General features: G+C 39.4%; 1 protein-coding gene and 1 pseudogene across 1 annotated transcript; both read left to right on the top strand.

The window, feature by feature from the left end:
• Positions 1-12,068: 12,068 nt before the first annotated feature.
• On the top strand, positions 12,069-12,445 carry LOC150021667 (transmembrane protein 230 pseudogene; annotated as a pseudogene).
• Positions 12,446-30,003: 17,558 nt separating this feature from the next.
• Positions 30,004-65,696, top strand: ROPN1 (rhophilin associated tail protein 1). The gene is made up of 6 exons (XM_090266019.1): positions 30,004-30,054; positions 55,624-55,751; positions 58,207-58,324; positions 59,568-59,729; positions 64,808-64,980; positions 65,494-65,696. Exons 2-6 carry the CDS (start codon positions 55,636-55,638, stop codon positions 65,558-65,560), a joined length of 636 nt encoding a protein of 211 aa, XP_090122145.1. The 5' UTR covers positions 30,004-30,054; positions 55,624-55,635; the 3' UTR covers positions 65,561-65,696.
• The last annotated feature ends 6,393 nt before the right edge of the window (positions 65,697-72,089 follow it).

Raw genomic sequence — 72,089 nt, 5'->3', positions numbered from 1 at the left:
CAAATACCATATGACTTCACTTATATTTGGAATCTAAAGAGAAAATAAACGACATAGAAATAGATTCAGAGATACAGAGTACAGACTGATGGTTGATAGGGGTTGGGAGTTGAGGGGCTGGGTGAAAAAGGTGAAGGGATTAAGAAGTACAAATTGGTAGTTACAAAATAGTCACAGAGTTGTAAAGTACAGCATATGGAATATACTGTAGTCAATAATATGATAATGACTATGTATGGAGGCCAGGTGAGTACTTGAAATATCAGGAGGACCACTCTGTAAAGTACATGATTGTCTAACCACTATGCTGTACACCTGAAACTAATACAGAATAATATTGAATGTAAACTGTAACTGAAAAATAAAAATAATACTTTCTTAATTTTAAATAAGAAGTAAAAATTGATAATTATAAAAGTTATGGGGATGTAAAATACAGTTTAGAGAATATAGATAATAAGTGTCAACTGTAATTAAAAAAATTTTTTTTAAATTCAGATAGACAAGATGCATATACAGGCATCACTCATTTTACTGAACTGGGCTTTATTATGCTGTGAAAATGTTGAATTTTTACTGACTGAAGGCAAGACCCTTCATGGGCAAAAATTACAACTCACTTGACTGTGATACTGGCTTTACTGTGGTGATATGGAACCAAACCCACAATATCTTCAACCTATGCCTGCATAGACAGGGTTCTTGGATACATAGGAAGGTATAAAGTTTTTTAAATGTATCATGTTATACATTTAAGACTGCTCTTTTCACTATATTTTAATGTATACTGACACAGAAACATACAGATAAAGATGAAGGAGAACGATCATTCGGTAGTCATGAAAATGAAGACATTTTTGCTTACAAATCTCCCCCCACCCCAATGATATCACTGACGACCAATCAGGGCCGCCCTTTCTGGCTGGGTTCCAAGTGGAATGTTGGGGTGGCACCAGCTCTGTTGTGGCCAGAAGCTCCATGGTGAGAAGGTAGTCCATGTGCAGATGGTCCATGGAGGAGCTGCTGCCTCACGGCCTGAACCCACACCTCACTGTCCATGTCCTCCAGTGGGAGACATTGGCGTGTCCACCTTTCTTTGGTTTCTTGGTGGGTGTTGTATTTATAGTCAGACTTGTTCAATCTGTTCTGAGTTGACTTTATGTGAGACGTGAAGCGCAGCTGGCAAAGCACTGGCCGTGCAGATTGAGGAGAAACACCAACTCATTGACAAATTCAGCACAGTGAAAAAGGAGTGCACCAGGATCCAGTCATCCTCAGATGATGCCAGGTGTGAGAAAGTGTCATTAAATATACCCAGCTTCAGCAACACTCACAGAAAGGTGGTCATGACCTACTGGATGCTGAGGCAGGGAATTACATTCCTAGTCCATGAACTGAAGGAAGAGAGATCCAAATGCTCCAGGCAGGAGGAGATGGTGGAGATGGTAAAGATGCTCAAGTCCCTGAAATAGGTCATGAAAATCTCCACTTCACAAGCTGCTTTTCCAAATCTACCAGAAGGCCAAGAGCCAAGCTCTGGTGGTTCCCTCCCCAGAAATGGACCTGTGTCTTAAAGCAGCACCATTTCCTTCTTTCCACTGAGGCCTCTTCAGCTGTGTGCCCATCTTCACCTCCACACACTGCACACAGCAGTCAGTGGTGGCATGGACAATCTCTCCAAAAGTAAAGAGCACGGGACTTGCTGGGACACACTAAGAAATAGGGTTTTCTCTATAGTCACAGAATGTTTGGATTCTCTCTCAGCTGCATTGAAAAAAAAAAATAGCTGTACTTAAGAGATGCATCTTTGACTCAAATTCAATCTTCTTCAAACTGCATTTTTGTTTTGTGAAATATATATATGTATTACTCTTCCAAGTGAACATTTATATTTTATTCTCTCCTTATTATATTTTATTTTGAAAATATATGCAGCTTTGTAGTAAACACTTTTAATTATTAAAAAAGAAAATAGATGCCTCTCTTAGCATCACTTCCCAACCTGTTTTCAATGGGTTATTAATAGATGTTTCCTCAAAAGGTCTATAGCCAGAAAGGTTTGGAAAACACCATATATGTGATCCTTAACTCAGAAAATCACAATGTACTTTGTCTTATTGAAGGTCCTGAGAATTCTTACCATAAAATAGTCTGCTTAATAGAGCAATTCCAAACAGTTGACTATAAAAACTTGATTTGGGGGTTTCCATCCAGTAAGAATCTTCCAGAACACCAAGGAACACAGTTTAGAAAATGCTACTCTCAATAATGATAGCTCCTCTCACTTACCATCAGTACAGTATCTGATTCACTCTCTCTCCACTGTGACAATTGTTCTTTCATTTTATAATCCATATCAACGAGAACACTCCTCAAAGCCTGTGAACTTGTTTTTACAACACTGGGCTTTTCACAGAGGAGAGTACATTCAGTACACCCCACAAATCTCTGGGTACAGGCCCTCCTGCCTTGAATGAGGGGAGGAATTAGAGGAGAAGGGTGTTTCATTTAGCAACTCTCTAGTAATGTGTGTTTAGTGAGTATAACTTATACTAGAGAATTTTCTTAGTTTGGGGTCCTCCAGAAGCTAACCTTGAAACAAGGGTTTAAGAGCAAGTAGTTTATTTGGGAGTTGATCCAAGGAAATACCAGTAAGAGAATGAGGAAGTGAGTCAGGGAGAGGAAAACAGCCCATAAAAAGTGAATTATTAAGCCAACTACACAGTGAACAACTATTCTGCTGGGAAACAGTGTAAAACACCTTGTAATTATTCCACTCAAGAGATGAGGTTGCTAAGATATTTATGCATCATCTCCCATCATTCATTGGTTCAAGGATGCTGAGAGGGAGCAGGGAAGCTAATTTTCCAGAACTTGTTGAACTTCCATGTATCTCAGGCCTAGTGATTTTTCAAACTTCCAGGTAAAGTCCTTAGAGACAAAGACACAGATAGGCAGCCAGAAGACATCTACAACACACTGAGGTGCTAAAGACTGGGGGTTATTGGTCTGCATCATTGTCTCTCATGCTAGCTCCATATTTCCAGATGGGAAAATTAAACTATTAGGAATTAAGTGTACCCTCAAGCAACTGTTCCAGGTATTTTTGAGGTGCTGAATGTGACCGTGATTCCATGGTCTCAAGCCAAGAAGACATAGGTAAGGACACAGGTGACCCCAACTCTTCCTCTTCTCCCAGTTGCAGTGGCTTTTTTTCTGGCTCCACAACAGTAATATTTCTCATTACAAACAGTGATTCTCAACATCTGAAGGGGAGGGTAAGCCATATTCCCCTAGATAGTGCGTGAAAATCAGGGATGACAGAGACCGTATTTAAAATATCTATTTACAGCTGCCTGATTCCCTCATCATGCTAAGTCCCTGAATGCTAGGTCCTAATGAGGAGTGGTAATAGTGACAAAGGATGGACTCATTCCTGATCAGATGAAGTAAGTCAATGTGCCTCTGAAACAAGCAATGATTTCAGCTGAAGTTATTGTCTTTTTTCTAAACATGTAAGAAAGGATACAATGAGGCATCAAGGAAAGTAGTTTTCACTTTGAGCCAAGGATGGTATGAGTGTTTTAGGAAGTTGGCAAAGACCAGAGTTTAGGGGAAGATGCAAGCAAAGTTATAGTTGTGAACCGCCTACAGTGGTTCAACTTGAGACCATCACTCAACATTCAGTTAAGCTGGAAGTCAGAGGTTCCCTGTGTTGCTTCAAGGGATTACTATATTCTATTTCATTTTCCCTAACATCTCACCTGCTACCCTTCCTCTTTCCATGAATTCATCTCTATTAATAAAATGTTCACAGATGTAGCTAAATTAAGAGTAATAATGTCAATCGTTTATACCAAAGAGAACCCAGTTACTTTGGTCCACAATATTCCAAACTACTTCTATTTTGTCAAGTTATGGAAAATAAGTCAAAGAGAAGGAAAGAGTGTTTTAGGAAGGGCCAGGATTGATGATTCCTCCAGGGAAGTTGTGCTTCTCTTACTAACATTACATCATATGATTTTTTGGCCCCTAGTAAAAGTCATTATAAGTGCTTACAATTTTCTCTCCAAGCTCCTAAGTATTTTAACACAAAGTATCTTCTCTTCTGGTTTACATCTTTGTTGCTGAACACAGCCTCAGGGAAAGCAGCAACAATACTGCTTTGCCTAATTCTGACCTCTTTAAGTTGGAAATTCTCCTTTCCACGACTCCCTCAGATATTGGCTATCTAAGGGTCTCCACCCATCTGCCCTTTGCCTATGGGAAGAGAAAGAACTCAAGCCATCTTCACTCCTCCCCAGGCTCCTCACCTCTGTACCTCAATAAGAAATCATATCAATATAACGAGATCGTAGAACACTGAGTGGTTATTGTTTTGTAAAGGATGGCGTCCCCCTCTCTGCCAGTTTTCTCTCTTCCTCTTCCCTTTACATTGCTGAAGAGGGCATGGAGCTCACAGTTTTCTTCTCTCATGCTTGCTGCTGTACACTCAACTCTTTGTGGTCTTGTTCCATAAAGAAGGTCCCCAAACTTGGGTTTATGCTTAGAGGAAGGAGAGGCACAAGTAAGCCTCTGGCCTGGGTCACGTGCTCTGGGCTATCTAATAAAAAAAGAGGCACTTAACTTTCAAACAAGAGTTCAGGTGAAGAGCTACTTGCCTTCGTCATTGCTCCCTTTACATGTATTGTCCTTAGGAACTTTAAGAAGGAGAGAGAGACGGCTATGGCCCTGTTTCAGGAATGGGATTTGGTCATTTCCTCAGGTCTCCTGGCCACCTTCTCCCTCCTGCCCCATGTTTACTATAAATATTTCAAACAGAAAAATTATAAGAATAAAGCAATGAATACCTGTATATGCTCCTCCTAGTTCACCAATTGTTAACATTTTGCCACATTTGGTTTATCAACATATGTGGTGCATATACATGTGTATTTTGGGGTTTTTCAATTGTTTTGAACCATTTGAAAGTAAATTATAGATATCATAACACTTCATCCCCAATACTTCAGACTACATCTCCTAAGAATAAGGACATTGTCTTCTATAACCACAACACCATTATACCACCTATGAAAATGAATAATAGTTCCATAATACCAAATATCCTCAACTGTTGCAAAAATACCATTTATAGCTTTTTTTATTGTGCTAAAATACATGTAATATAAAAGTTACCATCTTAACCATTTTAAGTGTACAGTTGAGTGTCATTAAGTACATTTATACTGTTGTAATACTATCACCACCACCCAACTTCAGAAGTTTTTCATCTTCCCACACTGAACACTATACCCAGTAAACACTAACCACGCATCCTCTTCTCTCCCCAGCTCCTGGAAACTACCATTCTGCTTTTTGTCTCTATGAATCTGACTATGCTAGGGACCTCATATAAGTGGAATCATACAATATTTGTCCTTTGATGCCTGGCTTATTTCACTTGGCATAATGTCTTCAAGGTTCATCCACTTTGTGGAATAAGTCTGAATTTCTTTCCTTTTAGGGCTGAATAATATTTTGTTATGTGTATATGCCACATTTTGTTTATCCATTCATCCATTTATCTGTTGGTTACTGTGAATAAGGTTGCTAATGTCAACTGATGGCTGTGAGTGCCAATTCAACACCAAAAGGAATCCCCAATTTGGGGTGCAGTGAAGAAGGAAAGACTTCAATTGTGATACAGCATGGCCAGCAAGGCGTGAGTTGGCCCTGGGGCCAGGCCCCTCACTGACTAGACAGCTGTGCTCTGCTCCTTTCCATTTGCTCTGTTCTGCTCCGCTCCGGCAGAGATCTTTGGTGTTTCAGTTCCAGCCAGTGAAACACAGTCTCCCATTGGAAAGGGAAAGTGCACTCCCAGAGTCAGAGGGAAGCTGACTTTTTTTTTTTAATACTCACCCGAGGACATGTTTATTGATTTTAGAGAGAGCAAGGGAGATGGGTTGGGGGAGAGAGAAATATTGATGCAAGATAGAAACATCAATTGGTTGCCTCCTGTACCCATCCCCACGTAGATCAAACCTACAACCTAGGTTACGTGCTGTGACCAGGGATCGAACCAGCAGCCTTTTGGTGCATGGGACAATGTTCTAACCAACTGAGCCACCCAACCAGGACAGGAGCTGACATGTGTAGACAGAAGTCCTCATTCCTAGTTTCTGATTGGTCCATCTTCATGCAAACAAGAATTCTAAATTCTTGAAGTTTGGTCCCAAAAGACCTGTCCTGTTTGATCAAAAAGGAGCTGCTCTGATTGGTCAGTAAAGAAGCTGATAGTGATATACCTGTGCAGCTCCAATTGGATGAGGAAAGCATCAATCCTATTGGTTGAAATAGGATTAAAGGAAATAGGATAAGGGCTGGCTCAGATGGCCTAAACATAATGCAGGCAGGCAGTTCAGTGCAGAGGCAGGCAGTTCCTTACAGGCTGCTCCCTTAAGTGCAGTTTGCATAAAAGGCCCCTGTGTAGAAATGGCTGCTAGGTTGTTTTTTATTTTTGTTTTTGTTTTTAATTTGAGCCCAGTTAGCCACTAAGAGGCCTTTTTGGTAGGTATCTTCTTTCTCAGGAGCCACACTATGAATATGTACACCTTGGTATAAATGTGTTGTCTTGCACAGTTATACAAATAGCTGTTCAAGTTTCTGCTTTCAATTCTTTTGGGTATATACCCAGTAGTGGGATTGCTGGGTCATATGGTAGTTCTATGTTTAATTTTGTGTAGAATTGTCATACTGTTTTCCACAGAGGCTGTACCATTTTAACATTTTCATCAGCAGTGCTTCTAATTTCTCTGCATGCTCACCAACACTTGTTATTTTCTCTCTTGTTGCTATAGCTCTCCTAATGGGTGTGATCTTACTATGACTTTGATTTGTATTCCCCTAATAGTTAGTAATATTGAGCATCTTTTCATACACTCATTGACCATTCGAATATCTTCTTCGGTAATATGTCTATTGAAGTCCTTAGCCCACTTTTTAATCTAGTAATTTTTGTTGTTGTTCATTGTATCCTTTAGTGCACAGAAGTTTTTAATTTAAATGTAGTCCAATTTAGCTATTATTTTCTTTTGTTGCCTGTGCTTTTAGTAGGTACTAGAAAATTTAAAATTACATGTGGCTCACATTATATTTCTGTTGGACAGTGCTGGCCTGAAAGCTTGATTAAATTCAACTTTGGCAAGAATACCTCATAGGCAATGCTGTGTATTACATAATGGATTCCAGCAGGTTTATAATATCAGGTTGTCCCACTAGAAGTGATGCTAAGTTTGATCGTCTGGTTAAAGTGGTAACTTCCAGATTATAAAATATTTTTCCCTTTGCAATTTCTAAATAATTTGTGAAATACTACTTTGATGGCAGCATATCTTTTTAAATATCATCAAAATTTGAAACCAATTAACCCTCACTGAAACCAACACCTACAGAGCAACACTAAGGCAATATAATCAATGAGTCAGATCCTATATGTATGACCCTCTTAAAGAAGGCAGTTCAGATAACTTCCTGCAATTTGGAGTCCTCAACTTTTGCATGGCTGCAACAGTCAGAAAACATGCCATGCCTGGCCTTTCCCCCATCATCCTTCCTAATGACTGTAAGTAATCAGTAACTGTACTTAAAGCTTACCAGTCATTTCCATTGTAACTGTACCTAAAGCTATCCTGGTCTCATTTCCATCTTGTCACTGGCACTAACCCTACACCCCTGCATTTTTGAGAGTTCCCAAGGGGTGTTTCTCATGCACTGAAAAACTTTTCTTGTGTTTTTCAATTTGGTCCCTTCTTCTTTTGTTCTGCAACCATACTGACACCTATGCCAAGGCTGGTGGCTCTTAGAGCTTCCAGAGCTATAAATTGCCAGTGCCAAAGAAGTTTTGTATGCCCCAGAGTCTTTCCTGGTTCAAGCCATACTGACACCATGTGAATTGGGGAAAAAGACCTCTGTAGGGCACTTTCTCCAAGATGCCAAAGTGGGACCTCTGTTTGTGCTCCTCTGCCTTACAGAATCAGTTGTGAAGTCATATCCCTCACCCTCTGTTTGAGTCACTAGAACTTGACTTATGATAAATACCGAGTATAGACACCTTGCTCCCTCCCGATGCCTCTTTTCTCCCCAGGTGCTTGAGGAAAAGCACCTTCCCACTTTCTTTAGTCAAATGAGCTGCTGGCATCCATGCCTACTTTTCTCTAGAGGGAAACGAATCTCATATAGGCTCTGGATGGGACAACTAGTCATATTCTACATTACAGTACCTAAGTAGGGATAAACACTCAGTAAAGTTTCTAAATGTTCTTCTATATGTTTGTGTGGCTGTGAGCCCAAATGGCTGATAATGTAATCAAATGACTCCAGCTAGCTCTTAAGGTTTATTCCCATGATGACTAAAAAGAGATACTTCTGTTATTATAATAAAGTTGACTATATTTCACTATGGGTACTAAACATCTAAACATACCAGGATGATCAAAAATATCCAACCACTGTGTTGTACCCTGAAACTATTATAATATTATAAGTGAACTGTAATTGAAAAAAAAATTTTTTTTAAGAGAGATACTTCTGACACTTCTAGGAAAGACCTGTAAACCCAAAGATCTCAGAGATCAAAGAAAAAAGCTAAGATTATGCACAAATGGTATAAAAGCTTAAACCATACAATTTCTAGGAGAAAAACACTGAAGAAAACCTGCATCCTTGAGTTAGGCAAAGATTTCTTAGTATCAGAAAAAAAAGAATGATTTTAAAAATTAATAAATTGGTCTTTTACATCCTTGGTTAGGTTTAGTCCTGGGTATTTTATTATTTTTGAAGCAATTAAAAATGGATTGTGTTCTTAATTTCCCCTTCTGTTGGTTCATTATTGGCATGTAAAAATGCAACTGATTTCTGGATATTGATTTTTGTATCCTGCTACTTTGCTGAATTCATTTATTTGTTCTGGTAGTTTCTTGGTGGAATCTTTGGGGTTCTCTATGTACAGTATCATGTCATCTGCAAATAAAAACAGTTTTACTTCTTCCTTTCCAGTTTGGATGTCTTTTATTTTCTTTTGTCTGGTTGTTGTGGCTAGTACTTCTAGTACTATGTTGAATATTAGAGGTGAATCTGGACATCCTTGTCTTGTTCCCAATCTTAGTAGTTTTTGCCTTGATGCTGGCAGTGGGTTTGTCATATATGGTCTTTATTATGTTTATGTAGGTTCCCTCTATTCTCACTTTGCTGAGAGTTTTGGTTATAAATGAGTGCTGGATTTTATCAAATGCTTATTCTGGATCTATTGACATGATCATATAGTTTTTATCCCTCATTTTGTTTATGTGGTGAGTCTCATTTATTGATTTGTGAAGTTGTATCAACCTTGCATTCCCAGAATAAATCCCACTTGATCATGGCATATATTTTTGATGCATTGCTGTATTTGGTTTGCTAATAGTTTATTGAGTATTTTAACTTCTATGTTCTTCATGTATATTGGCCTATAATTTTCTTATTTGTATTGTCTTTCTCTGGTTTTGGAATGAGGATAATGCTGACCTCATAAAATGAGCTTGGAAGCCTTCCCTCCTCTTGAATTTTTTGAAATAGTTTGAGAAGGAGAGGTGTTACTTCTTCCTGGAATGTAGGGTAAAATTTACCTATCAAGCCATCTGGTCTTGGGCTTTTGTATATTGTGATTTTTTTTATTACTTCTTCAATTTCAGTATGTGTAATCTGTCTATTCAGGTTCTCTGATTCTTCCTGATTTAGTTTTGGAAGATTTTATGTTTCTAGAATTTATCCATTTCACTCAGATTGTCCAGTTTGTTGGCATATAGTTGTTCATAATATTTTCTTATAATCCTTTGTATTTCTTTGGTGTCAGTTGTTACTTCTCCTCTTTCATTTATGATTTTATTAATGTGGGTCCTCTCTCTTTATAAGACACTGAAGAGAGAAATTGAAAAAAATATAAATAAGTGGAAGTATATACTGTGTTCATGCGCAGGAAGAATTAACATCACTAAAATGTCCATACAACCCAAAGCAATCTATAGATTCAATGCAATTTCTATCAAGATTTCAGTTTTGTATTTTACAGAACCAGAGAAAATATTTCAAAAATGTATATGGAACTACAAAAGGCCCCACATAGCAACAGCAGTCTTGAGAAAAAAGAACAAAGTTGGAGGCATCATGCTGTCTAATATCAAACTGTATTATAGAGCCATAGTAATCAAAACAGCATGGTACTGGCATAAAAAACAGACACATAGATCAATGGAACAGAATAGAGAGCCAAGATATAAACCTACACCTTTATAGTCCATTAATATTTGATAGAGGAAATAAGCACATACAATGGGCTAAAGATAGTTTATTCAATAAACGGTGTTAGAAAAATTGGACAGATACATGCAGAAAAATGAAACTATACCACTTTCTTATACCACACACAAGAATAAATTCAAAAAAGATTAAAGACAAATGTTGGACCCGAAATGATAAAAATTTTCAAAGAAAACATAGGCAGCAAAATCTCAGACCCTGTTCATAGCAGTATTTCATCAGATATATCTCCCCAGATAAGGGAAACAAAAGAAAAAGTAAACAAATGGAACTATATCAAACTAAAAAGTATTTGCACAGCAAAGGAAAACATAAAAAGATAATCCACAGACTGAGAGAACGTATTCTCCAATACATCTGATAAGGGGTTACTATCTAAAATTTATAAAGAACTTACAAAATTCGACACCAAAAAAAAAAAAAAAAAAAAAAAAAACTAATTAAAAAATGGGAAAGGACCTGAAGAGACACTTCTCCAAAGAGGACATACGGATGGCCAATAGACATATGAAAAGATGCTCAACATCACTAATCATCAGAGAAATACAAATTAAAACCACAATGAGATACCATTTCACACCTGTCAGAATGGCTACCATCAATAAATCAACAAACAAGTGCTGGTGAGGATGTGGAGGAAGGGGAACCCTTTTGCACTTTTGGTGGGTGTGCAAATTGGTGCAGCCACTGTGGAAAGCAGTATAGAGATACCTCAAAAAGATTAAAAATGGATCTGCCTTTTGATCCAGTGATCCCTGCTTCTGGGAAAATATCTGAAGGAACCCAAAACACTAATTTGAAAGAAAATAAGCATCCTTATTTCATTGCAGTGTTATTTACAATTGCCAAGATATGGAAGCAGCTGAAGTGTCCATCAGTAGATGAGCAGCTAAAACAACTATGGGACATTTACACAATGGAATACTACTCAGCCATAACAAAAAAGGAAATTTTACCTTTCACAACAGTATGGATGGACCTGTAGAACATTATGCTAAGTGAAACAAACCAGCCAGAAAAAGACAAATAACATATGATTTCACTCATATGTGGAATCTCATTAACATACTGGACTAACAAGCAAAATACAGACAGATTCATAGATGGAGAGCAGGCTGAGAGCAAAGCGGGGCAGTTTAGGGAGTGGAGGGATTGAGCAAAAAGGAAAAGGACTCATGGACACGGACTACAGTGGGGTGATTGCAGGGGGTAGGGGAATATAAGGGGACTCAGTTGTAATAGAAAAAATACAACAAAAATAAATAAAATAAATAAATAAATAAGTAAAAAGTTAATAAATTGGACCTAATCAAAATTTTTAAATGTTGCTTTTTGAAAAGACACCATTTATAAAATAAAAATTTATGCCACAGAATGGGAAAAAATATTTGCAATATACATATTTGTCAAAAGAATTTTATCTAGAATATATAAAGAACTCCTACAACTCAATAAAAAAAAATGCAAACAATATAATTTTTAAATGGGCAAAAAATTTGAAGCAATACTTCACCAAAAAAGATATATGAATGGCCAATAAACACATTAGTTGATGTTGAGCATTAGTAATTATGCAAATTAAAATTATAACGAGGCTGAGCTGGTCTGGGTGGGTGGGGCAGGTGGCAGTTAGGTGAGGGTGTCACGAATATCTGTTTCCAACTTCGAAGAGCTGTCTGCGCACACAGTGACTTGACGCTTTGCTCTGACTGCAGCTGTGTCAGCACGCTACGATGCCATCTCGTACCAACCTGGCTACTGGAATCCCCAGTAGTAAAGTGAAATATTCAAGGTTCTCCAGCACAGATGATGGTTACACTGACCTTCAGTTTAAGAAAAGCCCTCCTAAGATCCCATATAAGGCCATTTTGCTTGCTACAGTGCTGTTTTTGATTGGCAGCTTTCTTATTACCATAGGCTCCCTCCTGCTGGTGGGCTATGTCAGTAGAGGGAATGGGGGGAGGGGGTGGAGGCAGACCTGGCCACTCCGGTCCCAATCATTAGCATCCTAGTTTTCTTTACAGGATTTTACCACCTGGCATTGCCTACTACGCAACCAAAGGCTACCGGGGTTACTTGGTATGATGACATTTCAGACTTTGATGAGTAGTACTCACCTCAGCCCTGAGGAGAAGAGCCAGATGGGACTGAGCTCAGCTTTCAGATATTGAGCAGAAACTATGGCTAAGGGCTAAGGAATTCTGCAGTTTGCTGATGTTTAACAAAATAATGGCCAGGTTTTATGGGTCCATCCTAGGACATCGTCTGAGCTTACAATTAGCTGATTAGAGCCTGTTCTGTTTTTCACCTCCTGGCCCTGACAAAAACTTGACAAGTTTTTCCACATGAACCTGTATCATGGAAGAACAGCAATGTTAATCATATGGAAAAACAGGAGGTTATGCTGCAGTAGAAAGTGTTGCTACCACCACCCTTTTCAGAGTTGAGCATTGCTTTAAAATAATCTTTATTGTCAGTTTGTTCTTGTGGCAAATGGAAAAATGTATTATGTCAAATTTCATATTACTAAGTAATTTATTTTGAAAATATCTAAGTATCTTATCCCCTATGCTCTAACTTCATGTTCTAGTGGAAGACCTTGGCAAAACCAGATATTAGTGTGGATGCATCCATAACATTAAGAGCAATAAAGAATTTTTAAAAATCTCAGAGCAAGTTTTCAAAATGTAAACACTTTTGCTGTTCACCACTCCTTGGCCAACTCTGGTCTAGTTCACCAATAGGTTGGGCATCATGTATTGTAATTTGGGTAATTCTATCCTTTATAGATTAAGATGTTCTATATACTATATCTTTAAGGACTGGGCCTTTGGCTGTTTTCTAAAGAAAAATGTAGATAAGTTAATAACTCATTAAAGAACTTACTAACTCTAACTTATTTAGAGTTAATAACCCCATTGTTAGCACCTTTTATTATGATGTTATTGGCCTGGATCCCTGGGGACTAGATTGCCTTGGTTTGATTATGTTTCATAGCTAGTAAAAAGTGACTTACGTTCAAAAGAAATTAAAATGTCAAAATCTAAAAAAATAAATAAATAAAAGCATAATGAAATGCCACAATACACCCATTGAAACAGCAAAAATTTAAAAATGACTATTATCTGTTGGCAAGGAAGTGAACCAACTGAAACTCCCCTACAATGCTGTTGGAAATATAAAGTGGCACAGCCACTTGGGAAAAGAGTGTGTCATTTTTTAAAACTATTAAACATACACTTGTCATTTGGTATAGTAATTGAACTCCTATTTACCAGAGAAAATTAAAGCAAAAACTAAACTTTGTTCACAAATATTCATATTCAGCTTTAATAAAAATAGCCCAAAACAGAAGACAACTCAAATGTCTCTCAACAAGTAAATAAAATATGATATAGTCATATAATGGAATACTATTCAGCAATAAATATTAGCAAATGATTGATATGCCAATAAGATAAATGAATCTCAAAATAATGATGCTGAATGAAAAAAGCCAAACACACAAAAATATATACTATATAATTCTATTTATGCAGAATTCTGAAAGAAGCAAACTTCCCTATAGTTACAGAGAGCAGGTCAGTGGTTCCATGGGGCTAGGAGCAAAGGAAATGATGGAATGCAGACATGTACAAGGAAACTTTGGGGGATGATGGAAGTGTACTATGTGTTGATTATGGTGGTGATTTTCCAAGGGATGCATCTGTCAAACATCAATTTTGTACATCTACAAAGTGAGAAAGAGACTTAAAGAAGAGGGGGAGTTGGGAACCCCAGGGAAGTTTAGAAAACACTTATTTTCTTGGGTGGGAGGGTGAGTGGGAGGCTGGAAACAGACTGGACTGAGTGCCAGATAGCTATGGTCAGAAGAAGAGAAATCTCCCCTGTCCATAAGGACCATTCAATGGTTATCAGTTGGAATCCCTGTGAGCCTTGCACACATCCTGCCTAGAAAGCTTTCACCTTCCCAGCCCATCTGTCACTTCTTGTAAGACACTCTTTCTCCAAGAATTATTTTCTAATTTATCTCCATTCATTCTGCATTCACAGCATGATTCCCACTAAATCATCTATACTTCTTTTCAAAGCTAGTTGTTGCCAACAGCTATATGTGCTTTTTGGGTCAGATATTATTAGCAAATGTTGGCAAAGAAGTGGGGAAATAGGACCCTCATCCACTGCTGGTGCAGCCATTCTGAAGGACAATCAAGTACTTTAAAATCCAGCAAGTTGACCCCTGGGTATACACCTGGGAAATTCTTCCAGGGAACACGAGGATATACGTACATAAGCAAGTTCACTGCCACAATGCTGAAGATAATCTAGGTGTCCATCTCTAAGGAGTTTACAAGTAAAGCATGGGGTATGCAGACAACAGGGTAATGAACTGGATTTTTATATAAGCAACCTGAATTGATCTCAAAAACAGAACTGAGAGAGAAAAGTAAAAACAGAATGAGATTTATAGCACAATTCCATTTATGCATTACACACCCACATAAAACAGCCTTGTATGCTTTTGTAAGGGTGCCCATATATTTAAATAAGCATCCCACAGATGGATTGGAAAGACTATATTTAATATATTAGAGTGGATTCCTATGGGAGGAGGGCAATGGGTTTGGGAGTGGTGGATAAAGAAGGGAAGTGAAGAGGAAAAAAAAGAAAAGGAAAAAAAATTTTAAAGAGAAAGGGTTCTGCTCTGGCCAAGTGGTTTAGTTGGTTGGAGCATTGTTCTGTACTCCAAAATACTGTGGGTTTGATTCTCAATCAGGGTACATGTTTAGGTTGCTGGTTCAAACCCCGGTTGAGGTGAGTATGGGAGGCGACCAATTGATGTTTCTCTCTCACATCAATGTTTATCTCTTCCTTCCTCTCTCTCTAAAATCAATTAAAATATATTCTCTAGTGAGGATTTAGAAAAAGAGAGAGAGCTGATTCTTCCATGGGTACCTGATAATATTCCATGAACTAAAAATGAGATTAACTAAGCATTTGCAAAGGACATGCAATTTTTTAAAACAGAGTTAGATATGTAGTTTTTGTTTGTCTGTTTTTCATATTCAAACTAAATGAACTAACTGCTGGTATGATGTGTTAGTTTTTGTATTGCTTCTATAACAATGTACCATAAACTTAGTGGCTTAAAACAACATAAATTTATTGTCATAAAGTTTTGCAAGTAAGAAGTCTTAACTCCGGTCTCACTGGGCAAAAATAAAAGGGTCAGTGGGGCTGCATTCCTTTCAGGAGGCTCTAGGGGAGAATCCATTTCCTTGCCTTTTCCAGCTTGTAGAGGTCACCCACATTCCTTGACTCATGGCCCCCTTCCTCCACCTTCAAAGCCTTGTTCTTCTCATATCTGCTTCTCCTATTCTGACCTCTTCTGACTCCCTCTTTCACCTTTCAGAACCCTGTGAGGACACTGAGTACACCTGGATAAACCAGGATAATCTCCCTATCTTAAAATCAGCTAATTCTCCTTTGCCGTGTAAGGTAACACATTTTTAAGTTCCAGAGATTAGGACATGGGTTTTGGCATCCATTATCCTGCCTACAAACATCTGGGCCTGCAGCAAATAGTGAAAGCCACATATTCTTTACTATCATGTATCAGTTTTTATTCAGCCAAATTACAACAACAACAAAAATGTGTTGAGTCCTACTAAGTGCCAGATCCCTGTGGTAAGAGGTGAGGTGAGGGATTGGGGGTTTGGTGATTTTCCCTCCCTTTCAAACAAAATTTCCATTCTGGCTTATTTTAGCTAAGAGATAAATGAGAAGTTATCTGATTAAGCTGTAGTCGTGACTGGCCTACGTTAACACATTGGATATGGGTGGCGAGAATTCTCATCATTTCTAAAAGGCATTTAAATTCCCTGGTACACAACATGTTAACCTTCTAAAAGAGACATTAACATTCTTTTGAAAAGGAGCACCCTAACCCAGTGCTTCTTAAACTTTAATGGGCATACAAATCATCTGGGAATCTTGTCCATACAGTTTTGATACAGTAGGGCTGATGTGGGGCCGGAGACTCTCTATTCCTTAATGTTCCCAGGTGATGCTGATGCTGCCTCTCTAGGATACTAGTTAGATGAGCCAGGCCCTAATTCAAATAAAGTTGTAATCCAGAGCACTAATCAGTCTGACCCTACCATCAACCCATCTTTACAAAAGGTACCTCCTTCTAAGAGGTTATTGTAGTCAATCAGTTTGACAATAGCAGAGGGGACAATCTGCCTACTGGTAATGGCCTTGGTTTTCCACAAGGACAATTTCAGACCAAGACCCACATTCATCCCCAGAGAAATGGATCATAGTTTTTACAATCCTTTATATAATAATGAGCCTCCTATCCCCTAGATCAGGACACCCAGCATCGAAGGCTTATGCCCATCCAGATAGTGAGCCAGTGACCCAGTACTTGGATTTATACCAATTTTTGGAAATTTATAAGGTTTGAGCTACTTCAGAGTTCCCCTAATAGACATGGTAATAAAAGATGATAACATTCAATTTATCTCTCTGTGGTAGGGTTTTGCATACTAGCTCTTTTGGGGTGAGGGACTGAGGAAGTAGGGGAGAGATGAGCAGGAGGGAAGAACAGAAGCAACAGAATATCTACAGATAACTTAGATAATCTTTATAGGGACCTCTGGCCAATGAGACAACATTAATAATGCTCATGGACCAATGGAAAGACACATTGTTGCTTCAAGGTGAGTAACGTAATTTTTAAGGTAGAGGAATTCAAGTTTCTATACATATATATCACATGACTATTCCTAATTAATAAGTTTGGGCAATATTATCTCATAGTACAGTTTTGAACACTGGTATACTTTAGTATCCCTATGACTTCTGCAAATTCTTGTTTTGGTCTGAGAAAAACCTTTCACTCCTGGTAAATGAAGCAAAACCATACCTATAGTTACATTCCTTCTATTTGCCAGATTAGGTATATCTCATCTCCTCCACAGAGCGCTGGTATACTGTTTCTCTCACCTTCTCGAGGAGCCTTCATTTTATGTCATCTATACACCTCCTTCCCACTTTGTCTTGGGTGGATTATTGCTAAAAACTCTCTTGTATGCCCTAACTTCTGGAGGTCCCTGGCTCAAGCAGCACAGGTTCAATACAAGCAGCACCTCTACAATACAGAGAGGTGGTAGAAGGCAAGAATCTCTGCAATACAAAAAGTAAATGTACTCTGGCTAGCCCAGAACTTAAGGTTATCCATTCATTTAGCACCTAAACTGGATGTTTTCCAAGAGAACTATTTCTTATTGTAGAACAAATTAAGTTAGGAGGGGTGACTATTATCTCCATCTGAAGCATTCACCCAAGTAGTAAAAAGTAGAATTGCAAATATCGAATCATTATGTTGTACACTTGGAAATGATGTAATGTTGCATGTCAATTATACTTCAATTAAAAATGTAGAATTGTATACCAGGCAGCAGCTTTTAAGACACAGACCTAATATCCATCACTATATGGGTAAAGAGAAGGAAGTCTAGATAAGGAAAGTAAAATAGATCAAGATCAAATAAGCAACTTGTGATAGTCTGTGTTCAAATGCAGCTCACAGATTTAGTCAGGTGACTTGTTCAAAGTCACATGTCTACTTGATGGCAACACTGAGACTAAAAACCAGTTTTAACTACAAGACTTTTTTCCCACTACAGCCTCCCTCACCCATAGTTAGAATATCCTTTGCCACCTCTGACAGAAGGACACCTCATTATGGAGTCTCTAAATGCCTTTGAAGATACTTATCTTGAGGGCTGAGGGTCAAGGTCATTTCTGGGGGAAAGGATAAATGAGAACACTACTGATCAGGCCTGGCCTTTTATTTCAGTCAGCCTTCCATCTAATGGCATTTTTATGGCTTAAGATTTTTAATTCTTTTCATACCCAATCACTCTCCTGGCCATGTGTGATGACTACTTGCTATTTCAACTTTCTCTCCAGCTAGGTAAATCTTCACTCTCAGTTCTAGCACTGGATTTTTCTCTTTGATTTCATCTTATCTGCCATGGGGGAGAGGGCAGCTTTCCTTCACACCCTTCTGCTCATCTCACTCAGTTCTTCCTACCTCTCTACTTTCCACCACTTTCATACTTTACACATCCCCTCTCCCTACTGCTTTTCTTGGAATGATGGCACTTCTCTTGGAACGATGGCTCCTGAATTTCTTGTTCCCACCAAAACTGGATGACTTTCTCTCTCTGCTCAAGGGAGAAGAGCCGTGAAACCCTCAAATGCCATCTTTCATCTTATTTCCTATTTCCAGCACATATCCTATTTATAACTCTGCCTCCTTCTTAACAGATTGACACAGCACTCTGCTTACTTCCCAGAATAAAGGCAATTCAAGGATGAGAGGCAAGTCCAGGCTCCCAGAATTCTTCTGTAGTCAGGCATTTGTTAGGAGTTTCTCTGCCAGCATTTGAGAAGTCTGCTGGCAGCTGTGCTCCTCTGAGCCCACCTTCCGCTGTCCTGGAAAGTCCTTCCATATAGGATTTTCTTCCTAGCAGATTTCTCTTTCTGGTCATGTGTGTGTGAACCAAGCTTATATTAATGGTGTTTTTTATTCCCCTAGCATACATTGACTATACCATGAAGATACTTACAAAATATTTGTTGGCATATTAATAACAGTTTATAGTGAGTTTGTAGGAAGCCAATGTGGAATTATAGCTGATTCACTTAGTGAACAATACATATAAAAATTCACATTTAAAAAGTAAAAACCAATTTCATATTATACCCAATATCTCTGATGTCCCCATCACCAAATCATTATAAAGCCTGAATGCAGGAGCAACATTTACAGAGTGACTTACACTATTAGGAATTCTGCTTTGCTTAAATGTTTTCATTTATTCTACCACTTCTGAAATAGGTATTATTACCCCCATTTTACGGGTAAAAACAGACTCAGATAGGTAAGCTTGTCCTAGGGAACATAAACAGTAAGTGGATTCAACCCAACTCCATCTGCCTTCAAAGCTTACTTTAAAAACCAAAAGAGTACTTAGTGCCTTTGAACACACCATTTAAGTAGCATGTCTAGTTCACCCTGTGTCCCCTTGCCTATTTCTTTCCTGTCTGGTGCATAGTAGGTGCTCAAACAAATATTAGTTAAATTATTGAATGTACCATTTAGACTCAGTTTTTTAACCTGGTATTATTCTAATATTTAGGGCTTGACAGACACTTAGATGAAACCCAGTATCAAGCTTTGGAAGGTTATCAGGTGGGGACACAAGAGCCAATGTTTTCTGCCTTCACCAAGGAAAAGAGATATGGGATGAAACCTTAGTAGGCAGGATTTAGGTTAGAGCTAAGGGAAACATTATAAGACACTGAAGCAGGCCACTGAGGAAGACAAAGTATTTTGTATGTAGCTCCCTGTCTCTGGGATGAACCAGACTCGTGCCCGCTGGGTAGGCTCTGCTTCTGTGGGTGTGCAGAGACACGAGGACCTGCCATTTTGCTTCTGTAGCAACAGTAAGGAGAGGCTGCTGCAGAAACTGCCCTCATTCAATGGCATTCTCTTCACAGAAATGTGGAGTTGTTAGTACCCTTGGTTGTTCTTTGATGCGTAGTTTTAATTGTACCCTTGCTTTTATGTAGAGGATAGAATTGTGTTCCCAAGAGGATGGTTGGAAAAACCCACTGCCAGCCTCAAATACAAATAGGAGCCTGCAGAAACTGCTGCTTCAGGTGCACAGGGAAAAGGAGATGGGGAAAAGGTTTGGGATTTAGGCATGGAGGGATCACCATCTCTCATGCTCTCCTCTAGGAGTATAAACAGCAGCAATGTTATTCATAGGAAACATCTTGGAAATTGCACAGGAAATTGCCTGTGGGCGAGGGTTTACATGGTACTGAAAAGCTATCATCCCCACCAAAAGCTGTCCCTCTCCCACACAGAAGCTTCTTTGGACTAATACCACTGTTGATGTAATTATCTATTACCTTCCTCAAATTTTTAGCATATTTCTATACAAATAAGGTCACGCTGTATGTAAATTTTGTAATCTGCCCTCTTCAGTTAATAATGTAGTTTATAAGCCTTGAGAAAGGCGTGTAGTAAAATCCCCATTTTACAGTTGAGGATGACATCGGGCAGAAATGGCAGCAGCAACCAGCAGTCCTGGGCCAGCTCCCAGTAGCCTGAATAGTCCTTTCCCACCCATACTGTGAGTCACCCATACATACAACTTCACGGGGCTGTGGGCAGTGGTTGGCTCTAGGAGGTAAAGAGTTTTAAAAGGTTGTGGTTGTTTCTTTAATCTTCTCTCAATTTCTTTTATTTTTAATTTTTTATATAATATTTCTTACCTTTATACTCATAAAATTTTATTTTAAGTGTTTCTTCTTTCTGCTGCCAAGAAAGTAACATCATTAGAATCTGAATGAGCTGCAGAAGAGTAAAGCACCCAGGCTCAGCTCACAATGCCTTAGGCTCTCCATCTGTGAAATGGGATGATCATCCTCTCAGAGTAGAGATTGCAACTCCATCTGTCACACAGAGGAGGTGTATGGAGCAGGTAAAGAGATAAGTAACCCATATCTGGGAGGTAGCTGAGCATCATGGTCCACAGTTGGCCAACCCTCTGCAACCTCCCACCCCAAGCTTCTTAGAGGAAGAACATTCATTTGCCTTATCTATGATCATAACCTTCCAACTTAAGTATCATTGAGAACCATTGGAACCCAGATATCTTTAAACCTTGAAAAAAAGGAGTCAAGCTACTTTCTTTTCCCATTGCTCATTTATAGGGCTGACCTATTTATTAGGCACAGGAGATACAGTGCCTAGGGACCAAAGTACTTTTAGGAGATCCACAAAAATGTTTTAATATATGATATTATTGTATTTTGCTATATACCAAGACAGTTATAAAATGTAAGTTTTCATATTTATAATAAAATAAAGGACCCATGAAAGCCCATGTGCCAAGGGTAAATGAAACCTAATGTGGCCCTGCTCAGCCTATATCAGCTTCATTTTTTCCAGGCCCTTCCATAAAATTATCAAAGTGGATTTTGAATCAGAATGTCTACCACTCCTCTCTATTTGTCTTCTTCATCCTTCTGATACAAAGGAAATGGAACTTGGGTGTGGATTTTTGGCATGAAAATAACCAGAACCATGAGGTCAAACTGAGACCCTATAGCAGAACTAGACAAATGTAGACATATTTAGCAGAGAGCAGAAGAAATAGCTTTTTTAATTGCCCACACAAAGAACCATTATAACACAGAAAGAATAAGAAGCAATAACTCTAGGAAATGTCTTGGAATCACTTTCCTTTTTAAGAATGATTATCCCTCATTCATTAGGACAATTTTTCTATAATATGTAAACATCCCCTTGAATAATTCTAGTCTTTCTTTTCAAATCAGAGTTATAAATAAATAAGTACAATTTGCAAACCGTTTGATTACATCCCTGTACTTTCCCAAGATCCCCTAAGGAGGCACTTACACCAATTTTTGCATCATTAAATATTCAAATACAATCTCAAGGTGAATTGTGGGACAAAAGACATTTATAAAGCACATGTTTGGGCACCATGCAGCACCAAGTTCTAGATGTAAGGAGGAGTAGAACATTTGGTCCCTGCAGACTAGAATTAGAATAACGATGCAGCAAAGAGTTTTGAAGGAAGAGAATGTCAGTTTCAGGGGAGGAAGCTAATACAGAAAACCCCAATTTTACTTCCAGTCCTTTGCCCAGCAGCCACAAACGCACAAAACACCATGGGGAACCAGGAAGTAAGCAAAACAGAGCAGCTGAGCAGCCAGCCTCAAGTCCCAAAACCCATGCCTCAGTCGATTTTATAATGTTGTGGAAAAGTTACTGAGTTTAAGTCACCCCAAATACCCGCGGTACAAAAGAAAACAAGTAATTGAAATTCAGAATCCTTTGTTTATAAAATCAGGTGATTTTTCTCCCATAATTTTTATTGGTAAACCTTTACTGAGCACAGCACTATGCAAAGAATATGTAAATAATGTATTAAATAGTCCCAACCCAAGTAGTTTGCAAGGTGTTTGGGAAACATAGGAAATACTAGATGAAAATGGATCACAGTGGTATTGGAGTGTACATGCCAAATGGCCCGGGAAGGGGTCCAGACTATGAATTCAGCATGTGAGCCAAAAGAAAGCCAAATCCTCAAGTGACTGATGTGTCATTGACGATCTACAGGTGGCACACTCAAAGGATTTAACTAAATGAGTTTAACTAAGAAAATACTGATTGAGATGTGGGTGGAGTTAAGCCCACTAATCACAGTGGTGAACTCAGGGACTTTCAACAGTGGGAAGCAGTTATCACACTACCACTCTAGGGCCAGGCAGCGCAGGGCAAGGAGCGATGTCACTGGAGCCCCACTGAGAGCTGGTGGCATGGAAGATGGGACACTAGACAAGAGCTGAGGCTGTAAAGACAGAGCAGGATGCTCAGGATGGGAGTTGGAGAGTAAATACCCAACTTCTGTTCACCAGCTGTTGCCTCCCAGGGCCAAATCCAACCAGAAACTGGAGGGCAAGGGAGCCTGGAGATAGTTGGGGACACAGATCAGCAGAGAAAAGAGTGGAGAACGGGCATAGGGGGACAAATGGAGACTAGCCCAGCACACAGGCTGGACACCTCGCTGTGGATTTGAAGAGAAAGGGGAGAGTTCTTGGCATAGAAATGGGAGGGGAGGACATCTTGGACAGCAGACATGCTTACATAGGAAATGAGAAATAATGTGTTTTGGCCAGGTAATGTGCACAGAGTACATTTTCTTAAGAAGGGGAAGACTACAACTTTCAGGAAGCTTGGAGGACTAGGCATAGAGGAGGGTTCTTCATCTCAGCACTACTGACATTTGGAGCTGGATAGTTCTTTGTTTAGGAGATTGTCCTGTGCATTATAGAATGTTTAGCAACATCCCTGCCTCAACTCACAAGGTGCTAGTAGCACCCTCCTCTCAGTTGTGATAACTGAAAGTGTCCTCAGACATTGCCAAATGTCCTCTGGGGAGCATAAAATTTCCCCCAATTGAGAACCACTGGGAGAGGAAAGGAGGGAGACTGTAGGCAGAAATCTGTTGAAATAGTGCTGACAGGAGATGCTAAGGACTTAGACCAGTGAGGGGCAGTGACACTGACCAGAAAAAAATGGATCACACAGATCCTGCCAATGAGGAGCAGGCAGCCTATGTGGAGAAAAAAGAGGGAGTGGTTGAGGGTGACTTTGAGGTTGGTAGATTGGAAAACAGGGAGAATGATGTCTCCACTGACAGAGCTAGGAATGTCTGAGGCTGGCCTTGGGGAAAATGATGTGTCTTGTGCACTTGTTTGAAGGAAGGCAAGGACATGCAGACAAGGAATTGAGTTGAGGAGGGACTAGAAGTGTAAATCTAGATAGAAGTTCTTATGAAGGAAAGGTGGAGAAAACCAAGAATTGAAGTTTTCTTTTCTGGTTTTGGTTTTGGTTTTTGGGAGGTAAGGGGATGGTGTGCATATTTAGAAGAATAATATTGTGGGATGAAAATAGAAGGCTCTAGAGACAAGAAAAGCAAGCAGTTTTGAGGGAAAGAGCGGCCTGAAGTCCAGCTCCAGGCCCACGTGCCAATCGATGTGCCCCAGGGACTCTGTCTGCCACAAGAGACCGCCTTTTTCTAATGTATACAAAGGAGCCATGTGGACTGGAGGCAGTCCCAAGGAGACTCAACACCACCACAGAAGCCACAAGTATCAAGGAGGGAGGAGTCCTGTCTGCCCCATTCCATCCCCAAAGGTTAATGTTTCTCCTTTTTTAAATTACTCAAAAATTCTTGTTTTTTGTTGTTTTTAAGAGAGAGAAGGGCGGGAGAAAGACAGGGAGAGAAACATCGATTGACTGCCTCCTGTACGCACCCAACCAGAGGACCGAGTCTGCAACCCAGGCATGTGCCCTGACTGGGAATCAAACCAACAACCTTTTGGTTTGTGGGAGGACACCTAGCCAAATGAGCCACCCTGGCAGGGGAAAAAAATCACTCAAATTCTTAAAGAAGTAGACTTTGATGAAGTGGACATTTTTCCCTTCTGTGGTATAAACAGGTTGTTTTCTATAAGTAAGTGATTATAGGAGGTGTTGCTTCCCTAGAAGTGGGAAGAAAAGGTTATGCACAGTGGTGACAGGAGGAGGAAGGGACCCAGAACCACAAAAGATAAGTGTGCTTGTCTGCCTTTGTGGTTCTCTCTGAAGAAAGATAGTGCATTTTCTTATTGTTGTTTTCTCTCACAAAGATGCATTCTGTGATAGGCAGAATTCTAAGATGGCGTCAAGATTTCAGCCACCTAATGTATATGTCCTGTATAATCTCATGCCTTTGTGTGTGGGTGAGACCTGTGAAAAAGATGGGATATCACTCCTGTAATTAACATTATGTGCAAAAGGGAATTTTTAGATGTAATTAAGGTCCCTAATTGGATGACTTCCAGAAACTAAAAAGGGAAATTAGAATATCCTGAGTGGGCCTGACCTACTCAGGCAAGGCTTTAAAACAGAGACAATAGCAGACATCCTCTGCTGGCAGGAAGAAAACAAAGAGCCTTGTCGTGAGTTGCTGTGACAGGGTCATGTAGCTAGGACCTGATGGTGGCTTCCAGGAGATGAGAGCTATCGCTGGCCAACATCCAACAGGAAAACACAGACTTCAGTCCTACAACTGCAAGGAACTAAATTCTGCTGATAACCAGTGAGAATAGAAAAGGACCTCAAGACTCATACAAGATTGCAGCACCAGCCCATACCTGGATTTTACTCTGGCGAGACCCTTGGGAGAGGATCCTGCCCTATGGACACTGGAGATCATAAATTTGTGTTGTTTTTAGCTGCTAAGTTTGTGGTGATTTGTTATGCAGCCAATGAAACTACTGTATACATGAAGAGAAATTATGTCCACAGGATGGATTGGCTCCATTCACAGCTGAACCCCAGAAGTACATGGGGCCTGGGCAGGCCTTCAACTGTGGTACAACCATTGCCACTCTCCAGTCCCAACCTCACCATGACCCAAGCAGCTCATACGATGGGGCCTGATCTCATTTCCTCCAGTGAAGTGGCGAACTTAAGACCTGAAAAAGCAAACCATGATATAAGCCACTAAGGACTGGGTGAGATGGTGGTAGCACAAATGCTGGTCAGGATTCCTATTCCTGGTGCCAGACTTGTCCTTACTTGGCCAAATACAACTTTTGCCTCTCAGATACAACCAGCAAAGCTAAATAGACACTGAAATATCACTTCTCAGCAGGGCCTCTTGGAAGCAGGTAGGAGTAGGAAGAAGAGTGGAAGGAGAAAAATGAAAGGAGAATTTTATTCAGTAAACAAATATTTATGGTGCCCATTATATGTGCAGACCTATTCCAGGCCCCAGCAACACACAATGAATAAAACAAAAACCCATGAACTCCAGTAAGCAAAGATAGACAAATAACACATTAAAAAAAAAATACATAGTATGTAGTGATAGTAAAGCAAAGGAGGAGATGGAAGGGATCTGCTATTCAATTTTCCATAGAGGGGTCAGTGAAGGTTCCTTGTGACATTTGAAGGTAGACCTAAAGAAGCTGAGGAAATCACATTCCAGGCAAAGAAAATGGAAGTGCAAAGGTCCTGAGGCAGGAGAGGCCCTAGATTTTCTAAGGGATAGCAAGACAGCCAATGTGGATGGCGGGAAATGAGGGAGAAGAAAATGAAAAAATGATAGGTTCAGAGAATTTAAGGGCCTTGCAGATCTCTTTTTTCTTTTACTCCAAGTGAGGTGGAAGCCATTTGGAGTACAGAGGAGTGACATATCAGTCAGGTTTTCAAAGGACTATTCTGGTACAGAATAGACTATAGGAGAGCAAGGGTAGAAACAAGGAGATGAGATAGGAAGCCTTTGCAGTGGTCCAGGTGAGAGATGAAGTTTACTAAATTAGGGCACTGGTGGTTGAAGGTGGAGAAAAGTGCTCAGGTTCTAGATACCTATTAAAAATGGAAACAACAGTTTTTGCTCTGATTTATTTAAGACTAAAAGCAGCCAGGGATATGCCAAAGATTTAGTGTGAGCAACTGCAAGGATGGAGTTGCCATTTGCTTATATAGGGAAGACTGGAGGAGTTGATTTGAAAAGGAATACCAGGAGTGCAGTTTGGGACTTGTTAAGTTTAAGAGGCCTCTTGGACACCATATGGTGCTATCGAGTAAAGAATTGGATATTCTAGTATAGAGTTTAGGGAAGGACTGGGACTGGAGATATAGGTATGGTTATCTAGAACATGAGATGAGATAAAAAGGGGGTGGGGGAGCTCTGGCTGGTGTGGCTCAGTCCGTTGGAGCATTGTTCTATAACCAAAAGGTTGCTGGTTCAATTCCTGGTTGGGGCACATACTTAGTTGCAGGTTCCATTCCCTGTCCGGTGTGGGTCCCTGGTCTTGGTGAATGCAGAGCCAACCAACTGATGGATGCTTCTCTCTCTCACATCCTCTCTCCCTTCCTCTCTCTTCTCTCCAAAAAAAAAAAAAAAAAAAGCAAATGAAAAAAATGTCTTTGGGTGGAGATAAAAATATTTAAAAAGAAAAAAAAGGTGAGTGGGGAAGCAAGTGTGAATAGAGAAGAAGTCCAAGGGTAAATCCTGGGACTCTTCGACATTAAGGTATCAGGGTGAAAGGAAGAACCAGTGTCTTAATTCAGGCTGCTATAAAAAAATATCCTAGACTGGGTAACTAAACATTAGAAATATATTTTTCACAGTTCTGGAGTCTGGAAGCCCAAGATCAATGTGCTGGCATATTGAGTTCCTGTGGGGACTCACATCGAGGTTTTGTAGACTGCCACCTCTCGCGGTACCCTCACATGTCATAGAGAGCAAATTCTAGTCTCTCCCTCTTTTTATAAGTACACTCATGCCATTATAAAGACCCTCACGACCTCATCTAAACCCAGTTACCCCCCAAAGGTCCTACCTCCAAATACCAAAGACATTGGAGATTGCAGCTCCAACATATGGATGGCAGAGGAGGGAGCGGGGCACAAACATTCAATCCACAGCAACCAGAAACTGAGAAATGAGAAGTGCCAGAAATGGGGCAAATGGGTGGAGAAATTATAACACGTTTGTATGTTGATGGGAATAAGAGAAAATGAAATGAAACAAATAGTCAATTCTCAATTACACAAGAAAATAGAGAGAAACAGAGTGACCTATTTGATGAGTTTCCTTAAAAATTTTTATGTAACATCTAAAACATATGAGTATATGTAAGCTCTGAAACATAATGGGCACCCACAAAAACACCATTCACACCAAGAGCTAGACCACCACCAATCACATCTGTTTATGTGCTCCTCCCTCTTCATCCTGCTGCCTCTCAGAATTCTGTGATTATCATTTTTTTGAAAAGTCATCTCCTTCAGTATATTCTGTTGCATTTATTGACTGATAGATCAGGGAAAACCTCACCTCTGCCTCTCAACCTGGCCTCCTGCAGACAGACATCAGACCACTTCGGTCAGACAGTATCATGAAATTCCTCTTTTACATTTAGCCTGTCATATTAAATTCTATTTTTCATCTCCCATCTCCAACTAGCTACTGGTTTACCAGAAACACTCATTCTTCTACATGAAGATCATCATTATCAATTCCTTTCCATATCACTTACTCTGCATGAAAGCAGGAAGAGACGAGCACACCTTCTCCCCTCATGCACACACAGAATAGTGGCCTTTTTCTCCTGGAAGATACACCTGCAGCCCTCAAACCTCTAGGCTCCCCCTCCAGCCAGCCCTAAGGCACACCCTGCTGAACAGGTGCCTCCACCCATGCTTGGTGGCCCCTCCAGAAAAGGCTCTGGAAGGCAACTGATGGCCAGTGGTTAGATTTCTTTCATCCCTAAATTGCCTGTGGGTTAGTGACTGTCCCCAGATCATCTAGAATTCTCCAGGTGTGCAAGAACCTGCAAGAGTTTGACAAATGCCAACTAACTGCACCCTTTACAAATGGATGACCGCAGGCTCTGAAAAGCCCTCTGCATACAGAAACCAAAAACCCAGCTTCCCCCCACCCTTGTTCATTGATGCTTGAAATCACTTTAAGGAGAGACAACGGCTTTCATCTCACAACTAGAGAAACCTTTGATGGCCCTGGATGAACTCGTTGATTTAGACTAGTGCGCAGTACTGTATAACTGGATTGAAAAATTGGATGGTATAATGAGCACCTTTCAAAAAATGTGTGTAGCCCTAGCTTGGGACTCATTTGGTTGGAGCATTGTGCCATACACCAAAAAGGCTTCAGGTTTGATCCCCAAGTCAGGGCACATACCTACGTTGTGGGTTGGATCCCCAGCAGGGTACATTTTCGAGAGGCAACAGATCCATGTTTCTCTCTTACATCACTGTATCTTTCTGTCTCTCCCTTCCCCTCTATAAAATCAATAAACATATCCTCAGGTGAGGATTTTTTTTTATGGGTATTAAGTGACAAAAGATGTACCAGAGAAAGATGGGAACTTTTCTTGCATCCTTGAAAGCTTATAAAAGAAAAATCTTAAAACCAGTAGACCTGGAGTCCTGTTTGGCCCTACTGCCAGCTGTTCATCCACAGATAAGTTACTCAGAGTTTTAAGCCTGTTTCTTATTTCTAAAATGAAGGTAAATATCTACCTCCAGACTTACTGGGAGACTTTGATGCCATTCTACATGGTAAATATTATATTGTCCTTCTTTCCCCGTTGCTTCAGAGGCCCGGAGCTCTATTCCTGTTCACAGTAACTCCATCCCCTTTCTGAGTGAGCATAATAGAGAATAAGAGTGAGGAATCTAGAACCACAAAACATGAGTTCAAATCCTAACTCTATCATTTGCTGTGATCTTGGGCAATTTACTTGACTACTCTGTGCCATTTCTTTATCTCTCAATGAAGATAATAATAGTACTTGCCTCAGGGGGGCTGTAGGATTAAATGACTTAATATGATTCAGGCACTTAGGAATCATTCTGACACACACACACACAAAACCGTACTGCAAGAAATGCTTGCTACTATTATTCCCAAGGGCTTCTTCTCACCTGCCCACCTTCCACAAGCCAAAAGATCATTTTAAGCTCCCCAACTTCCGCTCTGTTATGTACAAAAAGTCCACTGTAAATTGCCACACATCCCCCCAAGGTTTCCTAACGCCCCCCACCCCCAGTCCCAACCTTAAGCGGCCAGGTTACCCGGTCCTCCCACCACAAGCAAACACCCACAGCTGTTTCCAGTCTCTCCTAACTAAGCCCTGGCGGGCTTTTGGGAACCCAGCCTCCACAGGGATGTGCGGCCCAAGGCGGGGAGGGGCGGAGTAAGATGGGTAGGCGGGGCGGGGCGGGAGGCCGGTGCTGTGACGTCACTACCCCGCCCCTCCGCCCCTCCGCTGTGGTTGCCAGGCAACGCTGCGGGTCTCGGGGTTGCCAGGCGAAAGCCAAGCTCTAACAAAGCTGGGTCTCTCGTTCCACGTCTCCTGTCGCTCCAAGCGAAGGCCAGTACCGCCCTTCCCCGCCCAAGTTCTGCTGCTTTCCCTCTGCCAAAGGTGCCAGGCACTGAATCTTTCACCACACTTACCGCCTGAGGCCGGGGCGTTAGGTGTCACCTGGTGCCAGACAGCTTATTTGGGAGCGAACCTCAGGTAGCAACCTCGAAGGGGAAGTGGAGGGAGGGGGAAGCGGCGAGCTCCCCGATGGCTGTGTGGGTCTAAGGGAAGAAAGAGTCTTGCTCATGGGCCCACCTGGATTCTGAATCCTTGTCCACAGAGCAAGAGGAGGGGATTATAATCTTTAAGAGAATATGACTATGGGTGATTGTTGCTCTCTGCCCATACTATATCTATATTTTTGTACCAAGAACTACTCTTTTATGATTTCTTACATAGAAAACAGTGATTTGGAAACACAACAGAATCTGGGATCAGAGCCCCTGGCCCTCACTAACTAGCCACACCTCTTCTTTTTCTTCTGTAACATGGATATAAGAATACCTGGGGGTTGGGGTGGGGGTTGTCCTGAGGACCAATGAGCATGACTTGCACGTTATAAATGACTATCATTGATTCATTTTCCTAATATTTATTGAGCACTGACTATATGTATTCCAAGCACCAGGCTAGGCACTGGGAATTCTATAGTGAACAGAAATTGATCGTTCCTACCCTGAAGTTTACAGTCCACTGGGAGAGGCAGGTATTAATCAAAGAATCATGCAAATAATGTACAATTCGAGCTAACTGATGGCAAGGAGAGCTGGGTAAGTGGTTCTCTGAGAAGATATAATGAAACTAACAGAGAACTCAGGGAAAGCTGGGCTGAGATTTAAAGAACCTGTGAAATGGTGGGAGTGCATTACAAGCAAAGGTAACCATGTGTCCAAAACCCACCATCTCCTATTCCAAACCCAGACAAGTACATGCAGTTCCCTGGTCTTGTGTTCCAAGAACTGTTCATAGATACTACCTCCGAGATTCTGGTATCTGGAGCCTTTCATTCATGTAGTTGTAGCCTCTTTTTTGTATAACTGAAGCCCTGTTTAACCCACAACAATAAACCCAAATGAGAGATTCCAGAAACCAATCTATATTCCATATGTGATAAGACCTATATTCTTCAGCACTCAGCATGTAAGTGTTGGCCACGATTCTACATTGGGAGGGATGTGAATTTTAAAAAGAAGAAATATGTTGAATTTTAGGAGCTGGAGATTAAGCAGCTAGAGTGGATAATTGAGGGAGGCCTACCATGCTGAAAGCTTTAAGAATGGAAAAGAACTTTACAAAAACACCAGAGTCGTGAAATGTTAAGATAAAATGGATTTTTCCTACTTCTTTTATCTGAAATGAACAAATGGTTCATATTACTCAAAGGCATAAAAGTTGGGCTTTGGGGCCTCTCCAACCTAAGGAGCCTATACTTCTAAGTCTCTGTAGCTCAAAAGTACATAGAACTCCTGAGACTATATGGGAACAGAGGAGGAGAATTTGACCTGACCCTCCTTCAGTGCTCTCCATTTCTACTGTGGTGCCACCATCTATCCAGTCATCCAAAGCTGAAAATTGGGGAGTCACCCTAAACTCTTCTTTCTCCTAGTCCTCCTCCCTCAGTGGTTACCAAGTCCTGTAGCTCCTGTCTCTCTTATCCTTCCCTATTGCAACTGCTTTTCAAGGCAACAGAGCTTGAGAGTTATTACCAAAAGTGCTGCCGTATTCTCCTAATGAGAATCCTTGCCTGAAGCTTCAGTCCACTCCTTTTACTGCCAGTCAATGCCTATTTCAGAGTTCAACAAAGAGAAAGAAGTCATATAACAAGTTTAACAAAGATAGTTCAATATAAAGAATTTTTAACTGTAATGGATTGGAGTAATGGAAGATTGGTTAGTAAGACAAAAAGAGATCTAAAACATACACATATACAAGGAGCAACCATGACCCTTGAGATAGATTACTCAAAAGAGACAACCTTCAAAGAGCTTGTTGCAGAGGGTGTGACCACGACTCACTGGATGGCAGAGAAACTGTTGAAGTGCCAAGGAGGCAAAAATCTACTGTCTGGGATGACAGAGAAGGCCCTGCTGAAGGGTGACTAAATCACTGCCTGCACACTGCTACAAAGCTTCCCAAGAGAGGTGCCAGGGGAAGCTGGGAACTGCTGGTGACACTGTACTGCAGCAGTCAGACACTGAAGAGATCACGTACTGCAGGTGCTGGTGAAACTGTGCACTATAGGATCCTAGCACAGGAGAAACTGCATGTTTCTGGGACTAGCAAAAAGACTCCATCTGTGGAACCCACAGAGAAACCCCTTCCTCTTCCAGTGTGCCTCCAGCACCCTCTCATGAGGAAGCTGAACATTATGCCTGCTGACAAAATGAGAAATATTTTAAGGGCCTAGTTCTGTTTTGCTGAGAAGGCAATGCAGGGTGAATTTGAAGAAGTGGCACTAAATTGATAACTGGAGCATCAAGATAAAAATCAAAATCTGATTGTATGTCTGTAGTGCTTAAATTCTCTGGTGGCTCCCTAATGCATTTAACATAAAGTTCAAAAGCCTTACCATGGCATACCAGACCTTTTATATTCTGAACATGGGCTGTATTTTTAGCCTTAGGCCCAGATACTCTCCTTTTGTCCATTGTAGCCCTCCATAATTACTCATAGTTCCCTGGATTCACCATGTTCTGACACCTCCACACCTCTGTCTAAGTAGTCTTAGCCACAAAGAATTTCCTCCTTGCTCTCATCAGTAAACAGATACTTATTAAGTACCTGCTCTGTACCTAGCACTGCTCTGGGAGCTAAGAATAGAGCAATGAACAAACCAGGCTCTCTCAAGTCTCTGTTCAAATATCATAACCCTTTGGGAAGTATTTTCTGATCTCCTCCTACCTTTAGCTAAGTTAGATTTCTCACCCAGGGGTTTCTGGTCACCTATATCTAGTGCAGACTTGTTGACACTTATTATACTTTATTTTAACCACTGATTTTCCCTGTCAGTCTCTCCCAGTAGACTGGGAGCTGTCTGAGGGCAGGGGGTATGACTCATGTATTTCTATATCCCAGTATTCAGCATTATTCCTGAATAACATAGATTTTGTTAGATTTTTTGCCCAGGGTTACATAATAAGTCAAAGACAGACCCAGGACCAGAATCCCGGTCTCCTGTCTTATAGTCAAGAATGCTTCTTAACTGCAGCTTAATCCACCCTGTGGGCGCTATTGGATAAGATGAGTCCATGTTAAACATCATAAGGAATGGTAACAGAAATAGGACAGAAATATAGCCTTGATCTTATATTGAAAACTATGGTACATTCACCCCTCAGAGCCCTTTTATACTTTGAGTCCTAGAATCATGAAAATGCTGTAATGAAATCAGAAGTAGAGAGGCCAAGTAAATGGGTGAAAATGATGTGGGGGTATTCTGACACTTCACTCAGAAAAATGAAGACTTTCATATACTTGTGAAAGACAAGATTAAGGTGACCCCAGATTTGTATAACAGATTCTCAAATCAGGGGACATGCTACACAGCTTGAGGAAACACAATAAACATAGAAGTCTGTAAATGATACCCTGGGACCTGGACCATGGTGTGAACATGGAGTAAGTCATTGAAATATAAGCATGGCTAAGTTAAGATACATCAAAAGATGTTCACTTGTCAAATAATAAACATGGAACTCCTAGAGGTGGTACTAGTCTGATATATAAGCAATTTTAGGAAATTTGGTAACAACAGAGCCAAAAGCTCTACTCAAAAAAAAAAAAAAAAAAATGACAAGATAAGGTAGGACTACTCTTACCAATTTCATTATTGGCATCCAAATGCTGGGTTGGCTTGATTATGGACTAGTTCAGGATAGAAAAAGATCCAGACTCTTGTGAAATAAAGTTGGAGAGGCAAGATAATATGAATAAGACAAATTGTGGAGAGCTTGAAAGTCAGATAGAGCATCATTTTGATAAGAAAAAATGAAAAGCAGCTCTACCTCCAGCTAGAAAATATTAGGTTGCAGCAGCTCCAGGCTCCCACTGCAACAACAACAACAAAAAAAAAAAATCTAGAAAAATAAGTTTTAGAAACATTGAAAAGATATGAGAGCTTTAGAAGTAATGAAGACTAGATTAAAATATCAGGAGGGTGGAGAGCTCTTCCATGAGCTGATGATCACAACCCATTTTCTTCCCTGCGGACATTTGCCAACTTTGAATGTGGACTCAGGATTGTGCTTGAGCCTTGCAGAAAGACTTGACTATGGTGTAGTCAAAGAGCACTGGCACAACAGGTTAGAAATTTGAGGCATCCAAACATACTTCAGTTTTTATACAATATTTTACATACAGTTAAAAAGTACTAGGCATGCTTAGAGGCAAGGAAGGTGTATCTAGAATCAAGAGGTAAAAAGAAATTAGAGAGGAGATCCACAGGTAGATTCAACCAGTGGAGTTATCAGACATTGACTCTAAAATAACTATATATGATATGTTCAGGAAAATCAAGGGAAGGGGTGCATAAATGGACAAAAATGGAGAATTTCAACATTAAACACAATATATAAAATTAAGAATTCATTGAATGATCCTGGCCGTGTTGCTCACTTGGTTGGAGCATCATCCCATAACTGAAAGGCTGCAAGGTTTGATGGGTATCAGGGCACATACCTAAGTTGTGGATTCAATCCCAGGTCTGGGTACATACAAGAGACAACTAATTGATGCTTCGCTCTCTCATTGATATTCCTCTCTCCCCCTTCCTCTCTGTCTAAAAGCAATGAAAAAAATGTCCTCAGGTGAGGATTAAAAAAATAAAAAGAATTCATTGAATGGCTTTAACAGCAGCCTGGGCAGCAGAAAATATGGTTAGTGAACTCAAAGAGAGAATTACAGAAAATATCCAAACTGAATGACAGATTTAAAAAAATAGAAAAACTAAACAGAGTGTATGGCCTAAAATAGATATAATTAGTGTTCCAGGAGGTAAGGAGAGAGCATAGAGTCCCAGAATGTAAGGGAAGGGTCAATATTTGTAGAGGCAATATTCAAGAACTTTTTTAAAGTGATGAAATACATCTACCCACAAAGCCAAGATGCTCAGCAGAACCTAACCAGGAACACCTGGGCGTATCATAATTAATCAAACTAATGAAAATCGAAGATAAAGAGAAAATAATAAAACAACCAGAGGAAAGAAGGTCGTCGTCGTCGTCGGCAGCCATCCGTCTCGAGAGACGATGGTGTAGCTTCTTAAGAGTCTATCTGCACCGCCGAGAATGGCTGTGCAGTCCGACTCGGGAGTGACACGGTATCTGTCTCCTCCCGTGTTGAATCGACATCTTGCGATGACACTGGAGTGTCCTCTCCAGTGAAGCCGAAGCTACAGAGCCTGGGCAGGGTGATATGGAGGGTCTGCTGTTGCCCATGCAGCAGACCCCCCCTCTCTTCGCAGCTGAAGGATCCAAGGGAAAGACGGAGTCAATACAGCTTGGCTTCAGGTGCGCCGCAGGAGTTGCCGGTGTTGACTACAACGTCAAACCGCCTTAGGGACTCCGGCTCCGGATTTTCTGTCGGGGTTTACTCCCTTAGCCTTTCCCCTGAAGAGGTATGCCGCAAGGCAGCGGAGGTTTTTTGGAGTCAGAGTTTTCCTTCTCTGGGAAAGAAGGTACATTACCTCCAAAGGAACAATTAAAAGACATTTGGCTTATTTTAAACAAACTATGGCAACAAAAAGGCAATGGAATTAAATACTTAAAGTGCTGAAAGGAAAAAGTTGCTAACCTAGAAATTCTATACTTAGTGAGTATGTCCTTTGAAAAGAAAGGCAAAATTAATACATTTCACACAAACAAAAAATTACAGACTTATATCTCCACAAACCTACACTACTGAAAACAGAATTTTTCAGGCTGAAAAAAAAAAAAAAAAAAAAAAACAGAAATAAATAGGGGATTTACCCTGACCATTAGGAAAAAAGAACACATGGGCTTAAATAAGCAGGAAAAAATTAATATTGACTATTTTAAAATAACTTCATATGCCAACAATAATGTATATAGAAATAAAAGGGTAGAAGAGGAATATTAAGTTAAATTGTTATAAGGCTACTTTTATTATTCATGAAGTAAAAGCATTAGGGTAGACTTAATAAATTTAAAATATTAATGTAACCATTATAGTTATCAGTAAAAAAATAATAAAAGAATATATAACTAAAAAGCTAATAGAAAAGTTAGAATAGTAAAAAATACTTGCCTGCTTTAAAAAGACAAGAAAAGAATAAAGAAACATAAGTTAATAAAATAATCCCACTTACAATTACATCAAAAAGCATAAAATATATAGGGATAAGTTTCAGCAAAGAGGCGAATGATTTGTACTATTAAGAAACAGGTGACAAGGGACTTCTGGCCATGATGGAGGCCTAGTCAGACACACTGGGTCTCCCTCCTCAACTAAGAAGGAATACAACTACCTCAAAACTAGAGAAAACCAGAAGTTCCAGAAAATTGAGCTGCATGGAAGTCCAACAAACAAAAATATAAAGAAGAAATACTCATCCAGACAGGTAGAATGGGCAGAGAGGACGCGGTGTGGTGGTGGCAGCAGCAGGTAAGCAGAAAGAACAGTCAATGTTTTAAATAGTAGGGAGGGACACCTGGGGAGTGTTCCCAGCACCAGACCAGACCACATAGCTCACGGTTCCAGCGCTGGGGAAAAATAAAACCTCATTGCTTCTGACTGTGCCAACTAGTAGGGGTTGGGGGCAGAGGAAGAAACTGCCAGTCCCTCAGTAGAGTCCACTTGTTTAAAGGGGCCTCACGGTCCTAGAATGTCTGCAGACCCACCCACTCTGGGAACAATGGCCAGAGCAACAGCTAGAGGGGCTCCAGTCCCATACAGAAGTGGGAGAAGTGCCTGCTAAAGGGGGGAGTACTGAGCAAGGGGCATTGTTCCCTCTCAGACCCCTCCCCCACATATAGCACCACAACGTGGTGAAATGGGTCACCTGTACTGATGAATACCTAAGGCTCTGTCCATTACAACATAACAGGTGTGATAGCTCTACCTAAGACACAGATGCAAATGAACACAGGAGCCTGCCAAGATGAGGAGACAGAGAAGTATGGCCCCAAAGAGGGAACAGATCAAGGTTCCTGTAGGAGAACTGAGCAACAAGGAGATAGCCAACCTAACAGACGTAAAGTTCAAAACGCTGGTGATAAAGATGCTCACAGGCTTGACAGATATAGTTAAGCATGGCAAACGCATAAGGGAAGATGTGAAGGCTATGCTAAATGTAATGAAGGAAAATCCACACAAAACCAATGGTGAAGGGAAGGAAACTGGGGTTCAAATCAATGACTTGGAACATAAGGAAGAAAAACACAGTCAACCAGTACAGAATGAGAAAACAAGAATTGAAAAAAATAAGAATAGGCTTAGAAACCTCTGGGACAACTTTAAATGTGCCAACATCATAGGGGTGCCAGAAGGAGAAGAGGAAGAGCAAGAAATTGAAAGCTTATGTGAAAAAATAATGAAGGAAAACTTCCAAAATTTGTCAAAGGAAATAGACAGAGGGCTCCAAACAAGCTAGACCCAAAGAGGACCACACCAAGACACATCATAATTAAAATGCTAAAGGTTAAAGATAAAGAGAGAATCTTAAAAGGAGCAAGAGAAAAGCAGAGACTTACCTACAAATGGGGTGCCTATCAGCTGATTTCTCAAAAGACACTTTGCAGGCAAGAAGGGACTGGCAAGAAGTATTCAAAGTGATGAAAAGCAAGGATCTACAACCAAGATTACTCTATCCAGTAAAGTTATCATTTAGAATGGAAGGACAGAAAAAGTGCTTCCCAAACAAGGTAAAGCTAAAGGAGTTCATTATCACCAAGCCATTATTATGTGAAATGTTACAGGGACTTATTTAAGAAAAAGAAGACCAACACTAGGAACATTAAAATGACAACAAACTCACAACTATCAACAACTGAACCTAAAAAATAAAAACAAAATTTAACTAAGCAAACCAGAATAGGCACAGAATCATAGGTATGGGGATCATTTGGAGGGTTATCAGCTGGGAGGGGGAAAGGTCAGAAATGGGGAAATGGTGCAGGGATTAAGAAGCATAATTGGTTGGTTCAAAATAGACAGGGGGAAGTTAAGAATAATATAGGAAAGGGTGAAGCCAAAGAGCTTATATGCACAACCCATGGACATGAACGAAGGGGGGCGGGGTGAGATTGCTGGAGGGAAGGGTGGTACTGAGCAGAGGGGAACAAAGGGGAAAATAAAGAATTTGGGACTACCCTAACAACATAATTAGTAAAATATACCTTAAAAAAAGAAACAGATGACAGATAACAAAATGAACAAACAACACACCAGTATTGATATTAAATGTAAATGAACTAAATAATCCAATTGACAAAATTTTTGGAGTGTAGTTTCTTAAAGTTGTTGACAAAAGACACACTTACTTGGACAAAAAGATACAAAAATATTAGCAGGAAAATTTGGAAAAATGTATACCTTGAAGAAATTGAACAAAACAGCTAGCAAATCAAGTTGACTTTAATACAAGTAAAACCAGAAATAAAGACAGGCACGTCATAATAATAAAAGGGTCAATTCAATAGGAAGATTCAAAAATTCTAAATATGTATGGTCCTAATAACAGAGCTTGAAATTTTATCAAGCAAAAATTGACAAAACCACCTCCTAGTTGGAGGTTTTTAACACGCCTATCTCAGTAAGTGATAGAATAATAAGAAAAAAAAGTAAAGTATATAGAAGATTTGAACTACATAATTAAACCTCTTGACATATATAGAACATTATACCTAATAGCTGCAGAGCAAACATTCTTTTTAAGTATATATATAGAACATTTATCAAAATTTATAGAAGCTATTTGAGAAAAAATATATAGATTATAAAACAAACAACTAAACTTTAGAAAATGCTTCAACAAACTGATGGTAGAGACAAAAATGAACAAAACAAATGGAAAAGGAACAGCACAGACTTAGGACAAGCAAGACGTAATAACTATTATACAACAGGACACGATGTTTCATGAGAGAGTGATCAATTTCTCAAATGCAAAACAAAAACCAGGAAGTGTTATGGGCAAAATCACTAGATTTAGCAGCCCTTGAGTCATTGATGATATCTAAATTTGTGAAAGCAGTTTCAGGACAATCATCAGGATGAAAGCGTTATACAGGATTAAAGGAGGAGGGATCATGTAGAAAGGGAGTCAGTCCTTAGAGCACTTGGGAAGATTGACCATTGAACAAGAGAATTAGACCAAAGGAAAGATAGTAAGGGTAGAAAAAAAATTAAGAGATGGCCAGACTTTGCCTATTTAATGGAAGAGAAACTGCCAGCGAGGTGGAAACAATGAACTTTTCTGGAGAATGTAGAGGGGTAACAGTCAAGGTCTGTTGCTCAGGTCTTGGACAAGGAACGAACTACATGCTCAAGAGGTAGAGGAAAGAACATGGGACCAAAGAGATAGACTGAAGTAGGCCAAGGATGGCAGTGTGAATTCACTCTGACATCCTTGATCTCAGGTAGGAAATGACGTCAGCTATTGAGAGTGAGGACAATAGTTGGGTGGGATGTAGGCTCAAAGGGAAAGTCATTCAATGACGATTAAATGGAAATAGAATTCTGTTGTTGGGGAATGACAAAGACCACTATGGAAGCAGGAGTGGAGGAGCGAGAGAGGAGAGGTGACGCGAGGTTGGAGTGTGCCGCGCTGGGTGATACTGTAAAGATTACTATTATGTTATTGACCAATAAAATATAAATAGAATGAGGTCTAAAGAACAATCTGAATCCAAATATGACTGCCAATTAAATGAAACCTAACTTGATATAAGCCTACTTTTCTGGTTCTTTAAACTCTCTCAGTTTATTTCAATCTTAGAATTACATGACCACCTTAAAATTTGTTCATGCTTTGGTGTTTTATAGGTGTCAGAAATCTTAAAAAAAACCCCTCCCTCTACCAACCTCAGCAAACAATTTCAAATCTCTTGAAGGAATTCCAGCCCCTATTATAAATTAACACAAGGATACATTGCTTTATCATGCTGCTTCAATAAGAGAATTAGTGAGTGGTTAGCTAGATGTTCTTATTTCTTTCTCTTGGCTTCTGTTTTCTTCAGAAAGTACCTGGTGTCTTTGGCCTGTGTGATATTATATGAACTCTGCAATCAAAATTTCTCTGTAATCAAAAGAAGTTCATCTGGTTTGCTAATTTGTCTCAAACTTTCTTCCTGGCTTCTAATCAATACTTTAGTTGAGTCATTTAAATTAGGAGCTAATTGTTCCTTTAACAGCTTATTTATTACAGTTCACATTCTAATGAATATTCCTTTTAAATGATATAAATCTCAGATTTTACCGGAAATTGATTTCAATAACCACCAGCATCTCTTCTATAACACATAAAGTTTAAAGATTGAAATGAAACTTAGAAGTTTTCAACAGAAGTACTTGACACTGCACTATAACCAGCAGAACTTCCCCAACCTTTTTCATGTCATGGCACATAGAGGAAATATTTGTGAAGCACACTGAGGTGAACTATAGAGTATTGGTGGGTGTATATGGTGCTTATGAAAAATTCAATATATATATATATATATATTGCATAATTATAATAAAAAACAAAGTACAGAATAAAAGTTAAGATATGGAATGTTTGATTTAAATAAAACTTCCCCCCAAATATTTTAAGACTTTTGATGGAAAAATCAAGCTTTCTCTCTTTTCATGAGTTTGCTTTATACTAAATTTTGTGTTGATATGACTACATGCAGTCCCTGACCAAAAAATTTTAATGCTGTTCTCTTCAATTATTTTAGTCACCATCATTGAGAAAGTTGGCCTCACAGATGGACCTTTGCCAATGGTAGAAGGGTATTTATTGATTTTTCTCCAGCTGATAGAAACTTCTTTCTCATTATTAACCAAGATTTGAATCATTTTTTCTCTTCTTTTATTGACATTCTTACTATAATGTGAATGGATTTTTAATGTACTTGAATTTTTACACTCCATATATTTCCAAATAATGTAACACTTAACAGAGGTATGGCTATTAGTCTTCTTTAGGATCGAAGTTAGAATATCAATTAAGCTCCCCAACTGAACTAATTCTAATCTCACATTTCCTTTGAATTCATGAATATTGTTAGTATATTTTGTTATATTTTCACACATTCCTTGCAATTTTGATTAAATTCATTCTGGTGCTCAAAAAATGTTAAAGCCAATATTCTAAAAACAATAAATTCTCCTCACCAATTCTGCAATAAGAGTCATGTTTTAAAAAATTCCTCTTTTAGCTCCTAACCTCCAGAAAATATTTTCTTTTGCTGGTACCTTGGTAGAAAACATCAGACTCTTTCTTCACATAAAGCTGAAAATAGACTGACAGAACCATAGCGGCTTGGATTTTATTACTAACATCCTTTAGTGTGGAATTTTCATGTACAGGCGAATGTATAGATGAGAGCTTTACGCAAACAAAACTGTCTTAGTTGCATCTTAGGTATTCAGAACATGGAGAACAGATATGAAGTGAAACCTTCCCACCTTCTTGTCATCACAGATTTCCCACCAGTGCAGAAACCGTTGTGCTTGCATGACCCAGAAAATCTGATTTGTTTTAAAGTATATAAAGTGCTTCAAATACTTCATCCTGAGTAGTTTATTTTGGTAATTTATGGCAAAAGATATTCTAAGCATTCCTCTCCAAGGATTCTAACTAGTGCTATTAACCTGAATACTGTCACTAACATCTGCAGTCATCACTCTGTGAGGAAATGCTCTAATTAATTAGTCCTCTAGGGGGTGTCATCAATGCATTTTCTAATAATATTACTCCAGAGTAGCACTCTCTTATTTGCTTTACTTATTTAGTTTCAAACGTGGTCATTTCCCAAGCAGGTTAGTAAATGAGTGATTCTATAATTGTAAGAGATATTTTGGCTTTAGTTCCTAATTATGTGACCTTTTAATTAGCTCCTTGAACCCAGCCTAGTGTCAAATACTGTTGTAGTTGTAAATATGGTTTTAAACAGTTTCACGAAACACTGGTTTTCTTTTTATTTATTTATTTATTTATTTATTTATTTATCTTTATTTTTTGGTTTTTCAATTACAGTTCTCCCATTTTTCCTCCATTTCTCTCCCCCACCCAGCCCACCCCTTCTCCCTCAATCATATCCCTCCCCGTTGTCCGTGTCCATGAGTCATTTATACACGTTCCTTGACTAAACCCCTCCCTTACTTATCCCCCTTCTCTCCCTCCCCCCTCCCCCCCATTGACTGCTATTCTGCTCTTTGTTCTATTTAGTTCTTTTGTTTGTGTTGTTCTTTAGTTTCCTGTATTAGGTGATATCATATGATATTTTTCTTTCTTTGCCTGGCTTATTTCACTAAGCATAATTCTCTCTAGTTCCATCCATGTTGTTGCAAATGGCAGGAGTTCCTTCTTTCTTTCTGCTACATAGTATTCCATTGTGTAAATGTACCACAGTTTTTGGATCCACTCATCTACAGATGGGCACTTAGGCTGTTTCCAGCACTTAGCTATTGTAAACAGTGCTGCAGTGAACATAGGGGTGCATAAGTTCTTTTGAATTGGTGTTTCAAGATTCTTCGGGTATAATCCTAGCGGTGGAATCGCTGGTTCAAAAGGCAGTCCCATTTTTAGTTTTTTGAGGTAATTCCATACTCTTTTCCACAGTGGCTGCACCAGTCTGCATTCCCACCAACAGTGCAGTAGGGTTCCCGTTTCTCCACATCCTCGCCAGCACTTGTTGTTTGTTGATTTGTTGATGATGGCCATTCTGACAGGTGTAAAGTGGTATCTCATTGTGGTTTTTATTTGCATCTCCCTGATGGCTAATGATGTTGAGCATTTTTTCATGTGTCTATGGACCTTCTGTATGTCCTCTTTGGAGAAGTGTTTGTTCAGGTCCTTTGCCCATTTTTTAATTGGGTTGTTTGTTTTCTTGATGTTGAGTCGTATCAGCTCTTTATATATTTTGGAGATCAGTCCCCTGTCTGAGATATCATTGGCAAATATGTTTTCCCATATGGTTGGTTCCCTTTTCATCTTGCTGATGTTTTCTTTTGCTGAGCAGAAACTCTTTAGTTTGATGTAGTCCCATTTGTTTATTCTTTCCTTTATTTCTCTTGCCTTAGGAGATGTATCCGTGAAGATATTGTTACATGAGATATCTGAAATTTTTCTGCCTAGGTTTTCCTCTAGGACTTTCATGGTGTCACGGCTTACATTTAAGTCTTTGATCCATCTTGAGTTTATTCTCATGTGTGGTGTACGTTGGTGGTCTAATTTCATTTTTTTGCAAGTCCCTATCCAGTTCTCCCAGCACCACTTGTTAAAGAGACTCTTCTCACTCCATTTTATGTTCCTTCCTACTTTATCAAATATTAGTTGACCATAGAGGCCTGGGTTTATTTCAGGACTCTCCATTCTGTTCCACTGATCTCTATGTCTGTTCTTATGACAGTACCAGACTGTTTTGATCACAGTGGCTTTCTAGTATTGTTTGATATCTGGTGTTGCGATTCCTCCTGCTGTGTTCTTCTGTCTCAAGATTGCTTTTGCTATTTGGGGTCTTTTTTGGTTCCATATGAATTTATGGAGTATTTGTTCTAGGTCTGTGAAATATGTCATTGGTATTTTAATAGGGATTGCACTGAATCTGTAAATTGCTTTGGGTAGTATGGCCATTTTGATGATGTTGATTCTTCCCACCCAAGAACATGGTATTTGCTTCCATTTATTTGTATCTTCCTTAATATCTTTCTTCAATGTTATGTAATTTTCAGAGTACAGGTCTTTTATCTCTTTGGTTAAGTTTACTCCTAGGTCCTTTATTTTTCTTGTTGCTATAGTAAATGGTTTTTTTTTTTTTTTGTCTCTGTCTCTGATATTTTATTGTTGGTGTACAGAAATGCCTTAGATTTCTGTATATCTATTTTGTACCCTGCTATTTTGCCAAATTCACTTATTATATCGAGTAGTCTTTTAGTGGAGTTTATAGGGTTTTCTAGGTGTACTATCGTGTCATCTGCATATAATGATAGTTTTACTTCTTCTTTCCCAATTTGGATGCCTTTTATTTCTTTTTCTTGTCTGATTGCTGTGGCTAGGACTTCCAACATTACGTTGAATAGGAGTGGAAAGAGTGGACAGCCTTGTCTGGTTCCTGGTTTCAGGGGAAATGCTTTCAGTTTTTGTTCATTGAGTATGATGTTGACTTCAGGCTTTTCATATATAGCCTTAATTATGTTAAGGTATGCTCCCTCTATTCCCATTTTGCTGAGCGATTTCATCATAAATTGGTGTTGTACTTTATCAAATGCTTTTTTCTGCATCTATTGATATGATCATGTGATTTTTGTCTTTCATTTTGTTTAGGTGATGTGTTATATTTATTGATTTTTTAATATTAAACCATCCTTGCATCCTTGGGATGAATCCCACTTGATCGTGGTGTGTGATCTTTTTGATGTATTGCTAGATTCTGTTTGCCAATATTTTATTGAGGATTTTAGCATCTATGTTCATCAGTGATATTAGCCTGTAGTTGTCTTTCTTTGTTATGTCTTCACCTAGTTTTGGGATTAGGGTAAAACTGGCTTCATAGAAAGAGTTTGAGATTTTTTCCTCTTCTTGGATTTTTTGGAATAGTTTGAGGAGGGTAGGAGTTAGTTCTTCCCTAAATGTTTTGTAAAATTCGCTGTGAAGCCATCCGGTCCAGGGCTTTTGTGTGCAGGGAGATTTTTGATTACTGTTTCAATTTCCTTCTTTGTTATTGGTCTGTTGAGACTTTTTACTTATTCTTGATTCAGTTTTGGAAGGTTATATGTTTCTAGAAATCTGTCCATTTCTTCTAGGTTGTCAAATTTTCTGTCATGCAGTTGTTTGTAGTAATTTCTTACTATCGTTTGTATTTCTGTGGTATCAATCGTGATTTCTCCTCTTTCATTTCTGATTTTGTTTATTTGGGTCTTCTCTCTCTCTCTCTCTCTCTCTCTTTTTTTTTTTTTTTTTTTTTTTTTGTTGAGCCTGGCTAGAGGCTTGTTGACTTTGTTTATTTTTTTGAAGAAACAGCTCCTAGTTTTGTTGATCTTTTCAATTGTTTTTTTGGTTTCTATGTAATTTAATTCTGCTCTGATCTTGATGATTTCCTTCCTTCTTTTTGCCCTAGACTTTGTTTGTTGTTGTTGTTCTAGTTCTTGTAGCTTTAGGGTTAGATTTTTAATTTGAGATTCTTCTATCCTTTTCAGATATGCCTGTATTGCTATGAACTTCCCTCTCAGGACTGCTTTTGCTGTGTCCCATAGGTTTTGGGCTGTTGTGTGTTCATTATCATTAGTTTCTAGAAATTTCTTGATTTCCTCTTTGATGTCATTGTTAACCCATTCGTTATTTAAGAGCGTGTTATTCATTCTCCATGAGTTTGGGTGTCTTTGATTTTTTTCTCTGATGTTGATTTTTAGTTTTAAGGCATTGTGGTCTGAAAATATGCTTGATATGATTTCAATTTTCTTGAATTTGTTGAGGCTTGTTTTGTGTCCTATCATGTGGTCTGTCTTTGAAAACGTCCCATGTGCATTTGAAAAGAATGTATATTTTGCTTCCTTGGGGTGAAAAGTTCTATATATATCAGTTAAGTCCATGTGGTTTAGTGTGTTGTTCAAAGCCTGTATATCCTTGGTGTTTCTTCGCTTCGATGGTTTGTCTATTGTTGATAATGGAGTGTTGAAGTCCCCTACTATGAGTGTGTTGTTGTTAATCTTCTTCTTGTGGTCTTCTAGTATTTGCTTTATGCATTTGGGTGCTCCTATGTTGGGTGCATATATGTTTATCAGTGTTATATCTTCTTGATGGACTGATTCTTTAAGTATTATGAAATGTCTTTCTTTGTCTCTTTTTATTGCTCTTCCTTTGAAATCCGTTTTATCTGATATGAGGACTGCTATCCCAGCTCTTTTTTTTAGGTCCATTTGCTTGGAATATTTTTTTATATCCCTTTACTTTCAGTCTATGTAAATCTTTTGTTTCGAGGTGTGTTTCTTGTAGACAGCAAATATGTGGGTTCTGTTTTCTTATCCATTCTGTTACCCTATGTCTTTTAATTGGAGCATTTAATCCATTTACATTTAAGGTTATTATTGACATGTATTTATTCATTTCCCTTTGTACCTCTGTTCCTCTCTCTCTCTTTTTTTTTTTTTCTTCTTTTTTCTTAGAACATTCCCTTTAGCATCTCTTGCAATGCTGGTTTGGTGGATATGTATTCTTTTAGTCTTCCTTTGTCTGAGAAACTCCTTATTTCACCTTCCATTTTGAATGAGAGCCTTGCTGGGTAGAGTATTTTTGGTTGTAGGCCTTTGTTTTTCATTGCCTGAAATATTTTTGACCATTCCCTTCTGGCTTGTAGTGTTTCTGTTGAGAAATTGGTCAATAGCCTTATCGGAGCTCCCTTGTATGTTATTTGCTTTTTTTCTCTTGCTGCTTTTAGGATTCTCTCTTTGTCTTGGAATGTTGCCATTTTAATTATGATGTGCCTTGGAGTGGGTTTGGGGGTTCCTCTTCATTGGAACTCTCTGTGCTTCCTGAACTTGTATAACTTTTTCTCTCATTGGGTTGGAAAAATTTTCTGCCACTATTTCTCCTGTCAGTTTTTCTATTCCTTGTTCTTCTGATCCCTCTTTAATTCCAGTGATTCTAATATTGTTATTCCTTATGTTATCCTGTAATTCCCTTATTTCTTCTTCATACTTTTTCAATCTTTTTCATTTTGCTGTATGGTCTGGGAATTTTTTTCTACGTTATCTTCTAACTCACTAATCTGATCCTCAGCTTCATTTAGTCTGCTTTTGACTGATTCTACTGTGTTTTTCAGTTCAGAGATTGAATTCTTCATTCCTGCCTGGTTCTCGTTAATAGTTTCTATGTCTTTTTTTATGCTGGTGTAGTTCTCTGCAAGTTCCCTCTAATTTTCTTGGAGCTGCTGGTAACTTCCTTGGAGGTTGTCGTAGTTGTTTTTGAGGTTGTTGAGTATATTGAGCTTCTTCACCACCATTGTTTTGAATTCTGTGTCTGACATTTGGGCTATGTCTATTCCATCTATCTCTCTTTCTGGGGATTCCTTTTTACTTTTCATTAAGAGGTTGTTTCTGCATCTTACCATGTTGAATTCTTCTTGTTTGTTTTTGTTTTTTGGGTTTGTGTGCTTTGACTTCCCACCTTTGTGGTATGAGATTCTTTATAGGAGATCTGGGGGTTTCAGTGGTGCAGTCTCTTTGATCTCCTGAGCCTGATGTTCTTGGGTTACCCTTTATGTTGTTTGTTTATGCTGTCTGGTTATATTTCAGATGCTTTTTGGTAGGATCTTTCTACTGGCTAGTTGATTGAGAGTCACTCTATCCACTTTGTGTTGAGTTCTTTTGTGGAGATGCTGTTAAAAACATAAACACACAGCCCAGGCAGGAGACCCACACCCTCAAAAATATCTCCCACACTCTATCCCACTATCGTCAGCCAACGAGCCAGTATTAATATAAATGTAGAGAGATTAGAGCTTTTATACTATAGAAAGAATAGATAAGAGTTGTTTTTAGGGAAGAAAAATATTATTTTTGATAGAGGGGATGATAGATTAATAATAGTTGAGACTATGCAAGACAGTAGGTAATATTTACATTGTATGTTAATAACAATAGAAGAAAAGGATGGAAAATGCAGAATATAGTAAGAAAGTCGGATTGTATAGTATTGGATTGATATAGTAGTTATATTATATTTATTTAGAGTGAAAGGGAGGCTAAACTAGACACACAAACAAATAATGATTAAAGAGGAAGGATGAGAAGGAAAGATTGTATGAAACAAATTAGAGATATAGTTTGTTTTCTTTCTTGCCTCTCTTCTCTTCTTTTTTCTCTTTTTTAAGGAAGGGGGGAAAAAAGGAATGTTTTTACTCAGTTCAGCCTTCATGTGTCGTCTTCTTTTTCTGCGTCCCCAGCTGGTCTAATGTGGTGGGTCAGAGGTTCTTGTTCCTTGCAGCAGCAGTGTGCGCTTGTGGTGGCCGGCAGGGCGCGCTCCCTTGGCACCCGCTGGAGCCAGCCGAGGTGCCTTTGCGCACGCGCCCCTGCACACGCAGGATGGCCTGAGAGCTTGCCTGGGGCCTGCCGAGCTGCGGTCAGGGGAGCTGGTTTCTCGCCTCCCAGGGCGGGGCCCCAGACACTTGGACACAGTGGAAGTGAGCGATTGGTGCCTATTGAAGCCAGCTGAGGTGCTTCCGCACTCGCGCACCCCTGTGTACGCAAGGCAGCCCCAGAGCTAGTCTCAGTCCCACCGAGCCGCACTCCAGGAGTTGGTCTCTCGCCTCTTAGGGCGGGGCCCTGGACACTTGTGCTCAGTGGAAGTGAGCGTCTGTGAGTCACTGCCGCCCGCTGTTCCCGCACCCGCCTGCGCGGGCATGAGCAGAGCCTGAGCAAGTGGTCTGTGCTCTGGCCTGGGGTCCACTGGAGCTGACCAGGGGTGTCTGTGCATGGTCTTCTGCATGTTCAGTGGGCCCTCCCTGTGCCCATTGGGGCACTGATCTTATGTCTATGGGGGTGTGTCCGAGGGGCATCTGGACTCGTGGCCCCTTGTACCTGGGACAGTGAATGAGGGCACTTTCCTCTGCGCGCCCCCGCGACCCAAGGGGAGGGTTGGGGAGTGGACGAGCGCACCTCTGCGCCTGCGCTCCTCAAGAATGGCCTACCACCTCCAAACTTTCCACCCCTCTCCGCAGTCCACAAGAGAAAAATATAAAGGAAAATTACATTCTCACTTGCACAGCAGTACGCTGTCTCCTGTCCTTCAGCACCAATGCCACCTGGTCAAGTCCCATCTCTGCCAGTGGGCAGAGATCCGCTCTCCTCCCGACTCCTCTCTGGGGAAGCCTGTGGTTGCCAAAAAGCCTTTGTGTACTTCCAGCTGCAGCTTGGGCAGCCGCCCCAGTCAGAAATCTTGTCTCGTCCCTTTTTCCTCTGCTATCCTCACCAAACAGGTCGCTCCCAGATGGTTTTTCTCTAATCCAGCAGTGCCAAGGCTCGACTCCTGCCAGTGTCCAGCTGCTCACTGAGATGTTCTGTCTGCAATTAGTCCAAACTGCAGACGGGTCTCGGGAGCCTGAGAGTGCAGCCTCCCCTCACTCCTCTGCCATCTTCTATCTCAAACACTGGTTTTCAAAGCGCAGTTTCAGGAACTTCTAAGGTTCCTTGAGAATTTATAGGACAAGAGTCCATGAAGTTAAAACTAGTTTTGTGGTAATACTGAGATATTATATGTCTTTCTCACTCTCTTTTTCTTAAGAATATACAATGGAGTTTTCCAGAGGATACATGATGTGTGATATCAAAACAGGTAGAATGCAAAGCAGATAGGAGAATTTAGGGTTTTTTTCTCTATTAAGCCATTTCTAAGAGATTTGCAAAAATGTACAACAATGTCTCAATTCTCATTAAGGATTTTTTGTTTCTGGAAACTATAGTATTTTTCATAAAATTACATTACTTATGTTAACAAGTAAAGAATTTATTTTTATTTCAAATAAATAAATATTTTAAATTTCTAAAATGGTAACTATTGATAGACATAATGCACATTAACAAAAGTTCTTTAGGGTCCTTGGTAACTTAAAAAATATATTTTTTATTTATTTATTTTTAGAGAGTAAGGAAGAAGGGAGAAAGAGAGGGTGAGAAACTTCGATGTGAGAAAGAAACATCAATTGGTTGCCTCTCCTATGTGCCCCAAGTGGGGACTGAACCCACAAGCCAGGCATGTGCCTGAGCAGGAATAGAACTGGTGACTTCTTACTGTGTGGGATGATGTCCAACCAACTGAGCCACACTGGTTAGGGCCTAAATAGCTTTTAAGAATGTAAAGGGATGCTGAGGCCAAAAACTTTAAGGGTTACTGTCTTAAGAGATTCTCTGTATAATAAAGATATTTTCTATTAAGACTCTGGCATAATTTACCTGGCACTTTTTTTTTCATTTGATAACTTTTCAATGATAAATTAGTTAGGCAAAGAAAGAAAAAATTTATTAAGGCAAACAATTCCAAATTTGAAATAATCTTCACTATATTGCCTAATAAGTGACTTAACTATATATATACTTTATATTTTTAACTACTGCATATGTCTTGGGAATCTCTAAAAAGTATTCAACTATAATTAGATAGTTAAAATTATTGATATTTAAAATTAAATTATACTTAATGGTAGGAAAATAAATAACATGTAAAGTACTTTAGAAGACATAGGTGTTTTTTACTATAATAAATCAATATTCAAAGGAAATAAGGTCCATTTTCTTAAGCTATTTTAAATCATAAAAGTTTTTTAAAGTAAACATTGGATAAGGGGGAATTTTGGAAGTATCATTTAATTTAATAATTGAAATGCTAGATTTTTCACAAAACATAAATATTCCTTATACTCAAGTATAGCTAAAACATTTTAAAAGTGTTTTTCATAAGATATTAAAGGTCTAAATTTTCTTTTCTGAACCAAATAAATTATTTTCCGTTATCATTTTTTTGGAAGCAAACACTGTTTATTTCTATAAACAAATGATGTCATTATAAAATCAGTTAAGAATCAGAATTTGGATATTTTACATCAAAAAACAAGAATAACTACATATATAAATCAAGTCACAATTTTTTTAATACTCTCCCAAGGACATGCTTATTGATTTGAGAGAGAGGGAGAGAAGCATTGATGTGAGAGAAGAGCATCCATCAGTTGCCTCTTGTACGCACCACAATCGGGGCTGAACCTGCAACCTAAGCATATGCCCTGACTTGGGAATCAAACCCACAGCCCTTCCGTTTATGAGATGATGCTCCAAGCAGCTGAGCCACACTGGCCAGGGCTCAAGTCATAATTTTTTAAATGAACAAAATCAATTATGTTTTATTAGAGAGAACTGATAATGATGACGGTAGTGGTGATGATGATGAAAGCACAGACACCTTCTTTGTTGGGAGAAAATAATGTGAAAAATAAGAGCAAGTTAAATAGAAGAACTACATATTTGAAACACATATTCATGCCCTGGCTGGTGTGGCTCAATGGGTTGAGCACTGGCCTACAAACTGAAAGGTTGCTGGTTTGATTCCTGGTCAGGGCTTATGTCTGAGTTGCGGGCCAGGTCCCCTGGTTGGGGGCGTGCAAGAGGCAGCCAATAGATATTCCTCTCACACACCGATGTTTCTTTCCCTCTCTTTCTCCCTTCCTCTCTCTCTAAAAATAAATACAATCTTTTTTTAAAAAGAAAAAAACACATATTCTCAAAAGATTATAACTGATAATACATTGGAACTAAAGCAATAATCAAATTATGGTTTTAATATCTCTACTGGCAGGTGCTTTGCATAAAACTTTAAGAACAAAAACAACAATTACTGAAATCTGGAAGTTTACAGACTGATCCAAACAGTATCTAAGTAGAATTGTAACTATTTTAAATTTGTGAATGGTTGTAAATTTTGTATCACTATAAAAAAAGTTTACAGCCATCAGTCTCTGGGGTACACCTCTAACCCATTCTGCCATGATCACTTGTGGGACGCTCAACTTTAGAGATCTATAAAAGGTAGAATGGGATGAAATAGAAAACCATGTATCCCAAATACTATTTGATGATACCCAAATCTCCTAGGAGGGCCTGTGGTATAGTATGGGCTCAGGATGAACCTTGAGGGTGTGTAGAGTTTGAATAGATGAAAAGGAAGAGGAAATCAGAATTAGCAACATCTTGAGGAAAAGAGAAAAGCAAGATTGGATACTGTTAACAATAGAAGAGAAAATGTTAACCTTTGAACAGCTACTTTCTTGGAAAGAAGCCAGAATAAACTTCCTCTTGGAAATTTGTGTTAGTAAATGCTAGTAGAAAATTTATAGTTTAAAATTATGTGTGTGAAAAATCGTGGAGAACCTTGAAAGTCAGGATATGATTGCCTTAAGAGAGGGCTCTCCGACTTATTAACAGCAATATAGATGGTATATCTAGACACACTGATCAGAATAGACCAGACAATGACCAGAGACAAGGATACCAGCTAAGAGGCTGCACAATAGGTGGTGAGGAGCTGAACCAAATTAAAAGGAGTGAAAATAGAGAAGGGAAGATATTTCAAAGGAAATATCAATGGGATTTAGTGACAGATTCAACAGATTGAAGGACTTTTACTCCAAATGACTGAGAAAATGGTGACAGTGTGTTCAGAAACAAAATTGGGACTCGACTGACAGAGGGAGAATGAATTTTTGAGATGTGTCCTTGAAGTAGTACGAAGTATGGAATGGAAGCACAAGTGAGAAGTCAGCACAGTTTTGTGATAGATGGAGCCTTGAGAGGATATGAACTCTCTAATAAGAGCAGTAGAAAGACAGAAGCTTAGAATGCTGAACTCTGCTTTGGGAAGATTGAGAACTCATTTAGTAGGAGGAAGAAGGAAGAAAAGTTATGGTGACAGAGGAGGTAAGGAAGATAGAAAAGCAAGAATGGTGTATACCATCAAAGAAAGAGAAAGCCTCAAGGACAGGACAGTCATATTGAACAGGCTACTATCCACCTCAGACTGTGTTTGTTCAAATCCTACCTCTGTCACATCTCAATTACATGTCATTTCAAAAGTTTTGTTCTCTCTCTTAGGTTATCATTTGTAAGATGTTGATAATATAGTCTACCTCATCAGGATATTTTAAGGATTAAGTGAGAGCATATATGCAAAACACTTCACACTGTATCTGGCACAGATCAGAAGTTAACAGATGTAATTGATGAATTTTAAGGAAGCAATAGAATAATGAGAGCAGAAAAAATTGCAAGAGATTAAAGAAGAACTGAACATGGATAAAGGACAATAAATAGGTATGAAGAATTTTCTAGGGTAGGGATTCTTTGGCCAAAGATGATGAGAGGTCACAGAACAGTTGCTAGAAGAGGCAATGAGGTGAAGTAGAGATTTTGTTTGAGTCTAGTCTATGCTGAGCAAGGGTAATCATTGTTAGTGTTATCGTGGAAGCCTATTTCATTAGGGTTGGGCCTTTTTTTCTTTCATTTACGTGAGGCCATCTGAGCCTTCAGAATAGAAATCAAAGAACTTCACAACTAAAAGATCCTGTCAAAATATATGTGAATGATTAAAGGGTACAGCCTTTGTGAAAAACAGTATGATGGTTCTTCAAAAAATTAAAACTAGAACAACTATCTAATCTAGTAATCCTACTTCTAAATATATACCCAAAAGAATTAAAAGAAAGAACTCAAAGAGATATTTACATACCCATGTTCATAGCAGCATTATTCACAATAGCAAAAAGATTGAAACAACCCAAATGTTCAACAACAGATGAACGTATAAACAAAATGTGGTACATAAATTCAATGCAATATTATTCAGCTTTAAAAGGAAAGGAAATTCTGACGTATGTTACAGCATAGATGAACCTTGAGGACATTATGCTGACTGATAGAAATAAGCCAGATACAAAAGAACAAATATTTTGTGATTCCTCTTAAATGAGGTAGTCAAGTTCATAAATACAGAAAATAGAATGGTGGTTGCTGGGATTTCAGGGGAGGGGAAATGGAAAATTATTATTTAATGGATAAATAGTTTCAGTTTGTGAAAATGAAAATGTCCTGGAGATGGATGGTGGTGATGGTTGTACAACATTGTGAATGTGCTTAATGCCACAGAACTGTACACCTAAAAATGTCTAAAGCTCTAAACTTTATGTTATGTATATTTTACCACAATTCAAAAAAATACATTGGCAGACAATACGAGGAAAATAAGGCAATGCCCTTTGCTAAATAACATGTATTGGAAAGTTATCAGAGGAAACCAACTTGTATTAGTAACTTTTTAAATTATAAAATACTGTAGACATACAAAATAAAATGTAAAATGTAAATACAAGCATAGAAGTAATGAAACAAACATTTAGGTGGCCACCATTGAGCTTAAAACGTAGAACATCACTAATAGCATTGGGACTCCTGTTGCATCTTCCTTATGACATCCCTCTCCTTCCCTGACACAAGATAAGAACCATTTTGAATTTATCATTTGTTGCTTTTTTATTATAATATTATTGCCTTTCTGGCTAGTGTTGTGAGATTCACCCACAGTGATGTCTGTAGCTGTCCTCTCCAGGAACTGAAGCTTTCATCATTATGTAGTGGCCCTCTTTATTCCTAATAATGAATTTTGCCTTAAAGTCTCTTTTGTCTGGTATTAACATGTTTATATTAACTTTCTTTTGGTTATTACTTTCCTGCAGTCTTTCTCTGTCCTTATGTCATTTCAGATGTGCCTATAGCTGAATTTTTAAAAAAGTCACTCTGGTAATTTCTGTATTAGTATGTCTTCCCTTTGCCCGCTCTTTCTTTCTTTCTTTCTCTTTCTTTCTTTCTTTCTTTCTTTCTTTCTTTCTTTCTTTCTTTCTTTCTTTCTTTCTTTCTTTCTTTCTTTCTTTCTTTTCTTTCTTTCTTTCTTCTTTTCTTTCTCTCTCTCTTTTGTTCTTTCTTTCCTGTGATTACTGATATATGTGGATTCTTTTCTATCATGTTATTTATCCACTTTTCCTATGTGATTTTCTCTCCCTTCTTACTTCTTTTGATTGATCAAGTTGTTTTGTTTTGCTATTATTCTTCTTAATTTCTTATCTCTTCTTTACTAGGTTGGTGGTGGTAATACTTTTATAGTAATTACTCCTGAAATTTTACTGCATATATATTTTGCTGGGATTTTTCTACATCTTGGTATTTGGTTTTTTTTGTTTGTTTGTTTGTTGGTTGGTTGGTTTTTTGAGGGAGGGCTTTTCAGAATACCTAGACACTTTCTCTACTAAAACAGACAAAATCTTTCAATCTGTTGTTTGTGTATAGAGCATGTATGGATTTTCATATTTTGTTTCAACTTGTCCTGGAACTTTTTGAGTGAAATGTCCAAGTTTTCTCTTTTACAATTAGAGTAGGTAAGTACATACAGATGTAAAGAGACATGCTCATCAAATGGCTTCTTAATGATTATTTTTATTTATAAATAACCTAATGCCAAATAATAGAGGATTCACAGAATAAATTTTGCTTCACTCTTACTTGTCCAATAAGACTCGTATGGCATGGAAGATGTTCACAATATGCTATGGAATTAATAAACTGTCTTGTATGACTCCATTTTTATTTATACAAGTATATTTTACATTGATAATATTCTGGAAGGAGACACCCAATATTTAGGGTGATATCATTAGAAGGGTTGTTTTTTGTTTGTTTGTTTTTTTGTTTTTGTTTTTTCTTATTTCTTGTTGATCTCTACTTTTTGATGAGTAAGTATTCTGTGTGTTCTTTAATGTTAAAGAGCAATTATTTCCAACAAAAAGCAGGGATTAGTAAAACCACACTCTAACTTCAGAACTGTGTAACAGTAGAATGCATCTGTCTTATGGGATAGTGAACCTCAGTACTGAGAGTATCAAACAGGTTGGGTGCCCCCCCCATCCAGGATTCTTGTCATTTTATGATTCAAATATTCCCATTTTATTTACTTATTTTCTCTGCCAATAGGCTAATCAATCAATGCCTCAGACGAATAAGCAAATATGCATTCCCCCGGAGCTGCCAGAATTGCTGAAGCAATTTACCAAAGCCGCCATTCTGACTCAGCCACAGGATCTCATTCAGTGGGCTGCTGAGTACGTACTCCTTTCTCACCTTCAACCCCTGGTTTCCATTGGAGGTGGAGATGGGGCCTGGAGGAGGGAAGGTCTTGGAAGACTGTGAGGCGGTTGTCATGGATGCAGCCTGGGAGTTGGGACTGATTAGCATAATCTTGGTGATGTTCAGCTCTCACATTTCTTTGGTGCTTTAAACTCCATACATAAATCCATCACACTGGGTGAAGATGAGATGCCCTTAAGTGAACCAGACTGAACAATAGGTCACTAGGGCAACAGGCAGTGCCCCGGGGCAATCAGTAAGTCAGATTACCACATCGCATCAGCACATGCACACATCACCCACCTCTGCACCCCAGCCCCTTGTCCCAGGGAAAAGAAAAGTTCAAAATCCTGGAGCTGGGCAGGCCTTTGCCTGATGTAAAGGAGGACCTCGGTCTCCCGTCTCACCACTAGGCGACAGCAGTGCACCTAGGGGAGGGCTGCATTCAGCCCACGGGGTGAATTGATTATGGGGCTAGTCCAAGCTGGTTCACTCCCTTCATGAGACACCTTGATCCACTGCTGTTAAAATTTGATCTTGCCCAACCACTGACCTTTTGTATTTTGTCATTGGGGAAATTGTTACTCTATTTCGTGTTTCTTTGAACTGACTTGTCCACACAATACACATCCCATTCTGGAGAAATGAAGCAAAACAGAGTGATAAGGACTGCAGAGCACCTGGCCTGGCTGACAACAGTGTGCTTCAAACACAGGTGCCCTCTCTCAGGAGGGACCCGCAGAGGCTGCTCAATGGAAGGCACTTACACAATAGCTGCTGGCCAGATTAAAATATCTTTATACAGAAAGTCTCTCAGCTTTGAAATTGCTTTTTAGACAAAGTACCTCATGGAAACTGGGGAACTGAGACTTGGAACAGGAATTGGGAGCTAACCAGACCTCTCAGATGATTTTCAGGCTGTTTTTACTGTTTGATGACCTCCATAGTAGTGTTTCAGTGGGAAAGGGGAGTAAGAGAGGCTATTGATGGGAGTTGGTGGGTTGGGGAGAGGGAGAGGTGAGGCTGAGTAGGTGGATTGAGCAAGTGTTGGGAAAGAGGTGCGGACACCTTGAGAAGGGTCATAGTAGAATCTAAGGGGAGCCTTTTAGAGGCTCTGAGACAGTGTACTCATGCTCCTGGATTGAGCCAAGATGAAGCTTTTACAAATGGAATGAAAAAAGCCAGCGAATGCTCATAAAAAGAGACAAAAATGGGGTTGCTTTGCTAGTAATGAGGCCTGTTTAGTTCTACATTCTAAATTTTATGTATTATCTCTAAGCTTGAACTTCAGCATCAGAAAACTACTGTCTTTTGGCATCTCAGGAAGACTATTTTATACTATACAATAGTTTAAAACCCCATTTTATTGTTCTTGTGCTGCTATTTTATAGCAAGAAAAATGACATTTCTTGATATTGTCCCTGACATTTATGTAAGAAAACACTCCACTTTTGTAGCCTACTTGCTCCTGTATTATACCATATGCTATAATTTTTTTAGCTATCCATGAAGAGTTAGTTTGAAGTTCAACTGCAGTGAAAAAGGAGAATGTGACCTAAGAGCACTCTCCATCTATTCAGACATCGAAAAGCTCTTAGAAAATGGTCTTATGTGACTTACACACCTGCAGCATTTTAGAGCATAGAATTCCACAAAGTGTTTCCGAGATAAATTATATGATGTCTGTCTGGAAAAAGTCCAGCCATTGTTAATATAATGAGAATAGTTTGTGCGACATTGATGTGGCCCAGCAGCCAAGGAGAGTGGACTGGAATGCGCATGTGTGAACAATGATGACTTCACTATACTAGTCAATGGGGGCAGTAGATGTCCTTGAGTGAGCATGTGTACTGTGTGGCCATTGCATTCAAAATGGCTGAGCAAGTAGAGCAGAAAATCTGCATCAAATTTTGCATAAAGCTTGAATATTCCTCCTTGGAAACTGTTTGGGTGATTCAGAAGGCCGCAGCTATGGGCAACTGGTGATTGGGCAGCTTCATCACGACAATGGGCCTGCTCATGTATCACATCTTGTGCAAAGTATTTTGGCAAAACATCACATCATCCAGGTGACTCAGCCCCTCTACAGCCCAGATTTGTTGTCCTGGGACTTCTGGCTTTTCCCAGAACTAAAATCACCTTGAAAAGGAAGAGATTTCAGACTGTTAATGAGATTCAGGAAAATATGATGGGGCAGCTGATGGCGACTGGGAGAGTCGTGTGAGGTTCCAAGGTGCCCACTTTGCAGGGGACTGAGGCGTCATTGTTCTATGTACGGTATTTCTTGTATCTTGTATCTTCTTCAATACATATCTCCATTTTTCATATTACATGGCTGGGTACCTTCTGTACAGACCTCATATATTTAATTTGTCACCAGCAAGAATTTCGCTGCATATGTGCTGTCAATGATGAAACTTTTTTTTCTAGTTATTTTGCAGCTATATCCCACAGAGACATTCCTCCTGTGAGAGATCGGTCTGAGCCAGTTGCTTCATCTAACTTCGCAGAGCTTACACCTGAGCTGTTGAAGATCCTGCATTCTAGGGTAAGGGTCGTACTGCAGCATCAAGTGGAAATGTGGGCACAATGTCGAGGCCAGCAGGTACAGACTGAAGTCCAATGTGTCCCTGACTAGTCAGCTGGCCACTCAGCATCATCCTAAAGTTCACTAAACAATGCACTTCAGGTAACTCTTCCCTGAGGGAAATAGGTATGAAATTGAAATGGGCAGCAAGCTGAGTTGTCAGTGGGATCATCCCAGATTTCCCTGAAATGAGCAGAATGTCCAGGGGCTCCAGGAAATGCTAATTCCTTCTCTCCAGAAAGTGCTTTTGCAGGTCCACATCCCTTGACAGTGTGTCCCTTACTAATCAAGATCATCAGATGAGGACAATCGCAGTTTGGGGAGGGACATATCTGTAGTTCCTCAGTTATTCCAGGTGCGGATGGATATAGTCTCACTTTAAGGATAACTCTGACTCTCTTCACTGCCATGTTGTCCTGGGAGCTGCCTGGAGAATGGAGGAGGAAATATGGTTTAGCACCGTGAGACACTGCTTTAGGATCCAGGACAGAGCAGTTTGGAGTGATTCAGACTGATTAGCCAGAGGCTTGGCATTTCACTACAATCAGAGGGCCTGAGAAGGTGTAGTAATGCTTCACTGGGGCATCTGTACCCTTATTGTATTGTTGGCCAACAGCTGGCCATTTGTTCCCTTTCCTTCTTACCCACCCAGTACCTGTGCAGTGGACATGGCAGAGGTCTGAGGTATCTGGGGCCAAGCAACATGAAGAATCCAGACATAGACCCCATGCTATTCCTGGGAAAGGGTGAACGGTGCATGTGAGGTCTAGCACAAAGAACTGAATGAAGCCTAGAGGCAAGAGACTTAACACCTAGTGCTAGTTTCACTACTAATTTTGGTCTCAAACAGTCCTCTGCCCCTTGGTTTCATTTCAGACTGCCCTATGTGCCTTCTAGGGACAACCTAGGAATGAAACAGCAGATTATAAAAGCATCAGAAAAAATATAAGTGTACATTTTTCTCATAATTCTGACATCTGAAGTTAAAATGATTAAATGATATCTTAGCATGTTCTTCACTGGATGAATATTTCTCTACTCTTTCAAAGATAACTACTAATCAAAGTCCTCTTTTCTCCCCTGACATGCCTATCTCTTTCTAGGTGCTGGGAGAACACATGGCCTTCCCTGGGCAGGGATTTTTCAGGGCTTGCTCTCATCCTGTTCCTCATTCTCTGTCTTGTGTCTGTCTACTACCCTGCAGGTTGGTGGCAGACTGATCATCCATGTCAATGAGCTTGCCCAGATATGGAAAGTGCTGAGTCTCCCACCAGAGCTGTTTAATAGTGTGATCAATGTGGGCCGCTTCACGGAGGAGGTTGAGTGGCTGAAGTTTTTAGCCCTTGCTTGCAGCTCTCTTGGTGTTGTAAGTTAACCTTAATTCTTTTGTCCTTAATGGGAGGTCATCTGTGGGTCTGGAAGGGCAGTACATCTATGTACACATCAATTCTCCAGGGCTGTATCTCTTCTTGTCCACTCCTTCTGTCCTTATTAGGTCATTTCTCAGCTCATCAGCCAGAAGCCAGGGTTAGGAGGAAAGAGAGAAGAAAACTGTCATCAGGCTCTGGGGAGAGGTTGACTAAAATGTGGCTTTTGGATTGCTTATGAATTTCAATCATTGCACTTAGATTTATTTCCATCACCACTTACTCCCTCCATTCACGTTCCCAGAGATAACAAAGACCCAGCTGTGGAATAAGATTTGCTTATACTTGGGTTCCAGATACCTAGAAGATATACCAATGTGAGACTTTTAAAAAAGAGTTTCAGCTTTTTATAAAACTACTTGATAAGCATAATTGGATAAAGCGTCAGAGATAAGAGAGCAGGAAAGGAGAGATGAAGCTGTGTCTAGATACAGTCGTGACATCATCATGGATGCAACGTGCTCATAGAAATTTATGCCTTTTCCAGATTTGACTTGGTTTACAATTAGAAAAGTCATTTTACTGTTTTAAAGAAAAAGATACTTCAACCAGTTCATATATATATTTTAAAGTTTTAGGTATCATCTTATATGGGACTCATTCTTGCTAAACACTACTATAACTTAAGTGAGACTTCATCAGGAACATTGTTTTTAAAAAATCCCTGAAAAACATACAAGTTTAAAAGTTAATGGGAAAATTATTGCCTCTGCCAAAACCAAATGGTATGAAAAGGTAATCATGATCTTATTCTTTCTTCTTGAATATGCTTGAAATGCATATTTGGCATTTTTGTTTCTGGAAAAATGGGTTTCCCCTGAAATTTTTATCATATTAATTTTTTTTAGAAAAGAGGAGAGGCCATTTGTGGGTTTTTTGTTTTTGTTTTTGTCTTCGTTGTTCTTTATGGCAACATTATATAATGAATAAATACTCTCCTCCAGAGATAAGAGGGAAGTGCAGCAGAGGGGCAGGTGAGTTGCCACTCAGCATCATCACACTTCTATGGAAGTAGCCCCAAGGATTGGGGGAAATCACAGGAGGGAAAATTAAAAATGGTCAGTTTTATAAAAGTCTCATAGGGTCACAAATTTATTTATAGCACAATCAGAGATGTCTGGGGAGTGGGGGAATTTTATTTTATCTGTAGTTAATTCTGATTTTCCTGATTTACCCCACCCACAAAGAGTTGAATAAGAAAATAAGTAGATTCAATCCAATTCAGAAATTTTTGTCCGATGCAATTACTGAAACAGCTGTAAGGTAAATTGTCCAGTCTCTCAGGTTTCTCCTCACCACTCCTATTTCTAAGATGGCAGTTGAAAATGGGCAGTTAATAGTCATGGGAATGTAAAGTTCAGCATAGGGAAAATAGTCAAGAATATTGTAATTTGTACGTATGGTGTCATGTGGGGGTACTGTACTTATCTGGGGGATCACTCCGTAAGATATATAAATCTCTAACCACTATGTTCTACACCTGAAACTAATACAATATTTAATGTCAACTGTAACTGAAAAAATTTTTTTCAATCAATTGACTGTAAAAAAAAATGATGGCATTTGAGTGTACAGTATTAGGAAAGGGGTAACTCTAGGACCTTAGGACACCCAAGTGAAGGGTTTCCCACATTCCTTGGTCCTCTTTGATCTGCCTGGAAGTAAATACTCATCTTTGTGGTCACTAGCTGTTTGCAACTTACGTCTTTGATCCCCCCTTTCTTGCAGTACAATAGCCCCCACCGACTCATCTGCATTCTTGCTGGTGCTCAGGGCCTCCTTCAGTCTCTTCCAGGTTTCCCTCACCTGCTCTTTGGCTTCGGTGGTCTATTTCACAGCCCCTCAGCACCTTGTGAGATGTCTGTGTCCTCTCCTGGTCCACATACCTCACAGGAACCAAGAGCGACTTTGGAAAGCCACACCCCATCCCTCCTTCTGCTTAGCTCACTGTGCAGCTGCTAGGTTTGCTTTGATGTGGCTGCCTTCCAAATTGGGGAAGGGAAACCATGAAGTGAATTGTATCTTTCTACCTCCCTGCTCAAATGATGAGGCTAAATTAGATGTTCCATGAAGTTCTTTCATCTTTAACATTCTGTAATTCTATTCCCCCTTCTCTGCTTCCACTGAGACACCCTCAGGCCTGGCTCTGGATAGGAGTGGACCCCCTCCAATTCTGAGAGGTCCTGAAGTGGATGACTTTGCCCCTCATCATTTCTATGTCAAAGAACACCCAGAGGTGAAGTCAGCCTGAAGGTCTAGTCTGTAAATAGAGGGTGCCATGTGAATCCAGGAACCAATACTGCTATACCCATTTGTTTCATGTTAGACTACTGCTGGGGACTTAAATGTCGGGGTGGTCAGGATGTTGCCAGCTAGAGGAGGTTTTGCATTCTAGTTAATCCATATATCCTTAGAGGCAAGCCCAGAAACCCCTCCTTTCTTTGCCTGCTCACCAGCCAGTCATGCTCTCTGGCTATATTCCTCTTCCCTTTCAGCACACCCTTCTTCTAGAATAGCCTACAGCACCTCTGTTCCATTGAGACCAATTATATAAAGAGATCATGTAATTGTGTTCACTGGAAGGAATGACGTATTTTGTTAGCAAATAATTCACTTTTTGAGCCTTTCACCTCTAAGTTTGAAAATGAGGCTCATAAGATGCTGAAAGGCTATCTCTATGAAGTAAATCCCCATCTGACCAAAAAATCTTGTGCGTCAAAATGTAGATTTCTGTTTAGATTTATTTAAGTTTACCAAGAAGCTCCAGTCCAGAGAGTCCTTCATCTATTCATCCATTTATTAAATCTTTTAAAATATTTAAAAATCTTATGAAGGTAATAGAATTTGAAGGCTTGTTTGAATGATCAATAAAAGATGTTTGGGGTAGAAAACATCTGTATTAATTTTCTAGGGCTGCCATAACAAAGTACCACAGACTAGGAGGTTTAAACAATGGAAATTTATTTTCTCACAGTTCTGGAGGCTGGAAATCTGAGATCAAGGTGTGTCTTGGAATAGTCTCATTTGTCTTGTAAATGCCAATGTCTCCCTCTTTCTTCACATGTTTTTTCCTGTGTGCATTTGTTATCTCTCCTCCTCTTCCTCCTCCACTTCTTCTTTCTTCTTCTTTCTTCTTCTCCTTCTCCTTCTTCTTCTCCTCCTCTCTCCCTCTTTCTCCTTCCCACCCTCTCCAATTTCCTCTTCTCGTAAGGACACCAGACCTACTGGATTAGGGCCCACTCTAATGACTTCATTTTAATTTAATTACTCTTAGAAGGCTCTATCTCCAAATATGAGTTGGTCTTCAACATATGAACTTTGGGCAGACACAAATCATCTCATAATAGCACCTCAATTTGGATGAAACTGTAGGAAGAAGACAACAGGACAAAGGCAGTACAGAAGTAGGGTTTGTTGTTGTTGTTGTTTTAAGAGAAGCAGAGAGAATGCACCGTGGGTGGTAATTAAGAAATTCAGTGCACACATGCTTGCGAATCTACCCAAAACCATTGTCATGCTGACCTCATCTTACATGCATGCACTACATTCCCACTGACAGCCTCTTACCCAGCTTCCTGTATGCCTGGCCTCCCAACCCCCTTCATGGTAATGCCTGGCACACTGCCTCAGTCAGTGCTTCACAGTGATTTCTAGGAGAGGACTCCCAAGAGCAAGAAAAAGTAAATGAAAGTGGCTTGCTGAAAACCTAAAATTTCTTTGACATCAAGCAGTATAGCATTTTAAATCTCATGTACATTGAAGATTCTATTTCATAAAATAGCAATGTTTGTAAAATGTAAAAAAAAAATACGTATTAAATCAATTACAATTAATTAATGTCTAAATTACCTGTCATCAGGTAAAACTGTGTCTCCAGGAAGCTGGGTCAAGTTTATTCAGCATCTTCATATGCTTCACATATAGATGTACCTCCCTGGGTAACACATACCACAGTGAAAGAAACACCATCTGGGCATTCATAATTCTCAGGGAGAGGAAGGGAGCAGAACAGCAAAAAGAAACTGCAAACGAAGAACACTGGCCAGCCACTTGGGGAGTTATAGCAGCTGCTGCTTCTTTCTCCCAGTTTGCCACTTAGGACTAACTTTTCACTGATCCCTGGAGAATATCTGAGGAGAAGCTGCACATCATCTGTTTTAGTAAAACACCAAAGTATATATGCTGACCTATCTTTGCTACTTCAGAGCTAAGCAATCTTTTCTTTGAATTATTTCTTTCCTTTATCCCATCATTTCACAACTATAAGTAAAGCCTCGGTTCTGAACATGATTCTTTAAAGTTCAAGTTTCATTGTAAGGAATATTTGCTTCTGTAGTGGTCCTCCCATGAAAACTTCTAGCATTCATCACCTACTAATGTTTCCCAGCAACTGCAAGGTCAGTGTCAGATAAAGTACTGGGTGGTTCTGACTATATAGAGCCACATGGTTTTTGTTTGTTTGTTTGTTTGTTTAAATCCATGTTTTAGAACTAGGTTTATTGTGCTGTTCAGTGCCACTTTTCCTGAATCTGGGACTCTTATCTCCCCAGGGCATTACCATTCACCTACTCTCTTCCCCCAGTCCCAATGGCATTTGCTCCAAATATCTTGCTAAACTAATCACCTCATCCCCTTGGAGATAATATTGGAGAACAATAAGAATAATAAATAATTTTAATTTTATAGAATGCAAATCAAATTCTCCTTGAGTAAGGTCATTCTGATTAAAATAATAAATATTTTAAAGTATCCAGCAGTTTATAAATTTAATTCCTTGACAATATCCCTCCAACAAAGAAAGAAAAGGAAAATAAAAAAGATACCCAGTAGATCAAGATTTTCTGATTGAATTAAATAACATTTGGGTATAAGAAACTAAAACTTGCCAGAATAGTATACTACTCCCACTTCATTTTATGAAAGCAAATTTTTTGTTTTCTGTATCATATCTAAACTGGCCTTAGAAATCTAGTCCAAAATAGTGACTTTCTCCTGATTTAATCTTATGGCTTTATAGACCATTTCCAAAACTCTCAAGACAGTATGCGAAGTTTTATCATCTGACCATGATGGACCTGCCAGGATCCCTTTTAGCACTTTCCAGTTTCTCTACACATATATTGCTGAAGTGGACGGGGAGGTCTCCGCATCACAAGTCAGCCGGATGCTGGCCTACATCGAGCAGGAAGTGTACGTAAACTTTTACCAACTGGAGGGGAAAGAGTATGAGGAAAATAAATCTAGCAAGCCAAGGTAAACCAAGGTTACTGTATTATACTGCTCTGGAAACAGAGAAATATTGTGGGGAGTGAGAGAGAAGGATCCAAAAGAGTAGGGTAAAGGGAAAGGGAGGAATGGTATAGGGCAGTGATTCTGCGTGTTACCAAGACCAGCAGCACAGCCTCACCTGGAAACCTGTTAGAAACGCAATTCCTCAGGCTACATACACCCTGAACTTACCTACCTGAGGGCCAGGGCCCAAGCATCTGTATCTTAGCAAGCCCTCCAGGTGACGCTGGCTTGCATTCAGGTTTAACCAATGGGGTAAGAGTGGAGGAGGAAGAGCAGGCAGTCAAGAGTTCAGAGAAAAAGTGAGAGATGAGGGCAGGAGCCACAGCAGAATTCATCTGAAGAGTTTACATATTCTTTCTTAAGATTAATTGTTAAAGGAACTAACTCCAGATATATATCTTTTCCAAACAGAATTGGTCCTGATGGCTTAATCAAGGTGAATGACTTTACCCAAAATCCCAGGATTCGGCTGGAGTAAAAGCACATTTTTGGAATTCTAAAGGAAGATACAAAGGTGATTGTGCTTCAGAATAACTGATCTCCATACACGACCCAATGTCCATTTTCTTGTACAACTGGTACGCACTAATAAACAATTAAGCAAACATATAAAATCAGAAATGTGTGGAATTAAGATGTAAAATTATTGGAACAAAACATTAATAGAAGATTAGTATTCTTCCCATATAGATACTAAGTAAAAGTGACTGAGAAAGCAGATTTTCAAAGGTAGAATGTTAACCAGACGCAGTTTTGATGTTTTGTGATTGTTAGACATAACTTAGATGAGTACATTTTACATGGTCAATCCATGTTTTTACCAATTTACTTCTCCATTTGTTGGTATAACTCTAGTCAGTCAGTCATTCCTTCACTCACCAACACTTACTGAGGTGGACTATGTGCCAGGGATAGTACTGCCAGATAAAATACAGTTGCCAGTTAAATTTGAATTTTGGATAAATAATATTTTCATTGTTCTTCCCGAAACCTGGCAACCGTAGGCAGGAACGGTACTGGCTTCTGGGCATGTACAAATAAATCATATCTGAATTCTGCCCTCAAGGAGCTCACAGTTTAACACTAAGACATAAACTTAAATCACTTTAATGCAAATTGCCCTGAGGGGTACTAATTGAGTGTCTCAGAGATCAGTATTGAAGTGTCAATATCAACAGATTTTTCAGACATCATGGATAGAAGTAATGGGACCCTCTAGAGGAAATTCCCTGCATGAGCTTAAGATCAGCTGACAAGGTCACAGAGAGGTTTTCCTTTCTCCCATGAAACAGATGAGATTAACAGGCCTTGTGGCTATTGTTCTCAAGGCCAGGTGTGCCAAGGCTGCTGGGTCCCTTCTATCTGTAATGCTATCTCCTCTTAAAAGTTATTTTTGTATACAAATCATGTTAGCGTGCATTTTTACACATATATCCCTCTACCAAATTGGGGAGAATTTTGTCTATTAGTGATCTAAGTAAGTAAAAGAAGATTGTGACAGGATATGACCATAGGCCCTTGATCTTAAGCTACATTAAAACAATAAAAAGAGCTGAAACATATCCTATAACCATAGTCATCTGGCTACACGTGCAGGGGCATGGCAACAATTAATTCTCCCTGCTATCTGCCATCTTAGCCAAAGCGGGCCGTCATTTATATCCACTCTGGGACCTTAGGCTGTTTGAAAAGGTTGAAACACTGCAGGTGAACTTGGCAGTGTAATTAATGGGGATGAGAGGATTCATGAAATCCTTTAGTCTTCCTTCCTCTGTCAATTTCTCTTTCACTGTGATCAAAGAATTTAAATCTGATCTTGCCTAGGAGTGGGAGTGAAGGGGAGCAAAGAGAACAACCCCAATATGAAAGACCCTAAGATAACAAATTAAGTTCATAAGCATAATAAAAGCAATGTTTCTGTGGCAATGTTTCCTCTAAGTCATTGATATCGCTAAACCCCATATTCTCATCAGACACCCAACCTCTACAACACGTCTTCCAAATCTCCTTCAGCAGTCACCTCAAGGGTGGAAAACAGCTTTGCCCTCGACCTGCACTATGTTGTATTAATATATAAGTGATATTAGTCAACGTTTATTAAGCACTTACTATGTACAAGCCATGATGCTTCACATACATTCTCAACATTTTAAAAATAAATTGACCTGATGAAGTCAATACTATTATCTTCATTTCATAGATGAAACAGTCTTAAAGAAATTAAGTTGTTCACTGTCACTTGTGAGAAGGAATTTGAATTCAGGGTTGCCTGACTCCAAACTTGTGCTGTCTTGTATGCTCAATGCCTACCTTAGTATGGAGCTTCCCCTCAGAAACAGCCTCTGAAACAAGGATTTAATTGCGAGCAGTTTAGTATTGGGGAGGCAATCCCAGGAACACTGGAATTGAAGCAGAATAAGTAAGTGATGGGAAGAAAGCTAACAGAGGATGTGTTATCAAGCCTACTATCTTTTGAGCCCGGTCCTTCTGGAGGACTCTGGGAGACAGTGTAGAACATGCCTCAGAAGTATCCCAACTTAAGGAATGAGGGAGATCTTCATCATCTGCTAAGGGCTGTTTCCTCACCAAGCTCCCATCTGTCATTGACCAAGGGCTGCTTCCAAGGGTATTAACTTTCTGGCATTTCTAGCTTGCCCAGCTCATGGCCTGAGCTTGTTTCCTTTGCTCCAGAAAACAAGAGCTCAGGTAGGAGGTCATAGGTGTTCACAATAAGCATATGGATTGGGGCACCACCATCATCTGCTGCAATGCCTTACAGAGATTTTAATGAAATAAATTTTTAGCATACTAATCACTCTCATTTTTCAACTTGGGTCAGGCAGGGCAATAATTGGCTGACACTCTACTATATTAAAGTCATGCTTGACCCTCAAACCTCACACATTGCCCAAAACAGCTCTTTCTTCCTTGTGCTGAGATCATTCCAAATGGGTTCTTAGTTCTTGTTGCCAATAAACCCTTTTCAGACCCATCCCACTTGCCAGAAATCATGACCAGAAATATTTGAATTCTAGCATGACCCAAGCTAAGCTGTCAACCTGATGTCCCTGTAATATATGGTTTTTATTTCTCTCTGAAAAAGAAAAACATTCAGGAAGTAATAAAATCAGGATTTTATAAAGGAAAAGAAGTGGGCTCTTTCTTTCCTAAATTAAACTTTTTTGATTAAAGTGGAGACTGCAGATACATTTAAAGCTTCAGTGGGAAATGCAAAGATTATGGCTCAATTCCATTTTCTATGTGCTCTGTGTCTTTTCTCTCCTTGATGCTGTTCACTAGGGCACCTCACAATCCCTAGTTAACCAACAACTTCCAAGATCACCAGGACCCTGCCACAGAAGGAGCTGGACACTCAAATGGGGAAAGCTGATTTTGAATTAAGTAAAAATGGGGTTCTTAACCTGAAATCCTTGGAGGCTCCTGAATGCTTCTGATGAATAAATATGCACATATATACATAAATATGCATATATATGTTTCAGAAATGTGCACATTAACATTTTTTTCTGAGGAAAAATACAAAGCTTTTTAGCAAATTCTCAAAATTGAATATGACCTCAAGAAGTTTTAAGAACTGTTGAGTTAGAAATAATTCCGGAAGACACCAAATGGCTTGAGCAAAAGCAACAGGGCAATCTCAGATCTTTCTAACTTATTATCCAGTCTACAGCTTCTTATTTTTTGAATTCTGTATCCTAGCTATATATCTTAACTGTGTTTTTCATTTAGATTTTCATATACTTTGCAACTTTAGTTTTTCTTATAAATTGTAATATAGTTAAATATAAATGGAGACTGTCACACTTCAGAGGTGAGCCAGTTAAAAAAGCCATTGGTCCAATGCACTAAATTATAAAACACTATCTCAACCAAGCACTCATTAGCCATGACACCAGAAGGACTTAAATTTCCATATAGTCTCAAAGGGTGAGTTGTGGGTAATCCTGAGTCTCAGAGCATTCAAGTGGCTGTCAGCCCCAATACATCAAAGCAGTCCAAACACTGGTTGATTTATTTATTTACTCAAGAAGTTTAAAATCCCTTCTACATGCAAGGCATTGTATAATACTATGTATTGTGATACTATAGTAAGATATCTGCTTTTATGGAGATTAAGTTCTACTTGGGAAGACAGACTTTAAACACCTAATCACATAAATGAGAAGTGATGCTATATATAACATCCTAGTATATAAGTACATGACTTGGTTTATAGGAGTGGGATAGAAAGGTGGAAGGAAGGGCTTTCTTCAGGAAGTAAGCTAAAAGCAAACTCAGAAGCCTATGGCTTCAGTTACCACAGATGACTCAGCAATGTGTATCTGTAACCCACACCTCTCCATCAACCTTCAAACTCAACTATCCAGTAGTCTTCTTGGTATCTCTTGATTACTCCAAGGCAGTGGTTCTCAACCTTCCTAATACCATGCCCTTTTAATATAGTTCCTCATGTTGTGATGACCCCCAACCATAAAATTATTTTTGTTGCTACTTCATAGCTGTAATTTTGAATCGTAATGTAAATATCTGATATGCAGGATGTATTTTCATTGTTACAAATTGAACACAATTAAAACATAGTGATTAATCACAAAAACAATATGTAATTATATATGTGTTTTCCGATGGTCTTAGGCGACCCCTGTGAAAGGGTCGTTCAACCCCCAAAGGGGTCGCGATCCACAGGTTGAGAACTGCTGCTCCAAGGCATCCCTTATCACTATGTCCAAAAATGAGTTCCTAGTGTCCATTTTTTTCATAATAGAACATTGGGGGAAATGAGTTCATAAACTTCTCTATTAAATATGGAGCTCTCCCATCATCCATCTAGATACAAACCCTAGAAACCAGATTTGGAAACTTCCAATCAAGGTGGTGGTGTAGGTACACATGTCTTGCCTCTTTGAACACCACATCAAAATTACAACTAAAATATAGAACCACCATCACTCAGAACAGTCAGAAATCAAGTTGAATGAAAGTCTGACAACTATGGAATTAAAGAAACCATATCCATCCAGAATGAGCTGGCAAGCTGGTGCTATATCTGAGATTCCATCAACCTAGCTAATACTGTTTGAGCCACCTTGGAGATCCTCAGAGACTCCTTCCCACCCAATTTATGGGCCCACCCAAACTGCTTTTCCTTATGAATGGCTGGTGTTGGTTCATGCTTCACAACTTCTTAAATCTTCTGGAATAAGCAACAGCTGGCCTCAGTGACCCTAAGGCTCAGGACTTCTAGTAGCAGCCAGCCTAGATTCATAGCTTGGCTTTGCCTGGGAATCTCTAAGCCCAGCACAAATAGCAGCCATCTCAGATCTCTTTATAGCTCAGGCAGGATGGCCCTGGGCAAAACACAGTTGGGGGCTGACATGGGCCTGTACCACCCAGGAAAACCCAGGGCCAGTGTACCCAGTGGACAGCTACAGAACACATCGGAGCACCACTACCCTGTTCCTGCCCAGCTGATCCTCCACAGAGGGCAGAGATTAGTAGTCAGTGGTCACAGCCAGTCCTTTCAGCTGGCTGGCCTTGGTAAATTCCTCCCATTGGTCTGCCAAGAACAACCAAGGCTCAACTACAAGAGGAGGGTATACTCAGTGCACACGGAAGTCGCACCTTGAGTAGCCAGCTTGGGTGATAGCCAGCTGTGCCATTGGACCCTACAGGACACCTGCTACATTAGGCCACACTACCAAAACACAGAGTCAAAGTAGCTCTACCTAATACATATAAACAAACACAAGGAGGCTTCCAAAACAAGGAGGAAAAAAATGGCCCAAATAAAAGAACAGATCATAACTCCAGAAAAAGAACTAAACAAAATGGAAATAAGCACTCTATCAGATATGGAGTTCAAAATGCTGGTTATAAGTATGCTCAAGGAACTTATAACGTTGCTCAAGGAACAGCATAAAAAAGAAACAGTCAGAAAAAACAGTAGAGTGGGTGAAGCCAAGAATCAAATCAACAATTTGAAACACAAGGAAGCAAAACAACCAATCAATCAGAACAACAAGAGAAAAAAAGAACAGAAAAACTGAGGATAGCAGCCCCTGGGACAACTTCAAGAGGTCTGACATTCGCATCATAGGGGTGCCAGAAGGAGAAGAGAAAGAACAAGAAATTGAAAGTGTATTTGAAAAAAATAATGAAAGAAAACTTCCATAATTTGGTGAAGGAAATAGATATGCAAGTTCAGGTAGCACAGAGAGTCCCAAACAAGATGGATGCAAAGAGGCCCACTCCAAGACACATTATAATTAAAATGCCAAAGGTTAAAGATAGAGAGAGGATCTTAAATGCAGCATGAGAAAAGCAGTTAGTTAGTTACCTACATGGGAGTTCCCATAAGACTGTCAGCTGATTTCTCAAAAGAAACTTTACAGGCTAGAAGGGATTGGCAAGAATCATTCAGTCATGAAAAGCAGGGGCCTATAGCCAAGATTGCTCTTCCCAGTAAGGTTATCATTAGAATCGAAGGGCAGATAAAGAGTTTCCCAGACAAGAAAAAACTAAAGGAGGTCATTATCACCAAACCATTATTACATGAAATGTTAAAGGGACTTATTCAAGAAAAATAATATCAAAACTATGAACAACAAAATGGCAATAAATACATATCTATCAACAGTTGAATCTAAAAAACAAACTAAGCAAACAAGAAGAGCAGAGATAGAATCATAGATACAGAGATCATTTTGATGGTTGTCAGATGGGAGGGAGGTGTGGGGGGAATGGGTGAAGAGGGGAGGGTATTAAGAAGTACAAATAGGTAGTTACAGAATACTACTTATTGGGGAGGTAAAGTACAGCATAGGAAATGAAGTAGCCGAAGAACTTATATGAATGACCCATGGACATGAACAATGATGGGGGATTGCCTGAAGGAGCGGGGGTGCCGGATGCAGGGGGGCAATGGGGGAAAAATCGGCACAGCTGTAATAGCATAATCAATAATAAAAAGAAAAAAGAAACCAAGG

This window comes from Furipterus horrens, unplaced genomic scaffold (assembly GCF_987537825.1).
Source record: "Furipterus horrens unplaced genomic scaffold, mFurHor1.1.pri manual_scaffold_1, whole genome shotgun sequence".
NCBI classification, from domain to species: domain Eukaryota; kingdom Metazoa; phylum Chordata; class Mammalia; order Chiroptera; family Furipteridae; genus Furipterus; species Furipterus horrens.
The sequence above is the reverse complement of the archived record's forward strand: the minus strand, read 5'-3'. Positions and strand labels throughout refer to the sequence as shown.

What these genes read in the sequence shown, in the direction of transcription:
- ROPN1 (XM_090266019.1), top strand. Translation starts at nt 55,636, where the DNA reads ATGCCTCAGACGAATAAGCAAATATGCATTCCCCCGGAGCTGCCAGAA. An exon ending in TGAAGATCCTGCATTCTAGG is followed by an intron (nt 58,325 to 59,567) that starts GTAAGGGTCGTA and finishes ACTACCCTGCAG; the next exon opens with GTTGGTGGCAGACTGATCAT. An exon ending in GCCTACATCGAGCAGGAAGT is followed by an intron (nt 64,981 to 65,493) that starts GTACGTAAACTT and finishes TTTTCCAAACAG; the next exon opens with AATTGGTCCTGATGGCTTAA.